Source organism: Triticum urartu, chromosome 5, assembly GCF_003073215.2.
Source record: "Triticum urartu cultivar G1812 chromosome 5, Tu2.1, whole genome shotgun sequence".
Lineage (NCBI taxonomy): Eukaryota > Viridiplantae > Streptophyta > Magnoliopsida > Poales > Poaceae > Triticum > Triticum urartu.
In genome coordinates this window covers 446,360,888-446,432,976 of record NC_053026.1, presented here as the reverse complement: position 1 = coordinate 446,432,976, position 72,089 = coordinate 446,360,888, and the positions used below count along the sequence as shown (strand labels likewise).

Genomic DNA, 72,089 nt, shown 5'->3' with positions numbered 1-72,089 from the left:
GGACCTCATGGGCCAAGTGGTGGAAGAGAGGAGGCAGGGCGCGCGGCCCCCCTAGCCCAAACCGAATTGGACTAGGGGGCCGGCCCCCCTTTCCTCCTTTTCCTCCTTCTCCTTCCTTCTCCTTCTCCTCCTTCCTTTCCTCCTCCTAGTAGGAGTAGGAAAGGGGAGTCCTACTCCTACTAGGAGGAGGACTCCTCCTCCTGGCGCGCCCATAGAGGGCCGGCCGGCCTCCCCCTTGCTCCTTTATATACAGGGACAGGGGGCACCTCTAGACACAAGTTGATCAGTTGATCTCTCCCAACCGTGTGCGGTGCCCCCCTCCACCATATTCCACCTCGGTCATATCGTAGCTCTTGGGCAACGTAGTAATTTCAAAAAAATTCCTACGCACACACAAGATCATGGTGATGCATAGCAACGAGAGGGGAGAGTGTGATCTACGTACCCTTGTAGATCGACAACGGAAGCGTTAGCACAACGTGGTTGATGTAGTCGTACGTCTTCACGGCCCGACCGATCAAGCACCGAAACTACGGCACCTCCGAGTTCTAGCACACATTCAGCTCGATGATGATCCCCGGACTCCGATCCAGCAAAGTTTCGGGGAAGAGTTCCGTCAGCACGACGGCGTGGTGACGATCTTGATGTACTACCGTCGCAGGGCTTCGCCTAAGCACCGCTACAATATTATCGAGGACTATGGTGGAAGGGGGCACCACACACAGCTAAGAATATGATCACGTGGATCAACTTGTGTATCTAGGGGTGCTCCCTGCCTCCGTATATAAAGGATCAAAGGGGGGGTGCGGCCGGCCAGGAGAGGGCGCACCAGGAGGAGTCCTACTCCCTCCGGGAGTAGGATTCCTCCCCTTTCCTAGTTGGAATAGGATTCGGGAGGGGGGAAAGAGGAGAAAGAGAAGGAAGGGGGCGCCGCCCCCCTCTCCTTGACCTATTCGGACTAGGGGGGAGGGGCGCGCAGCCCAGCCCTGGCCACCTCTCCTCTCTTCCACTAAGGCCCACTAAGGCCCATATACCTCCCGGGGGGTTCTGGTAACCTCCCGGTACTCCGGTAAAATCCCGATTTCACCCGGAACACTTCCGATATCCAAATATAGGCTTCCAATATATCAATCTTTATGTCTCGACCATTTCGAGACTCCTCGTCATGTCCATGATCACATCCGGGACTCCGAACAAACTTCGGTACATCAAAATGCATAAACTCATAATATAACTGTCATCAAAACCTTAAGCGTGCGGACCCTACGGGTTCGAGAACAATGTAGACATGACCGAGACATGTCTCCGGTCAATAACCAATAGCGGAACCTGGATGCTCATATTGGCTCCTACATATTCTACGAAGATCTTTTATCGGTCAGACCGCATAACAACATACGTTGTTCCCTTTGTCATCGGTATGTTACTTGCCCGAGATTCGATCGTCGGTATCTCAATACCTAGTTCAATCTCGTTACCGGCAAGTCTCTTTACTCGTTCCGTAATACATCATCTCAAACTAACTCATTAGTTGCAATGCTTGCAAGGCTTATGTGATGTGCATTACCGAGAGGGCCCAGAGATACCTCTCCGACAATCGGAGTGACAAATCCTAATCTCGAAATACGCCAACCCAACATGTACCTTTGGAGACACCTGTAGAGCACCTTTATAATCACCCAGTTACGTTGTGATGTTTGGTAGCACACAAAGTGTTCCTCCGGTAAATGGGAGTTGCATAATCTCATAGTCATAGGAACATGTATAAGTCATGAAGAAAGCAATAGCAACATACTAAACGATCGGGTGCTAAGCTAGTGGAATGGGTCATGTCAATCAGATCATTCACCTAATGATGTGATCCCGTTAATCAAATAACAACTCTTTGTCTATGGTTAGGAAACATAACCATCTTTGATTAACGAGCTAGTCTAGTAGAGGCATACTAGTGACACTCTGTTTGTCTATGTATTCACACATGTATTATGTTTCCGGTTAATACAATTGTAGCATGAATAATAAACATTTATCATGATATAAGGAAATAAATAATAACTTTATTATTGCCTCTAGGGCATATTTCCTTCAGTCTCCCACTTGCACTAGAGTCAATAATCTAGATTATACAGTAATGATTCTAACACCCATGGAGCCTTGGTGCTGATCATGTTTTGCTCGTGGAAGAGGCTTAGTCAACGGGTCTGCTACATTCAGATCTGTATGTATCTTGCAAATCTCTATGTCTCCCATCTGGACTTGATCCCGGATGGAATTGAAGTATCTCTTGATGTGCTTGGTTCTCTTATGAAATCTGGATTCCTTTGCCAAGGCAATTGCACCAGTATTGTCACAAAAGATTTTCATTGGACCCGATGCACTAGGTATGACACCTAGATCGGATATGAACTCCTTCATCCAGACTCCTTCATTTGCTGCTTCCAAAGCAGCTATGTATTCCGCTTCACATGTAGATCCCGCCACACGCTTTGTTTAGAACATCACCAACTGACAGCTCCCTTTATTTTCTTGTTACGATGATTTTCAACTTCACTCTGAAATTCTTTGAACTTTTCAAATGTTTCAGACTTATGTTTCATTAAGTAGATATATCCATATCTGCTTAAATCATCTGTGAAGGTGAGAAAATAACGATATCCGCCATGAGCCTCGATATTCATCGGACCACATACATCGGTATGTATGATTTCCAACAAATCTGTTGCTCTCTCCATAGTACCGGAGAACGGTGTTTTAGTCATCTTGCCCATGAGGCACAGTTTGCAAGTACCAAGTGATTCATAATCAAGTGGTTCCAAAAGTCCATCAGTATGGAGTTTCTTCATGCGCTTTACACCGATATGACCTAAACTACAGTGCCACAAATAGGTTGCACTTTCATTATCAACTCTGCATCTTTTGGCTTCAACATTATTAATATGTGTATTACTACTATCGAGATTCAATAAAAATAGACCACTCTTCAAGGGTGCATGACCATAAAAGATATTACTCATATAAATAGAACAACCATTATTCTCTGATTTAAATGAATAACCGTCTCGCATTAAACAAGATCCAGATATAATGTTCATGCTCAACGCTGGCACCAAATAACAATTATTTAGGTCTAATATTAATCCCGAAGGTAGATGTAGAGGTAGCGTGCCGACCGCGATCACATCGACTTTGGAACCGTTTCCCACGCGCATCGTCACCTCGTCCTTTGCCAGTGCCCGCTTATTCCGTAGTCCCTGTTTCGAGTTGCAAATATTAGCAACAGAACCAGTATCAAATACCCAGGTGCTACTGCGAGCTCTAGTAAGGTACACATCAATAACATGTATATCACATATACCTTTGTTCACCTTGCCATCCTTCTTATCCGCCAAATACTTGGGGCAGTTCCGCTTCCAGTGACCAGTATGCTTGCAGTAGAAGCACTCAGTTTCAGGCTTAGGTCCAGACTTGGGTTTCTTCTCCTGAGCAGCAACTTGCTTGCCGTTCTTCTTGAAGTTCCCCTTCTTCTTCCCTTTGCCCTTTTTCTTGAAACTAGTGGTTTTGTTAACCATCAACACTTGATGCTCCTTCTTGATTTCTACCTCCGCGGCTTTCAGCATTGCGAAGAGCTCGGGAATAGTCTTGTTCATCCCTTGCATATTATAGTTCATCACGAAGCTCTTGTAGCTTGGTGGCAGTGATTGGAGAATTTTGTCAATGACGCAATCATCTGGAAGATTAACTCCCAATTGAATCAAGTGATTATTATACCCAGACATTTTGAGTATATGCTCACTGACAGAACTGTTCTCTTCCATCTTGCAGCTATAGAACTTATTGGAGACTTCATATCTCTCAATCCGGGCATTTGCTTGAAATATTAACTTCAACTCCTGGAACATCTCATATGCTCCATGACGTTCAAAATGTCGTTGAAGTCCCGATTCTAAGCCGTAAAGCATGGCACACTGAACTATCGAGTAGTCATCAGCTTTGCTCTGCCAGACGTTCATAACATCTGGTGTTGCTCCAGCAGCAGGCCTGGCACCCAGCGGTGCTTCCAGGACGTAATTCTTTTGAGCAGCAATGAGGATAATCCTCAAGTTACGGACCCAGTCCGTGTAATTGCTACCATCATCTTTCAACTTTGCTTTCTCAAGGAACGCATTAAAATTCAACGGAACAACAGCACGAGCCATCTATCTACAATCAACATAAACAAGCAAGATACTATCAGGTGCTAAGTTCATGATAAATTTAAGTTCAATTAATCATATTACTTAAGAACTCTCACTTAGATAGACATCCCTCTAATCTTCTAAGTGATTACGTGATCCAAATCAACTAAACCATAACCGATCATCACGTGAGATGGAGTAGTTTTCAATGGTGAACATCGTTTATGTTGATCATATCTACTATATGATTCACGCTCGACCTTTCGGTCTCCGTGTTCCGAGGCCATATCTGCATATGCTAGGCTCGTCAAGTTTAACCTGAGTATTCTGCGTGTGCAAAAACTGGCTTGCACCCGTTGTAGATGGACGTAGAGCTTATCACACCCGATCATCACGTGGTGTCTGGGCACGACGAACTTTGGCAACGGTGCATACTCAGGGAGAACACTTCTTGATAATTTAGTGAGAGATCATCTTATAATGCTACCGTCAATCAAAGCAAGATAAGATGCATAAAAGGATAAACATCACATGCAATCAATTTAAGTGATATGATATGGCCATCATCATCTTGTGCTTGTGATCTCCATCTCCGAAGCACCGTCATGATCACCATCATCACCGGCGCGACACCTTGATCTCCATCGTAGCATCGTTGTCATCTCGCCAATCTTATGCTTCCACGACTATCACTACCGTTTAGTAATAAAGTAAAGCATTACATCGCGATTGCATTGCATACAATAAAGCGACAACCATATGGCTCCTGCCAGTTGCCGATAACTCGGTTACAAAACATGATCATCTCATACAATAAAATTCAGCATCATGCCTTGACCATATCACATCACAACATGCCCTGCAAAAACAAGTTAGACGTCCTCTACTTTGTTGTTGCAAGTTTTACGTGGCTGCTACGGGCTTAAGCAAGAACCAATCTCACCTACGCATCAAAACCACAACGATAGTTTGTCAAATAGACTCCGTTTTAACCTTCTCAAGGACCGGGTGTAGCCATACTTGGTTCAACTAAAGTTGGAGAGACAGTCGCCCGCAAGCCATCTATGTGCAAAGCACGTCGAGGGAACCGGTCTCGCGTAAGCGTACGCGTAAGGTTGGTGCGGGTCGTCTCGTCCAACAATACCGCCGAACCAAAGTATGGCATGCTGGTAGGCAGTATGACTTGTATCGTCCACAACTCACTTGTGTTCTACTCGTGCATATAACATCAACATAAATAACCTAGGCTCGGTGCCACTGTTGGGTTTCGTAGTAATTTCAAAAAAATTCCTACGCACACGCAAGATCATGTGATGCATAGCAACGAGAGGGGAGAGTGTTGTCTACGTACCCACGCAGACCGACTGCGGAAGATGACACAACGTAGAGGAAGTAGTCGTACGTCTTCACGATCCAACCGATCAAGCACCGAAACTACGGCACCTCCGAGTTCGAGCACACGTTCAGCTCGATGACGATCCCCGGACTCCGATCCAGCAAAGTGTCGGGGAAGAGTTCCGTCAGCACGACGGCGTGGTGACGATCTTGATGAACTACAGCAGCAGGGCTTTCGCCTAAACTCCGCTACAGTATTATCGAGGAATATGGTGGCAGGGGGCACCGCACACGGCTAAGGAATAGATCACGTGGATCAACTTGTGTGTTTCTGGGGTGCCTCTACCTCAGTATATAAAGGAGCCAAGGGGGAGGGGGCGCCGGCCAAGGAGGAGGGCGCAGGAGGAGTCCTACTCCTTCCGGGAGTAGGACTCCCCCCAATCCTATTCCAACTAGGATTCCCAAGGGGGGGGGAAAGAGAGAGAGGGGGGCCGGCCACCTTCTCCTAGTCCTAATAGGACTAGGGGAGGGGGAAGGTGCGCAGCCACCTTGGGCTGCCCCTTTCTCCTTTCCACTAAGGCCCATGAAGGCCCATATGGCTCCCGGGGGGTTCCGGTAACCTCCCGGTAACCCGGTAAAATCCCGATTTCACCCGGAACACTTCCGATATCCAAATATAGGCTTCCAATATATCAATCTTTACGTCTCGACCATTTCGAGACTCCTCGTCATGTCCGTGATCACATCCGGGACTCTGAACAACCTTCGGTACATCAAAATGCATAAACTCATAATATAACTGTCATCGTAACCTTAAGCGTGCGGACCCTACGGGTTCAAGAACAATGTATACATGACGAGACACGTCTCCGGTCAATAACCAACAGCGGGACCTGGATGCCCATATTGGCTCCTACATATTCTATGAAGATCTTTATCGGTCAGAACGCATAACAACATACGTTGTTCCCTTTGTCATCGGTATGTTACTTGCCCGAGATTCGATCGTCGGTATCCAATACCTAGTTCAATTCTCGTTACCGGCAAGTCTCTTTACTCGTTCCGTAATACATCATCTCACAACTAACGTATTAGTTGTAATGCTTGCAAGGCTTATGTGATGTGTATTACCAAGAGGGCCCAGAGATACCTCTCCGACAATCGGAGTGACAAATCCTAATCTCGAAATACGCCAACCCAACATCTACCTTTGGAGACACCTGTAATGCTCCTTTATAATCACCCAGTTACGTTGTGACGTTTGGTAGCACCCAAAGTGTTCCTCCGGCAAACGGGAGTTGCATAATCTCATAGTCATAGGAACATGTATAAGTCATGAAGAAAGCAATAGCAACATACTAAATGATCGGGTGCTAAGCTAATGGAATGGGTCATGTCAATCAGATCATTCAACTAATGATGTGACCTCGTTAATCAAATAACAACTCATTGTTCATGGTCAGGAAACATAACCATCTTTGATTAACGAGCTAGTCAAGTAGAGGCATACTAGTGACACTTTGTTTGTCTATGTATTCACACATGTATTATGTTTCCGGTTAATACAATTCTAGCATGAATAATAAACATTTATCATGATTATAAGGAAATAAATAATAACTTTATTATTGCCTCTAGGGCATATTTCCTTCATATAGTTCATCACGAAGCTCTTGTAGCTTGGTGGCAGTGATTGGAGAATTCTGTCAATGACGCAATCATTTGGAAGATTAACTCCCAATTGAATCAAGTGATTATTATACCCAGACATTTTCAGTATATGCTCACTGACAGAACTGTTCTCCTCCATATTGCAGCTATAGAACTTATTGGAGACTTCATATCTCTCAATCCAGGCATTTGCTTGAAATATTAACTTCAACTCCTGGAACATCTCATATGTTCCATGACGTTCAAAACGTCATTGAAGTCCCGATTCTAAGCCGTAAAGCATGGCACACTGAACTATCGAGTAGTCATCAGCTTTGCTCTGCCAGATGTTCATAACATCTGGGGTTGCTCCAGCAGCAGGCCTGGCACCCAGCGATGCTTCCAGGACGTAATTCTTCTGTGCAGCAATGAGGATAATCCTCAAGTTACGCACCCAGTCCATGTAATTGCTACCATCATCTTTCAACTTTGCTTTCTCAAGGAACGCATTAGAATTCAACGGAACAACAGCACGGGCCATCTATCTACAATCAAACATGAATAAGCAAGATACTATCAGGTACTAAGTTCATGATAAATTTAGGTTCAATTAATCATATTACTTAAAGAACTCCCACTTAGATAGACATCCCTCTAATCCTCTAAGTGATTACGTGATCCAAATCAACTAAACCATGTCCGATCATCACATGAGATGGAGTAGCTTCATTGGTGAACATCACTATGTTGATCATATCTACTATATGATTCACGCTCGACCTTTCGGTCTCCGTGTTCCGAGGCCATATCTGTATATGCTTGGCTCGTCAAGTATAACCTGAGTATTCCGCATGTGCAACTGTTTTGCACCCGTTGTATTTGAACGTAGAGCCTATCACACCCGATCATCACGTGGTGTCTCAGCACGAAGAACTTTCGCAATGGTGCATACTCAGGGAGAACACTTCTTGATAATTAGTGAGAGATCATCTTATAATGCTACCGTCAATCAAAGCAAGATAAGATGCATAAAAGATAAACATCACATGCAATCAATATAAGTGATATGATATGGCCATCATCATCTTGTGCTTGTGATCTCCATCTTCGAAGCACCGTCATGATCACCATCGTCACCGACGCGACACCTTGATCTCCATCGTAGCATCGTTGTCGTCTCGCCAATCTTATGCTTCCACGACTATCGCTACCGCTTAGTGATAAAGTAAAGCATTACAGCGCGATTGCATTGCATACAATAAAGCGACAACCATATGGCTCCTGCCAGTTGCCGATAACTCGGTTACAAAACATGATCATTTCATACAATAAAATTTAGCATCATGTCTTGACCATATCACATCACAACATGCCCTGCAAAAACAAGTTAGACGTCCTCTACTTTGTTGTTGCAAGTTTTACGTGGCTGCTACGGGCTTAAGCAAGAACCAATCTTACCTACGCATCAAAATCACAACGATAGTTTGTCAAGTTGGTGCTGTTTTAACCTTCGCAAGGACCGGGCGTAGCCACACTCGGTTCAACTAAAGTTGGAGAAACTGTCACCCGCTAGCCACCTTTGTGCAAAGCACGTCGGGAGAACCGGTCTCGCGTAAGCGTACGCGTAATGTCGGTCCAGGCCGCTTCATCCAACAATACCGCCGAACCAAAGTATGACATGCCGGTAAGCAGTATGACTTATATCGCCCACAACTCACTTGTGTTCTACTCGTGCAAATAACATCAACACATAAAACCTGGCTCTGATACCACTGTTGGGCAACGTAGTAATTTCAAAAAAATTCCTACGCACACGCAAGATCATGGTGATGCATAGCAACGAGAGGGGAGAGTGTGATCTACGTACCCTTGTAGATCGACAACGGAAGCGTTAGCACAACGTGGTTGATGTAGTCGTATGTCTTCACGGCCCGACCGATCAAGCACGGAAACTACGGCACCTCCGAGTTCTAGCACACGTTCAGCTCGATGACAATCCCCGGACTCCAATCCAGCAAAGTTTCGGGGAAGAGTTCCGTCAGCACGACGGCGTGGTGACGATCTTGATGTACTACCGTCACAGGGCTTCGCCTAAGCACCGCTACAATATTATCGAGGACTATGGTGGAAGGGGGCACCGCACACGGCTAAGAATATGATCACGTTGATCAACTTGTGTCTCTAGGGGTGCTCCCTGCCTCCGTATATAAAGGATCAAAGGGGGGGTGCGGCTGGCCAGGAGAGGGCGCGCCAGGAGGAGTCCTACTCCCTCCGGGAGTAGGATTCCTCCCCTTTCCTAGTTGGAATAGGATTCGGGAGGGGGGAAAGAGAAGAGAGAGAAGGAAGGGGGGCGCCGGCCCCCTCTCCTTGTCCTATTCGGACTAGGGGGGGAGGGGCGCGCGGCCCAGCCCTGGCCACCTCTCCTCTCTTCCACTAAGGCCCACTAAGGCCCATATACCTCCCGGGGGGTTCCGGTAACCTCCCGGTACTTCGGTAAAATCCCGATTTCACCCGGAACACTTCTGATATCCAAATATAGGCTTCCAATATATCAATCTTTATGTCTCGACCATTTCGAGACTCCTCGTCATGTCCGTGATCACATCCGGGACTCCGAACAAACTTCGGTACATCAAAATGCATAAACTCATAATATAACTATCATCAAAACCTTAAGCGTGCGGACCCTACGGGTTCGAGAACAATGTAGACATGATCGAGACATGTCTCCGGTCAATAACCAATAGCAGAACCTGGATGCTCATATTGGCTCCTACATATTCTACGAAGATCTTTTATCGGTCAGATCGCATAACAACATACGTTGTTTCCTTTGTCATCGGTATGTTACTTGCCCGAGATTCGATCGTCGGTATCTCAATACCTAGTTCAATCTCGTTACCGGCAAGTCTCTTTACTCGTTCCGTAATACATCATCTCACAACTAACTCATTAGTTGCAATGCTTGCAAGGCTTATGTGATGTGCATTACCGAGAGGGCCCAGAGATACCTCTCCTACAATCGGAGTGACAAATCCTAATCTCAAAATACGCCAACCCAACATGTACCTTTGGAGACACCTGTAAAGCACCTTTATAATCACCCAGTTACATTGTGATGTTTGATAGCACACAAAGTGTTCCTCCGGTAAACGGGAGTTGCATAATCTCATAGTCATAGGAACATGTATAAGTCATGAAGAAAGCAATAGCAACATACTAAACGATCGGGTGCTAAGCTAATGGAATGGGTAATGTCAATCAGATCATTCACCTAATGATGTGATCCCGTTAATCAAATAACAACTCTTTGTCTATGGTTAGGAAACATAACCATCTTTGATTAACGAGCTAGTCTAGTAGAGGCATACTAGTGACACTATGTTTGTCTATGTATTCACACATGTATTATGTTTCCGGTTAATACAATTCTAGCATGAATAATAAACATTTATCATGATATAAGGAAATAAATAATAACTTTATTATTGCCTCTAGGGCATATTTCCTTCAGTAGAGGTGCTTAGGCGAAGCCCTGCGTCGATAGCAACATCATCACCGTCACCACGCCGTCATGCTGACGGAACTCTCCCGTGAAGCTCTGCTGGATCGGAGTTCGCGGGACGTCATCGAGCTGAACGTGTGCTGAACTCGGAGGTGCCGTGCGTTCGGTACTTGGATCGGTCGGATCGTGAAGACGTACGACTACATCAACCGCGTTGTGCTAACGCTTCCGCTTTCGGTCTACGAGGGTACGTGGACAACACTCTCCCCTGTCGTTGCTATGCATCACCATGATCTTGCGTGTGCGTAGGAAAATTTTGAAATTACTACGTTCCCCAACAGGTGGCCTCCCGCACCCCCTCTTCGCCCTATAAATTCCCAAATATTCCAAAAGCCCTCGGGGCAACCCTAGATCAGAAGTTCCGCTGCCGCAAGGCTCTGTAGCCACCCAAAACCAATCTAGACCCCATTTCGGCACTCTGCCGGAGGGGGAAATCATCATCGGTGGCCATCTTCATCATCCCGGCGGCCACCACGATGAGGAGGGAGTAGTCCACCCTCAGGGCCGAGGGTTTGTACCAGTAGCTATGTGTTTAATCTCTCTCTCTCTCCCTCTCTCTCTCGTGTTCTTGAGATGTCACGATCTTGATGTATTGCGGCCTTTGTTAATATACTCGGATCATATGGTGTTTTCCCCTCTCTATCTTGTTGTGATTAATTGAGTTTTTCCCTTTGAGATTTCGTTTTATCGGATTGAATACCTTTATGGATTTGAGAGCACTTGATATATGTCTTGCAAATGAATACTCGTGGTGACAATGGGGTATCATATTGATCAACTTGATATATGTTTTGGCACTCAACTCGCTGATTCCCGAGGTGACATTGGGGTAATCTATGCATAGGGGTTGATGCACATTCTTGTCTTTGTTTCTGCGGTAGAAATCTTGGGGCACTCTTTGAAGTTCTTTGTGTTGGATTGAGTATTATGAATCTGAAATTATTTGGTGTTATTTTAGTACGAACTCTTGGGTAGATCGATCGGAAAGAATAACTTCGAGGTGGTTTCGTACCCTACAAATGATTTCTTCTTATGTTCTCCGCTAGATAGGAACTTTGGAGTGATTCTTCGGTGCACGTTGAGGGATGGTTATATGATCCAATTATATTAGCATTGTTGAGAGACTGCGCTAGCGAAAGTACGGACCCTAGGCCTCATTTTCAAGCATTGCAATACCGTTTTTGTGCCCGTTTACTGTTTGCTACTTTGCTATTTTTATTTATTCAGATTATAAAAATATATTTCTACCATCCATATTACACTTTTATCACCATCTCTTCGCCGAACTAGTGCACCTATACAAATTGCCATTGTATTGGGTGCGTTGGGGACACAAGAGATTTCTTTTATTTGATTGCAGGGTTGTTTGAGAGAGACCATCTTCATCCTATGCCTCCCACGGATTGATAAACCTTAGGTCATCCACTTGAGGGAAAATTGCTATTGTCCCACAAAATTCTGCGCTTGGAGGCCCAACACGTGTCTACAAGAATAAAGTTGCGTAGTAGACATCAAGCTCTTTTCTGGCGCCGTTGCCGGGGAGATGAGTGCTTGAAGGTATATCTTTACATCTTGCAATAATATCTTTTAGTTTATTGTTTTATCACTAGTTTGGTTTATAAAAATAAAACTAAAAAAATGAAATTAAGGTCGCATCATATTATTCGTCTTTATAATGTCTTTTGTGAAAATGATGGAAAGGAAAATTGTGGTCAATTGATAGAATAAGAATTCTATAAAATGTTTGAAAAAAATATTTGAATGATGAGCATGATTGCAATGTTGTTGGTATGAACTCTTTGAATATCCATGATGCTAATGATATGCAAAGCCATAAGTTTGGGGATGCTATGTTTGATGAAGTTGATATTTTTAGTCCCCCAAGATTTGATGTACAAATTTGTTATAATGATTGCATGCCTCCTATTTATGATGATTATATTGATGAAAGCGGATTCGAAGAGGTCATGACTTTATTTAGTGATGAATCCACTATTTTGGAAGAGGTTGCAATTGACTTTGACAACAAAGTTGCTATTTATGATAATTACGGTGATGACATGTATGCTATAAAAAATAATGATAATCATGAAACTTGTCATCATGATTTTAATTTTAAATCACATGATAGTTATTTTGTTAAGTTTGCTCCCACTACTATTCATGAGAATAAAATTGCTTATGTGGAGAGTAATAAAATTTCTATGCTTGTGGATCATGAAAAGAATGCTTTATGTGATAGTTGTATTGTTGAATTCATTCATGATGCTACTGAAAGTTATTATGAGAGAGCAACATATGCTTTTAGGTATTGCAATAATACCAAGTTTCCTCTCTATGTGTTGAAAGTTTTGAAGTTGCACTTGTTTTGCCTTCCTATGCTAGTTGATTCTTGCTCCCATAGGTTGTTTGCTCACAAAATCCCTATGCATAGGAAGTGGGTTAGAGTTAAATGTGCTAGTCATATGCTTCATGATGCTTTCTTTGTGTTTCAATCTTTATCTTTTTTGCGAGCATCATTGAAATCTTCATGCCAAGCTAAAAGGCATTAAATAAAAGCACTTCTGGGGAGACAACCCAACACTTTTACCTACTGTTTTTGTGTGTTCGCATGATTATGCTACTGTAGTAATCATGTTTTATTGCTTTCGTTTCAATAAAGTGTCAAGTAAGACCTTTGGGATGGTCCATGGTGATAGTTGATTTGATCCAGCTGAAAAACAGAAACTTTTGCGCTCAGGAAAATAATTCTCATTTTTAACAGAAGCGTGATAAAATAAATATTCTTTTTGCAAAAGATTGATATAAAAATTTCCTAGGTTTTCCTATTTTTAGAATTTTTGGAGTAGCAGAAGTATGGTTGTCATCCAGATCATTACAGACTGTTCTGTTTTTGACAGATTCTGTTTTCAATGCATAGTTTGCTTGTTTTCTAGTTTCTATGGCTTATATTTCTCAATATAAATTTTGGAAATAATATTCTACAGTAGGCATTGTGAGGAAACAATTATGAATCTTTCCTTTGACAGTACCAAAGTGAAATGGTTTACTCTTTATCATACTAACCTATCTCAAGAAGTTCTGTTGAGTTCTGTGTGATTGAAGTTTTTCAAGTTTTGGGTGAGATATCGATATGAGGAGAATAGGGAGTGACAAGACCCTAAGCTTGGGGATGTCCAAGGCACCCCAAGGTAATATTCAAGGAAGATCAAAGCAACTAAACTTGGGGATGCCCTAGAAGGCATCCCCTCTTTCGTCTTCAACATTATCGATAACCTCACTTGGAGCTATGTTTTCATTCATCACATGATATGTGTTTTACTTGGAGCGTCAATTTATTTTGTTTTGATTTGCTTTTCTATTTAGAATAATGTTTTGCATCTTTAATTTCAATAAAAATGTCAAGTATAGCCTTTACCATGCTTATTTTGCAAGTCTATGTGTTGTTGTTCCAAAACAGAAAGTTTATCGATGTAGCAAAAATTCCTGAGAAAAGCCAGAATGTGATAAAATGTTGGAACATTTTGCACAATAAACTATGATAAATTTTCTACAGTGTGGTAAATTTTCATAATTTTTGGAGTTAAAGAAGTATTGATACTCTTGCATTCTTTACAGACTGTACTGTTTTGGCAGATTGTTGTTATGTTTGCATTGTTTGCATATGTTTGCTTGTTTAATGATTCTATTTGAGGATAGGAGTATTAAATGTGCAAATGCATTTAGTATGAATGTTGAATAATAATTTTAGTGATTTGTTACAGTAGATAATTATAAGGTTTTTGCATTGGTTTATACTAATTTATCTCACGAGTTCTTGTTGAGTTTTGCGTGGATGAAGTTTTTAAGATTTAGGGAAACCGTGATATAAAAGGAATTAAGGAGACACAAAATCTCAAGCTTGGGGATGCCCAAGGCATCCCAAGATAATATTCCAAGAAGTCTCAAGCATCTAAGCTTGGGGATGCCCCGGTAGGCATCCCACCTTTCTTCATCAATAATTATCGGTTAGTATTGGTTGATCCTAAGTTTTTCCTTCTTCACATGATGTGTAACATTCTTAGAATTTCATTTTATTTTGTTTTTCTTGCTGTTTTAATAAAACACTTAGATCTGAAACTTTTAAATAAGAGAGAGTCCTCAATTAGCTACCCATTTACTTAACTGCTCGCATGATCTTCACTTATATATATTTTTGGAGTAGTTTGTCATTTACTCTCGTGCTTCACTTTTATCCTATGAGTAAATTGTTGAATAAATTGAATGTAATGAAGTTTAAATTATATGTTCATATCATGCCTAGTGGTAGCTTCAGATTGGGTTTAGAAAGTGAAATCTTTTGAAGTCTGACAATCACAATATTGGTCATATAAGCAATTCATGAATAATTAGTATAAGGAAGAGAACTTTCACATGCAAATACACTATCTTGGAAATCTTTTGTGATTGTGAGCCCCCATCAAAATATTATATGCCAAAATTGTTGACGTTGGACAAGGAAGACAACGTAATGGTTTATGTTTGTTCATATTCACATAGAAGTTATATTGTCATAGATCCTTCAACATGTGGTGCTTGCCCCCCATCCTTGCTAGCCAAAAATTCCGCACCAAGTAGAGATACTACTTGTGCATCCAAAAACCCTTAAACCCAAATCTTATTTTCAAGAGTCCACCATACCTACCTAAGGATTGAGCAAGATCCTTCAAGTAAGTTGTCATCGGTGCAATAACGCAATAAAAAATGCTTCTAAAAGTGTTAGGTCATTTAGTGTAAGAGAAAATTGAGCGTTGTATGAACTTGTGATGGCAAAGAATAAAAGTGACAGACTGCATAATAAAGGTTGCTATCATAAGGGGCAATATAACATGACGTTCTTTTGCACTAAGGGGTTGAGCATACAAACAAAAAGCGCATGGCAACCTTTGCTTCCCTCTGCGAAGGGCCTACCTTTTACTTTTATGTATTTACTTTCATGCAAGAGTCAAAGTTTTTCTCTCTATTCCTTTTTATTTTTCTCTTTTGGCAAGCGTCATGTGGTGAGGAAAGATCTAGGCACATATACCCAGTTGGATATGGGTAGCATGAGTTATTATTGTTGACACCACCCTTGAGGTGAATACGTTGGGAGGCGAAATTTTAAGCCCCTATCTTTCTATGTGTCCGGTTGAAACGTTTTGCTCATGTGTATGCGGTGAGTGTTAGCAATCATAGAAGACTATATGATGGTTGAGTATGTGGAGCTCTTACTTAAACTCTGTTGAATAAGTTGAATTACAATTGCTTGGTGACTGAGAACATAGGTTGTTGAGTTTCAAGAGAATTCGTTGTTTGAATCTTAACATGTGAACTGGTTGCTACTTTAACATGAGAAGTTTTATAGGAAAGAATTGTTGTTATGATGCTAGGAAAAGTGATTGAAATTGTCATTGATCAAACTTGTGCACTTTGCTAGCATTCACACTTCATAAATTATTTCTTTTATCATTTACCTACTCGAGGACGAGTAGGAATTAAGCTTGGGGACGCTGATACGTCTCCAACGTATCTATAATTTATGAAGTATTCATGTTGTTTTATTATCATTCTTGGATGTTTTACAATCATTTTATAGCAACTTTATATCATTTTTTGGGACTATCCTATTGACCAAGTGCCCAGTGCCCAGTGCCAGTTGCTGTTTTCTGCTTGTTTTTTACATCGCAGGAAATCAATATCAAACGGAGTCCAAACACCGTGAAACCTTTTGTGGATTTTTTATGGACCAGAAGACATCCAGTGGGCCAGAGCAGCACCTGGGGGTGCCCCGAGGGGGATGCAACCCACTAGGGCGCACCTGGGGGCCCAAGCGTGCCCAGGTGGGTTGTGCCCACCTCGGTGGCCTCCCGCACCCCCTCTTCGCCCTATAAATTCCCAAATATTCCAAAAACCCTCAGGGTAACCCTAGATCAGAAGTTCCGCCACCGCAAGGCTCTATAGCCACCGAAAACCAATCTAGACCCCGTTCTGGCACTTTGCCGGAGGGGGAAATCATCACCGATGGCCATCTTCATCATCCGGGCAGCCACCACAATGAGGAGGGAGTAGTCCACCCTCGGGGTTGAGGGTTTGTACTAGTAGCTGTGTGTTTAATCTCTCTCTCTCACTCTCTCTCTCGTGTTCTTGAGATGTCATGATCTTGGTGTATCGCGAGCTTTGTTGATATAGTCGGATCATATGGTGTTTTCCCCTCTCTGTCTGGTTGTGATGAATTGAGTTTTTCCCTTTGAGATTTCGTTTTATCGGACTGAATACTTTTATGGATTTGAGAGCACTTGATATATGTCTTGCAAATGAATACTCATGGTGACAACGGGGTATCATATTGATCAACTTGATATATGTTTTGGCACTCAACTCGCAGATTCCAGAGGTGACGTTGGGGTAATCTATGCATAGGGGTTGATGCATGTTCTTGTCTTTGTTTCTCTGGTAGAATTCTTGGGGCACTCTTCGAAGTTCTTTGTGTTGGATTGAGTATTATGAATCTGAAATTATTTGGTGTTATTTTAGTATGAACTCTTGGATAGATCAATCGGAAAGAATAACTTCGAGGTGGTTTCGTACCCTACAGATGATTTCTTCTTATGTTCTCCGCTAGGTAGGAACTTTGGAGTGATTCTTCATTGCACGCTGAGGGATGGTTATATGATCCAATTATATTAGCATTGTTGAGAGACTGCGCTAGCGAAAGTACGGACCTAGGCCTCATTTTCAAGCATTGCAATACCATTTTTGTGCCCGTTTACTATTCTCTACCTTGCTATTTTTATTTATTCAGATTATAAAAATATATTTCTACCATCCATATCACACTTTTCTCACCATCTCTTCGCCAAACTAGTGCACCTATACAAATTTCCATTGTATTGGGTGCATTGGGGACACAAGAGATTTCTTGTATTTGACTGTAGGGTTGTTTGATAGAGACCATCTTCATCCTACGCCTCCACGGATTGATAAACCTTTAGGTCATCCACTTGAGGCCCAACATGTGTCTACAAGAATGAAGTTGCGTAGTAGACATCAGCTAGAAGAAGTTCGACTACTGCAACCGCGTTGTCAAACGCTTCCGCCTTCGGTCTACGAGGGTACGTGGACACACTCTCCCCCTCTCGTTGCTATGCATCTCCTAGATAGATCTTGCGTGAGCGTAGGATTTTTTTTGAAATTGCATGCTACGTTTCCCAACAACATGACTTTTAACCGATCCATACCTTCATGCCACACGCCCGTATCATCTGACAACTTCTTAATCTGATTTCTTCTCGTCCCGGTTGTTGCAGCATTATGAAAATAGGAAGTATTTTGGTCCCCATGCAAAAGCCAATTGACTCTACCCCTTTGCAACCAATAGATCTCCTCTTGATCCACTAGGTTATTCAAAATTAGTTGGATCTCTCTAAGCCTTGCCCAAGAATCCACTGAGTTCGCCCATGAACGAAGTTATTCAAGTTATTTTTTCAGTTTATTAATACGCCTCTCGGGGCTCTTTAAAACTTCACGTTCCCATTCATGAAGATCAACGTCGATGGTTTTAGCCGGGTCGCCGGGGGAAGGGCCTACCCCTACCAATTTGGCCCGGTCTGTGGCCAACCTTACCACCTCATTCACCGTTTCCTCCTGTAGTCATCGGGCTTCAAAGTGGCGAACACCTGCCTCTGTGACAAACTTGCTCTCATCACACTCAATATCTAGTATTAATGGCCGATGATCCGAGTGTATATGATTTGCGTTGGTGGCTCTCGCCAATGGCAATTTTTCCATCCATGTTGGGTTTACAACAACCTATCCAATCTTTCCATGTTTTCTCCTCTTTGCAAAGTATATCAATCTCCGTTATAACCAAGGTATTCCAACCCACAGTCAACTAGACATTCACGGAAAGCTTGCATCATGGAGTTAGGACGAGGTTACCACCCTCTTTTTTTATGCACACATTATCTCATTAAAACCACCATATATCAGCCAAGGGGGTGATCCTTTGCCATGAAGATCACACAAGAAATTCACCATATACCAGCCAATGGTACGATCCTTTGCCGTGAAGATCACACAAGAAATTCACCATATACCAGCCAAGGGTGTGATTCTTTGCCGGGAAGATCACACAAGAAATTCCATGAGAGGTGCCATTGGTCCCAGGTTGGGACCCCATAGAAACTTGTCAAACCACCAGTCAACCTCCTCGCCGGCTATGAATAAAACATCAATAAAGTTGGTCGATGACTAATTCAACACCACATCAAATTCTTGCATATAAAAAAGAACTAGGCTCCTGGGCCGACCATCACTTTCAGATAGGTGCATGAGATCAAACCCTAGCTTAATACAAAGATCATCTGCCTTAATTTCATCCAAGTGTAGACAGAAAAATCACTCTTGCTCTCACCCACTCTTGCATATCCAGAAGCTCTCGAATTGCGTGGATGAGAGAACATACCACAACAATTCCATGCTAAGGGCCTGTTCTATAGCTCGCCAGCTCCCAGCTTCCGCAAGTCTACGAGGGAAGCTGGCCCGAAAGGCCCGGCTCCAAGAAGCCAGCTTCCCGGATCAAAGCGGGGATCATGTACAAAAATGCGAAGAGGGTGTTTGGGCGATCCAGGAATCGGGGAAAACTGGAGTTGACATTATTTACAAGGAGATGCCACAGCTAAGTGACTCGAGGGGTTCACGTACTGGTTCGCTACTTCTATCTCGCCTCTGCTAATGTGTTCAACTGGGCCTAAGCCATGTTACCTGTTGAGCCGGTTGGGCTTCAGCCCATCAAGGCAGATTGGCCTGCTGGAGCGTATGAGAAGCTGGAGCGATGAGCCGAACGTATTTTTGACCGCTAGGGCTCCCATCGGAAGCTGGCGGTGGAAACGAGAAGTGGGATTCGAGGATTTGCAGGAGTTGAGGAGCTACTGAATAGACCCTAAGTGTTACATTGATCCGCGAACAGTTCACCCAAGAAGAAAAAGCTCCAACCAAAAAGAATAAGAGCAACACAACACCTTACTACCTCACTAGATCCAACGCACACCCATCTAGGCTAAATCACAATCCTCCACACGCAACATCAAACCTCACAAAGACATGCTCAACTGGTTAAACACAAGGAAGCGGGAAAAAACAAATCTACTCCCGGCGCCTTGGTGCATAGGCGACAAGTAATCCGTAGTAGAGAGGTAGAAATGAAACACGACAATGAAGGGCATCGTCCTTGGAAATCAACACCGACAACCGTGCAGCCGCCTCCGAGACGGGCGACGGTGAACCGGCAAACCCTAGCCGCCTTAGGCCTTGTACAATGCAAGATGCTTAGAGGAGGTGCTTGGCAAAATAAACCGAGTTTTTCTCGAGCACCAATGCTTATCTCTATAGGAGGGGTGCTTAATTAAACATCTATATAGTATACAAATAAGCACTAGTTCTTAAAAAACTGATTTATTTTACCAAGCATCGGCTAAGCATCTTGCATTGTACAAGGACTTGGAATCAGATTCGATAATAGTATTAGTATTTCCCTATAAAAAAACCTATCCTATTGTTGGAAATATGCCCTAGAGGCAATAATAAATTGGTTATTATTATATTTCCTTGTTCATGATAATCGTTTATTATCCATGCTATAATTGTATTGATAGGAAACTCAGATACATGTGTGGATACATAGACAACACCATGTCCCTAGTAAGCCTCTAGTTGACTAGCTCGTTGATCAATAGATGGTTACGGTTTCCTGACCATGGACATTGGATGTCATTGATAACGGGATCACATCATTAGGAGAATGATGTGATGGACAAGACCCAATCCTAAGCATAGCACTAGATCGTGTAGTTCGTATGCTAAAGCTTTTCTAATGTCAAGTATCATTTCCTTAGACCATGAGATTGTGCAACTCCCGGATACCGTAGGAATGCTTTGGGTGTACCAAACGTCACAACGTAACTGGGTGACTATAAAGGTGCACTACAGGTATCTCCGAAAGTGTCTGTTGGGTTGGCACGAATCAAGACTGGGATTTGTCACTCCGTGTAAGCGGAGAGGTATCTCTGGGCCCACTCGGTAGGACATCATCATATGCGCAATGTGACCAAGGAGTTGATCACGGGATGATGTGTTACGGAACGAGTAAAGAGACTTGCCGGTAACGAGATTGAACTAGGTATTGGACACCGACGATCGAATCTCGGGCAAGTAACATACCGATAGACAAAGGGAATTGTATACGGGATTGATTAAGTCCTTGACATCGTGGTTCATCCGATGAGATCATCGTGGAACATGTGGGAGCCATCATGGGTATCCAGATCCCGCTGTTGGTTATTGACCAAAGAACGTCTCGGTCATGTCTGCATGTCTCCCGAACCCGTAGGGTCTACACACTTAAGGTTCGATGACGCTAGGGTTATAAAGGAAGCTTGTATGTGGTTACCGAATGTTGTTCGGAGTCCCGGATGAGATCCCGGATGTCACGAGGAGTTCCGGAATGGTCCGAAGGTAAAGAATTATATATAGGAAGTCCTGTTTCGGCCATCGGGACAAGTTTCGGGGTTATCGGTATTGTACCGGGACCACCGGAAGGGTCCCGGGGGTCCACCGGGTGGGGCCACCTACCCCCGGGGGCCACATGGGCTGTAGGGGGTGCGCCTTGGCCTACATGGGCCAAGGGCACCAGCCCCAAGAGGCCCATGCGCCTGGGGAAACCCTAAAGGAAGAGTCCCAGCAGGGGAAGGCACCTCCTAGGTGCCTTGGGGGGGAGGACTCCTCCCCTGGCCGCCGCCCCCTTGGAGATTGGATCTCCTAGGGGCTGGCGCACCCCCCCTTGGGATCCCTATATATAGTGGGGTAGGAGGGCCTCTCAAACACACCTTTTTCCTTTGGTGCAGCCCCTCCCTCTCTCCCAAGTTCTTCTCCTCTTCTGCGGTGCTTGGCGAAGCCCTGCAGGATTGCCACGCTCCTCCATCACCACCACGCCGTTGTGCTGCTGTTGGATGGAGTCTTCCTCAACCTATCCCTCTCTCCTTGCTGGATCAAGGCGTGGGAGACGTCACCGGGCTGTACGTGTGTTGAACGCGGAGGTGCCGTCCGTTCGGCACTAGGATCATCGGTGATCTGAATCACGACGCGTTGATTTTGTTCAATATGCTTACCGTTACTAGTCCAATCTTGATTCGGCGGCATCGTGGGATGAAGCGGCCCGGACCAACCTTACACGTACTCTTACGTGAGACCGGTTCCACCGACAAACATGCACTAGTTGCATAAGGTGGCTGGCGGGTGTCTGTCTCTCCCACTTTAGTCGGATCGGATTCGATGAAAAGGGTCCTTATGAAGGGTAAATAGCAATTGGCATATCACGTTGTGGTCTTTGCGTAGGTAAGAAACGTTCTTGCTAGAAACCCATAGCAGCCACGTAAAACATGCAAATAACAATTAGAGGACGTCTAACTTGTTTTTGCAGGGTATGCTATGTGATGTGATATGGCCAAAGGATGTGATGAATGATATATGTGATGTATGAGATTGATCATGTTCTTGTAATAGGAATCACGACTTGCATGTCGATGAGTATGACAACCGGCAGGAGCCATAGGAGTTGTCTTAATTTATTTATGACCTCGTGTCAATTAAACGTCATGTAATTACTTTACTTTATTGCTAACCGTTAGCTGTAGTAGAGAAGTAATAGTGATCGAGACAACTTCAAGAAGACACGATGATGGAGATCTATGATGATGGAGATCATGGTGTCATGCCGGTGACAACGATGATGATCATGGAGCCCCGAAGATGGAGATCAAAAGGAGCAAATGATATTGGCCATATCATGTCACTATTTGATTGCATGTGATGTTTATCATGTTTTACATCTTATTTGCTTAGAACGACGGTAGTAAATAAAGATGATCCCTCATTAAAATTTCAAGAAGTGTTCTCCCCTAACTGTGCACCGTTGCTACAGTTCGTCGTTTCTAAGCACGCCGTGATGATCGGGTGTGATGGATCCTTACGTTCACATACAACGGGTGTTGACGAGCCTAGCATGTACAGACATGGCCTCGGAACACATGCAAAACACTTAGGGTTAACTTGACGAGCCTAGCATGTACAGACATGGCCTCGGAACACAGAAGACCGAAAGGTCGAGCATGAGTCGTATGGTAGATACGATCAACATGAAGATGTTCACCGACGTTGGCTAGTCCGTCTCACGTGATGATCGGACACGGCCTAGTTGACTCGGATCATGTAATCACTTAGATGACTAGAGGGATGTCTATCTAAGTGGGAGTTCATAAGATGAACTTAATTATCCTGAACATAGTCAAAAGGTCTTCGCAAATTATGTCGTAGCTCACGCTTTAGTTCTACTGTTTAGATATGTTCCTAGAGAAAAATTAGTTGAAAGTTGATAGTAGCAATTATGCGGACTAGGTCCGTAGACTGAGGATTGTCCTCATTGCTTCTTAGAAGGCTTATGTCCTTAATGCACCGCTCAGTGTGTTGAACCTCGAACGTTGTCTGTGGATGTTGCGAACATCTGACATACACGTTTTGATAACTACGTGATAGTTCAGTTAAACGGTTTAGAGTTGAGGCACCAAAGACGTTTTTTGAAACGTCACGAAACATATGAGATGTTTTGAGGGCTGAAATTGGGATTTCAGGCTCGTGCCCACGTCAAGAGGTATAAGACCTCCGACGATTTTCTTAGCCTGCAAACTAAGGAGAAAAGCTCAATTGTTGAGCTTGTGCTCAGATTGTCTGAGTACAACAATCATTTGAATCAAGTGGGAGTTGATCTTCCAAATGAAATAGTGATAGTTCTCCGAATTACCACCAAGCTGCTAGAGCTTCGTGATGAACTATAATATATCGAGGACATATATGATGATCCTTGAGATATTCGCGATGTTTGACACCGCAAAAGTAGAAATCAAGAAGGAGCATCAATTGTTGATGGTTGGTGAAACCACTAGTTTCAAGAAGGGCAAGGGCAAGAAGGGATACTTCATGACACGGCAATTCAGCTGCTGCTCTAGTGAAGAAACCCAAGGTTGAACCCAAACCCGAGACTAAGTGCTTCTGTAATAAGGGGAACAACCACTGGAGCAGAATTACCCTAGATACTTGGTAGATTAGAAGGCTGGCAAGGTCGATAGAAGTATATTGGATATACATTGTGTTGATGTGTACTTTACTAGTACTCCTAGTAGCACCAGGGTATTAGATACCGGTTCGGTTGCTAAGTGTTAGTAACTCGAAATAAAAGCTACGGAATAGACGGAGACTAGCTAAAGGTGAGCTGATGATATGTGTTAGAAGTGTTTCCAATGTTGATATGATCAAATATCGTACGCTCCCTCTACCATCGAGATTGGTGTTTGCGTTGAGCATAGACATGATTGGATTATGTCTATCGCAATACGGTTATTCATTTAAGGAGAATAATGGTTACTCTGTTTATTTGAATAATACCTTCAATGGTCTTACACCTAAAATGAATGGTTTATTGAATCTCGATCGTAGTGATACACATGTTCATGCCAAAAGATAGTAATGATAGTACCACCTACTTGTGGCACAGCCACGTAAGTCATATCGGTATAAAACGCATGAAGAAGCTCCATGTTGATGGATCTTTGGACTCACTCGTTTTTGAAAAGTTTGAGACATGCGAACCATGTCTATTGGTGTGTATGCATGAAGAAACTCCATGCAAATGGACCGTTTGGACTCACTTGATTTTGAATCACTTGAGACATGCAAATTATACCACATGGGCAAGATGACTGAAAGCCTCGTTTTTCAGTAAAATGGAACTAGAAAGCAACTTGTTGGAAGAAATACATTTTGATGTGTGCAGTCCATTGAGTGCTGAGGCATGTAGTGGATATCGTTATGTTCTTACTTCACAGATGATTTGAGTAGATGTTGAGTATATTTACTTGATGAATCACGAGTCTGAATTATTGAAAGGTTCAAGTAATTTCAGGGTGAAGTTGAAAGATCGTCGTGACAAGAGGATAAAATATCTGTGATATGATCATAGAGATGAATATCTGAATTACGAGTTTGGCACAAAATTAAGACATTGTGGAAATTGTTTCACAACTGATACAGCCTGGAACACCATAGTGTGATGGTGTGTCCGAACATCATAGCTGCACCCTATTGGATATGATGCATACCATGATGTCTCTTATCGAATTACCATGATAGTTTATGGGTTAGGCATTAGAGACAACCACATTCACTTTAAATAGGGCACCACGTAATTCCGATGAGGTGACACCGTATGAACTATGGTTTAGAGAAACCTAAGCTGTCATTTCTTAAAAGTTTGGGGCTGCAACGCTTATGTGAAAAAGTTTCAGGCCGATAAGCTCGAATCCAAAGCGGATAAATGCATCTTCATAGGACAACCCAAAAACAGTTGGGTATACCTCCTGTCTCAGATTCGAAAGCAATAAGGGATTGTTTCTAGAATCGGGTCCTTTCTCGAGGAAAAGTTTCTCTCGAAAGAATTGAGTGGGAGGATGGTGGAGACTTGATGAGGTCATTGAACCGTCTCTTCAACTAGTGTATGGCAAGGCACAGGAAGTTGTTCCTGTGGCACCTACACCAATTGAAGTGGAAGCTTATGATATTGATCATGAGATTTCGAATCAAGTCACTCCCAAACCTCGTGGGATGACAGGATGCGTACTACTTCAGAGTGGTACGTAACCCTGTCTTGGAAGTCATGTTGCTAGACAACAATGAACCTACGAGCTATGGAGAAGCGATGGTGGGCCCGGATTCCGATAAATGGCTCGAGGCCATATAATCCGAGAGAGGATCCATATATGAAAACAAAGTGTAGACTTTGGAAGAACTACTTGATGGTCGTAAGGCTGTTAGGTACATATGGATTTTAAAAGGAAGACGAACAATGATGATAAATGTCACCTTTAAGAAAGCTCGACTTGTCGTTAAGATGTTTTCCGACAAGTTCAAGGAGTTGACTATGGTGAGACTTTCTCACTCGTAGCGATGCTAAGAATCTGTTGGAATTATATTAGCGATTACTACATTATTTATGAAATCTTGCAGATAGGATGTCAAAACATTGTTTCCTCGACGATTTTCTTGAGGAAAGGTTGTATGTGATACAACCGGAAGGTTTTGTCAATCCTGAAAGATGCTAATAAGTATGCAAAGCTTCAGCAATCCTTCTGAGGACTGGAGTGAGCGTCTCGGAGTTGGAATGTATGTTTTGATGAGATGATCAAAGATTTTGGTATATACAAAGTTTATGAGAAACTTGTATTTCCAAAGAAGTGAGTGGGAGCACTATAGAATTTCTGATGAATATATGTTGTTGATCGGAAATGACGTAGAATTTCTGGAAAGCATGTAGGGTTATTTGGAAAGTGTTTTCAATGGAAAATCTGGATTAAGCTACTTGAGCATTGAGCATCAAGATCTATAAGGATAGATCAAAACGCTTAATGGTACTTTCAAATGAGCACATACCTTGACATGATCTTGAAGTTGTTCAAGATGGATCAGTCAAAGAAGGAGTTCTTGCCTGAGTTGTAAGGTATGAAGTTAAGACTTAAAGCTCGACCACGACAGAATAGAGAGAAAGGACGAAGGTCGTCCCCTATGCTCAAGACATAGGCTCTACAGTATGCTATGCTGTGTACCGCACCTGAAGTGTGCCTTGCCATGAGTCAGTCAAGGGGTACAAGAGTGATCCAAGAATGGATCACGGGACAGCGGTCAAAGTTATCCTTAGTAACTAGTGGACTAAGGAATTTTCTCGATTATGGAGGTGGTAAAAGAGTTTGTCGTAAAGAGTTACGTCGATGCAAGCTTAACACCTATCCGGATAGCTCTGAGTAGAGATACCGGATACATATAATGGAGCAACAATTTAGAATAGCTCCAAGTAGAATAGTTATTTGGATTAACTCCAAATAGAACATGGTAGCTTCATCTAGGAGATGACATAGAGATTTGTAAAGCACACACGGATCTGAAAGGTTCAGACCCGTTGACTAAAACCTCTCTCACAAGCAACATGATCAAACCCAGAACTCTTGGGGTGTCAGTCACATGGCGATGTGACCTGTAAGTGTTAATCACATGGCGATGTGAACTAGATTATTGACTCTAGTGCAAGTGGGAGACTGTTGGAAATATGCCCTAGAGGCAATAATAAATTGGTTATTATTATATTTCCTTGTTCATGATAATCGTTTATTATCCATGCTATAATTGTATTGATAGGAAACTCAGATACATGTGTGGATACATAGACAACACCATGTCCCTAGTAAGCCTCTAGTTGACTAGCTCGTTGATCAATAGATGGTTACGGTTTCCTGACCATGGACATTGGATGTCATTGATAACGGGATCACATCATTAGGAGAATGATGTGATGGACAAGACCCAATCCTAAGCATAGCACTAGATCGTGTAGTTCGTATGCTAAAGCTTTTCTATGTCAAGTATCATTTCCTTAGACCATGAGATTGTGCAACTCCCGGATACCGCAGGAATGCTTTGGGTGTACCAAACGTCACAACGTAACTGGGTGACTATAAAGGTGCACTACAGGTATCTCCGAAAGTGTCTGTTGGGTTGGCACGAATCAAGACTGGGATTTGTCACTCCGTGTAAGCGGAGAGGCATCTCTGGGCCCACTCGGTAGGACATCATCATATGCGCAATGTGACCAAGGAGTTGATCACGGGATGATGTTTTACGGAACGAGTAAAGAGACTTGCCGGTAACGATATTGAACTAGGTATTGGACACCGACGATCGAATCTCGGGCAAGTAACATACCGATAGACAAAGGGAATTGTATACAGGATTGATTAAGTCCTTGACATCGTGGTTCATCCGATGAGATCATCGTGGAACATGTGGGAGCCATCATGGGTATCCAGATCCCGCTGTTGGTTATTGACCGAAGAACGTCTCGGTCATGTCTGCATGTCTCCCGAACCCATAGGGTCTACACACTTAAGGTTCGATGACGCTAGGGTTATAAAGGAAGCTTGTATGTGGTTACCGAATGTTGTTCGGAGTCCCGGATGAGATCCCGGACGTCACGAGGAGTTCCGGAATGGTCCGAAGGTAAAGAATTATATATAGGAAGTCCTGTTTCGGCCATCGGGACAAGTTTCGGGGTTATCGGTATTGTACCGGCACCACCGAAAGGGTCCCGGGGGTCCACCGGGTGGGGCCACCTACCCCCGGGGGCCACATGGGCTGTAGAGGGTGCGCCTCGGCCTACATGGGCCAAGGGCACCAGCCCCAAGAGGCCCATGCGCCTGGGGAATCCCTAAAGGAAGAGTCCCAGCAGGGGAAGGCACCTCCTAGGTGCCTTGGGGGGGAGGACTCCTCCCCTGGCCGCCGCCCCCTTGGAGATTGGATCTCCTAGGGGCTGGCGCACCCCCCCTTGAGATCCCTATATATAGTGGGGTAGGAAGGCCTCTCAAACACACCTTTTTCCTTTGGTGCAGCCCCTCCCTCTCTCCCAAGTTCTTCTATATCTCTGTGAAAGTCGTATAGAAAATTCCATCCCTCGACTCCTCGAAGGCACCGGCCTTTCAGAGAGAGAGAGAGAGGGCCCAAAGATTTGTCAAGCCCACCCGTCCACTGCCAGCCCGCCACGTCCCACCGCCTGACCTCACCGGAACCATCCCGCGCTCACCGCGCGGGCCCCACCTGCCATCCTCTCCGGTCCTGACCCGGGACGAGGCGCACGCGCACACACCCTCCAAATCCAAATCCGAGCACCAGCCAGACCCAGTCTCCAGCTTATTTCGTTTCCCCCCTCCGCCTCGGCGCGCTCCCACCAGATCCAGCCCCTAGGGTTTGCTCCGCCTCCCCCGCCCCCGCCGCCGCCGCCATGGATCCCGACGGGGACGGCTCCTTCCACCGGAAGGAGGCCATCTCCGCCGTGCAGGACGTCGACCAGTACTACGGCGACGACGACGACTACGACGACCTCTACAACGACGTCAACGTCGGGGACGGCTTCCTCCACGCCTCCCAGCCCCCCGTCCAGCCCCCGCCGCCGGCGCTGCCCCCCAAGCAGCACCAGCTCCCCCCGCAGCAGGCGCCCCCGCCGCCGCCGCAACAGCAGCAGGTTCTGCCCACCCCTTCGCTCCCGCTGCCCCCGCCGCCGCCCCCGATGGGCCACCCGGAGAAGGTCCACATCCCGGGAGTCGCGTCCGGCCCTGCCCCCATCCAAGACCGCCCCAACCCGTCCCATCTCCCGCCGCCGCCTCAGCCTCCCGTCGCCGCGGCGCCGCCGCCGCCTCCCCACCACCAGATCCAGGCGGGAGGAGACGGGTTCCACCGGCAGGGAGGGGGCAACTTCGGGGGAGGACCGATAGTTGTTGGCAACGGCGGGGGTGGCGACGGCCCTGGCGCTACCACGCTCTTCGTTGGGGACCTCCACTGGTGGACGACGGACGCGGATCTGGAGGCGGAGCTCGTCAAGTACGGCCATGTCAAGGAAGTCAGGTTCTTTGATGAGAAGGCCAGCGGGAAATCCAAGGGATATTGCCAGGTCGATTTCTTTGACCCTGGCGCTGCTGCTGCCTGCAAGGAGGGCATGAACGGCCACCCGTTCAATGGCCGTCCCTGTGTCGTGGCCTTTGCTTCGCCTAACACTGTACGCCGCATGGGTGAAGCTCAGATGAAGAACAACCAACCGATGGGTCAGCAGAATTCAGGTATGCAGAAGAGTGGTGGCAGAGGTGGTGGTGGTCCACCTGGAGGCCCGCCTGGGCCTCAGGTTGGAGGAAACTATGGTGGCCGGGGAGGCGGAGGAGCTGGTGGTGGTGGCGGTGGTGGAGGAGGAGGCGGGGCAGGTGGTGGGAATTGGGGCAGAGGTCCAGGTGGTGGTGGGATGGGGGGTAGAGGTCCTGGTGGGAATATGAGGAATCGGATGGGTCCGGTGGGTGGCCGAGGGATCATGGGGAACGGAGGGATGGTGGCTCCACCGCCACCAATGATGCATCCCGGAGGGATGATGGGGCAGGGATTTGATCCCACTGGCTATGGTGCAGCCATGGGAAGGATGGGTGGAGGGTTTGGAGGGTTCCCTGGTGGACCTGGTGGTGCACCATTCCCAGGCTTGATGCAGCCATTCCCACCTGTGGTTGCTCCTCATGTGAACCCAGCGTTCTTTGGGAGAGGAGGTGGTATGGGTGCCGGGGGTGTTGGAATGTGGCCAGACCCAAGCATGGGTGGTGGTTGGGGAGGCGAGGAACAATCAAGCTATGGTGATGATGCAGCATCTGATCAGCACTATGGAGAAGGTGGAAGCCATGGTAAAGAGAGGCCACCAGAGCGGGAATGGTCAGGTGCACCAGAAAGGAGGCGGGAGAGGGAAAAAGATTTGCCCCCACCACCAGAATTGCCAGAGAGAAGGCACCGTGATGAACGGGATATGGGTCGTGAGAGGGAAAGAGAGAGGGACAGAGGAGGAGATAGGGAAAGGGAGAGGGACAGAGGAGATAGGGAAAGGGAGAGGGATAGAGGAGATAGGGACAGACACCGGGATGACAGAGATCGCCATGGTGATTATCACAGACACAGGGAGCGTGATTCTGATCGTACTGAAGACTGGGATAGAGGAAGATCATCTGGGAGACGAAGCAGGTCAAGGGAGGTTGATCACTCAAAGCGGCGACGAATGTCGCACGAGTGATGTACCTGGATGCCTAGCATAGGGGCAGCGGCAATCCGAGGTGGCATAATTTTTGCACATGCCAACTTTCAACCGTTCACTGCTTATAACTGCTTGTGTCTCCAGGGATCTGTTGTAGCATTAACTGAGATGTAAGTTCTGCTTTATCTGTTCTTGTTCTTTGTTTTCAATGTAATCATTCTTTCATTTGGTTGTATACCTGTACGTAGCTTCCTGTCGCCGGATATCACTGTATAGCTGCATACTTGTGTAACCCACTGGATACCGTCTGTATAGCGCTCTGGTTGCTGTTGTGTATAGATTTTTCATTAATTCTTTTGTAGCTTAAAGGCATTGCTCAAGCTGGGAATTCAAGAATGTAACTTAGATTTGTAACTTGTAAATAAGCTGTTGTAGAAAACCTCCTTGTAATCCAATTGTTATTTATATGATGTATCCTCAAAAAGGAAATGTAAAGGCTCCCACCCTGTATTCTTCAAATATGACCAGTGGTGTTTATGCTCCAGCATTTTGATAAGTACTGCAGAGTAGGTCTTGGAAGTTAAGATAAGTTGTAAAAAGACCTAACTGTACTGTTTTGGAGCTTGTAAATGCTTATGTCACTCCTTCTGTTCCGCACTGGAGGCTCTGACAATTAGTCGAAAGGTCCTGTGCTGGAAACAATGTTCCTGCATATTGAGATAATTGAACACATACTTGTCAAAATGCGTGACCTAGACCAAAATTTCACATATTACATTAATTCAGTGCAAAGACTGGAGGTGTCTTGGGTTAACAAGTTCCACTGCATCACATGTAATAACTTATTTCCAAAGCTTGAAGTCTAGTGCTCCAGTGATCTAAGGTGTAGAAACATAATAGCTAGCATAGGTCAGACAACAGAGTTAGTGAATATAGAGAATGCTTCACATTTATAAGGACTATTTCCCCGTGTTGAATATTCATGTAACATGTTATATTCTGGTAACTAGACTTCGCACTCACCAGTAACAACTTGGAGTTCACTAAAATGAGTACCATGCTATGAATGCGCTGAACCAAACTAAGCTTCTCAGTTGAATATAATTATCATTTGCAAATTCATTCGTGTATACTAGAAAACAACAAACTCATTACATTGCACTATCTGCAAGCTGCTTTGCATTCAAGTAGATTTTGTGGCAGGGAATAGTCGTTTCTTTGTGAAATTTGAAAAAAAAAATCTAGATGCGCTACTTGTAGACTCCTAAAGTACTATCACCAATAGGATGTTAAGTATCTAGTGAGAAACATGTATGCTTGTCTGAAAAATGTAAGCACTGCATCTTTTCTTTTCTGCATGCATCCTGTTATGTGTTCATTCATGGAGAATGTCAAGTCAAACATGATTTTATTTTGATGACATTGGTGGCTGCTAGTCCCTTTTATAACGTGATCTATACATATATTGATCTCCTTATTCGGGAATTGTTTTAGGCTGTATGAACTGTTATGCATTCTTTCTCTACTTAAATAATTGTCAGAGTTATTTGATGCCAATATCTTTCCTTTTGGCTGTAGTGAGCTTCTATATGGTTTCTAATCCATTTAGACCATTATATTGTGGTCCGATTGTTTGTAGTTTTGTGATTTTTGAACTGAGTCTGTAACTTTCACTGCATTATAATGCTACCGGTGGAGTTGCCCCTGCTACTTATTATTTGCCTGCTTGTTTCATTGCCTAGTTGTCCGTGAAGGAGAAACATTTTACAGCAAGTACTATTATCCTGTATTATGGCTGGCTGTATTTGTTTAATCATTTCATGTTTAGGTACTTAAGTGTTAAGATGAAATGTTTCTAGATATAATTTTACATTCTTTGTTTTGAAATATGTCCTTAGTTTCTTTACAACAAATCCATAGATAGTCTGTTCAATTTTTGTTGGCTGCCAACTTTTTGTCGGCATCTAGCACCTGCTGCAAGTCTGTAGCTTATTTCTACTTTGCTCTATTTGCCACTAATAACTTAGTTTAGCAAATTTATTACTTGTAACACCATTAAGTTCACAGCCTTACTGTATTTCATATTGAAATGCTGGTAATTGTGATATAAAAGATAGTACTACCTCTGTTCTTTAAATGTAAGACGTTTTGGCAGTTTATTAAACTGCCAAATGTCTTATATTAATGAACAGAGGGGGTAGTTTTTAGGATTGTGCTGTACTCTATGTTCTGGTGCTATTATTATATTTTACCTATTTGTATTCCTTTGCTGCTAGCCTGCTACCATGTACTGACTTATACTCTCTGTCTTGCAGCCATACAAGCAGTTCAAATAAGTGCGAAGTCATGATTCCAGCTTCCTCGGATACAAGATGTTGCTGCCGCCTGCCTGCCTACCCCTACCTGCCCCTACCTTAAATATAGTCGCCGAGTGGCATAATATTGCCGGAAAAACCTGTCAAACGTGTTGTGATTCCCCTAAATACTCTTTTGTTTACCTTATTATTATGCGAGGAAAGAGCACCGAGAGTGCGAGAATGTACTATTTACTATGTATTAGGATGATCATCTGGTCTGTAACCTTGTATTATGACTTTTGCCTTTCTTTTTTGAATTATCTCTGCTGCTGGTGGACAAGTGAACCAACATCCAACATTCATGTGGCTCGTACTTGCCTGGAGGTAGTTGCAGTGTTTTGTTTTTGTAGGTTTGTGGCTGTGTTCTACACCTGTATGCCATCTATGAATGCTTACCTGACCTAGATGTTGGTTGTTGTGCTTGTGGCTATAGATTTGCAGCAGGCTGTAACACTAGGAATGTACACATGCAGTTTTTAAATGTTGCTAGGTTTGTGTTCCTTTTGGTAGATGTTGTAAAATAAATTTTGTGAATACGCACAATTTTCTTACCTCTAGAATGAAGGTGTTGAACTACAACTGTGTATGATCTGTGTGACCTATGTGTGTTACTGTGTTGGTATGACCTCTACCAAAATAAGAGTGGAAATACATTTAGGCCTTGTAATGTTGTTTTTCCACCCCGAAGAGATTTGGGATCGTTGGACTCCTCCCAATCCCGTTCCCCAATACGCTAGGTCTAGGTTAGTGTCTAATAACTAGGATCTGAGGGTTTTGTGGGTATACCTGGGGACCTTGGGTTGGACCAGGAAAATACTCTCAAAATTCTTCAAAAACACTTCTGCCAGACTGCGCAACTATAGTTGATCTACGCCTACGCAGGGGTTGCCAGGATCTACTTATGCTCTGTGAGCTATTACCTTCATGTTTCTCTCTCACAAACTCAAATGTATCTGCTTCTGAAATCAAACTCCCTGCACATGCCAAACAATAGCCTAAAAGTTTGAGAACATACACGAAAACAACGAAACAACAACAACAATACAAAGCCTTCAATCCCAAACAAGTTGGGTTTGACTAGAGTTGAAACCCATAAGATATCGAAACCAAGTCATGGTTCTAGCACATCTAACTTCCATGCGGCCCTGTCCATGGCTAAATCTGTTGGTCGTTTAGACAGGTTGAACCATCGAATGTTCAATAAAATTCACAAACTCCCTGCATGTGCATGAAACCAAACAATAGCCTGAAAGTTTGAGAACATACTCCGGATTGCAAATGTTCAGACCACTTAGAACAATAATCTCTAGGTCGTCCAGACAGTTGAACCATCAGATGTTTACTAAAATTGTACAAGTTGACATCTCTACTAAGATGCCACCCAGTCACATACTACAAATAGTTGATAACATTACAACAACAAGATCAGAGGCATCATCGGCCCAGATCCAAGATGAGAGGATACAAACACGGATCCTCTGCGATATAAGACCCAGTGGCGACAACTGTCAACTCGCGTGCACATCATATCACCCAGTGGCGAAACTGTTTCTGCCGAGCATCACGAGAGCTGCTCTGGGCAGTGGGCACAGAGCATGGGTCAATGTTTTCCTGACAAGTTAGAGTACAAACGCTTGGAGTCTCAGCCTTGCCTCAGTTACTGCCTTCAGGAACTCCTCCGTAGGATTGTCTTTCGCGGCTGCTAGAGCCGTGACGTAGGCTGACATTTCCTGCTCCATCTTCTCCGTATCAATATCACCTACCGTATCCTGCGTTGTAGCAAATAGGAGAAACAACAAATTAAAAATCAGTTTTGGAGCAAAGCACATATAGATAGCTCATTCAGATAAAGACATAATTAATTCAATTTTTCATCAAGCAAGATATACAATAGCGTTGAAGAGTTTATAAGAATGTAACAGGGCATGAGCTTACATCAAGCTGAACTGGTTCACATTCCAACGATGAATCGTCAGATCTCTCCGTGGGATGAGAGGCTCGGTTGTTCTCTGTTATTTTCCTGAATACCTTCATCAGAGCAGAGATTTCAACATCCATAGAGGCTACATCCACTTCAAGTTCTTCAACTTTTGTACTTGACATCTTTGCCTCCCATTCTAGCTTCTCCAATGCTGCTTGCTTCTCTGCCAACATAATCTGCAACAATAACACCAAATCAGCAAGTATTTAGCAATTAGCAGTGCTATTACTAACAAACTGATTAAATTGAGCCTATACTTTTATGACACAGATGAAAAACATAGAAGTCTCTTGTAACATAAACAAGCATGAATACAAATTAGAAAGTAGAAAATTTAAGATTCCCAAAGACAAAGAGCACTACAGCACATGTCAGTTGAAATATAAACTGTGTTGGCCTTTTACTCTTTTTCTTACTCTTCAGAATCTACTGTTCAACATTAAAAGAAAGGGACAAAAGACATAAGCATCTTTAACATGGCATTGAAACACATTGAGGAAAACATACATCACTAATCAAGTAAGGCATGAAAAATGCCAAATAAATTTTCTAAAAAAAGGTCAAATAATGTTTAATGCATAGTTATGTTTGTACTTGTCAGATCCATGAAAATCACTACTCAGCTTTGAATGCCGAGCAGCAGCGTAGTTAGAACCTCAAATCAGCATATCCATAGGTTTCTTTCTTCACATCAGTTCAATCAAATCAATAATAAGGGTACACGACAGGCCAACTAAAGTGGAATAAGTAGAGGCTCACAAAACATGGTGTGCACTTGTATATCTAACTGCGTCATTTTCTGATCGATTTTGAATAAGAACTTGGGGTACATTGCTTTGCATTATCAAAACCATATAGTGCAGAGAAGAAAACCAGGACAGTGACTTTGTTGTCTGAATGATAGTGTCCCATAGCATCATCTTCACTGGTGCAAAATTTGCAGAATAGCGTTTTCTTGAATGAAGGAGCTGGTTAAGCAGTAGTAATTGCTATGGGAATATAAACTCTAGCGATATGCCAAAAGTACCAAGCAAGTCCAGTATACCTTTGCACCATGCAACTCGGAGCCAGTAGACTCAACAAGCGATTCCTTATCATTAAGCTGGCTTCTCAATTCATCCACCTCTTCGTTCGCAACACTGATCCGGCCAATCAAGTTCTCTGCGGACCTCAGAGCTTCGTCTTTCTCAAGCAGTTTTCCCTGCAAGCCACCAAGCTGCTCCTGCAACGCAGCGAGCTCTTCCCTCTGCTTCTGCGCCTGATCCAGCTGCTGCCGCCTCTTGGCCGGCGTGGTTCTTGCTGGCTTCACAACCTTCGGCTCAGGAACCTGCACATGTAGTAGATGTTCGCATAGATCAAAACCACCAGTACAAACAGTAACAACCACTACCATTAACAAGCACGTATCCAGTTTTGGCAGGTGCAATGAGCACTGTTTCAGGACAGTTTCCTCTCGCCAAGACACTGCTGGTGCCCACTAGTCTACTCACACCGGGCCTTGCAGGAGCACAACGCCGACACTCCTCGCCACCAAAGACAGGCTCAAGCTTTGAGCACCCAAGAACCCAGCATTCGACGAGCAAGACAAAGAGGCGATTCGGAAAGGTAAAAGATGCTCGAAAAGGAGATTTGGAGCGGGGTCAGGGTCAAGGGGGCCTCTGGCTCACCTTCTTGGCCTGATGCGGAGCCGCCGTGTACGCCATCGAGACCACCCTCCTGCATATAGAGAGAGAGTCAAGAACGGCTCGAGCAAACCCCGGAAGAAAATTCAAACTGGACCCCGGGCGGAAATGCAGATCGAGGGCAATGGGACCTGTACCTGGAGGAGGGCGCGGAGGGGGCGAGCCCGCCCCGGATCCTGGACCTGGAGGCCGGGCCCGCCGGCTTCTCGGCCATCCTGGTCCTCCCCGGCGGCGGCGGCGGCGGGACGGGCGGCGCTGGGAGTGGACTGCGGGGGTGGCGGTGGTGGACCGGTTCTGCGACGGAGTGCGCTAGTGCGGTGCTACCACTCCTGCCTGCCTGGGTCGTGGACCCGCGGGGTGGGGTGGCTATACCCGATACCGGCCTACCTGGGGGATTTTGTTCCGAGATTTATTTGTTTTTAGAAACGTTTTCGTTGAGGGTGAATAAATGCTTCGCACTCGTGTCGCCGTCGAGCAACATTCCGCTTGGGCAAAACATAGTGAGGGAACCTACGGCGTGTCGCCCACCGCAGGAATTGTTTTCTGTGCCGTAAAAAAGTTGTTTTAGATGCATCTATGGGTCGCTTTCGCTGTGACACACCGTCCCTTTGCCTCTCCCTCTTCTTCATCCTTTTTGGTAACCGATCTCCTTAGTCGAGTAACGCCCATTCTTCTCCCCTTCCTCACCTCTCCACGACCGTAATCCTACCAATTCTCAGCGGCTTCACCGTCTCCCCTCCGTCAAGTCAGCCTCGTGTTCAACACCCCGTGCGCATATTGTGTCCAGAAAGTTTTTGTTGAAACTCTAAGGACACCTCGGCAAAGCACGCTACAGGAAAATATGGTGATAGGTGCAGGAGGGTTGGTGTATATGTCTCATGTATTCTCACACAACATTCATTCACGATGGCCCTTCCCGATAGTGCGCCTTTGATCCCTTTTGAAGGGAGGGGGGGGGGGGTCACACAACTCCAACATGATCTTCATGAAACCAATATTCTGAGATAAACTTTAGCAACCAATATTAGTTCTTGTTACAGCCCAACCTACTACCCTCAATACCAGGCCACCAAGGGGACCAAGCCCAAGAGAAGACAGGGCGAGCCCACAAGCCCAACTAGCGCTATGCGGGCTACGACTGGGCAACCTAACTACTTAAGCAAGCGACGCACTGTGAGGAAGGCAGGCAGAGACATGACATAGGCGACGGCTCTCATCTCCTGATCCCCATTTCTTTGTATCTCTAGAGCCCTAGCTCGACTTTTTCAATTCCTCTGTAATCTGTCCACTCTTGTATCGAATCCTCAAGCGGGAGCGTAACGTTTGGTATCAGCAGCCTTTCCCCACGTATGAAGCCCGAGGACAAACACAAGACGACCTTCAAGACTCACCACGGCCACTTCGAGTTTGAGGTGTTGGTGTATGGTCTTACCAGCGGGCCTGCTACCTTCTAGGGGGGCATGAACACAATTCTGGCACCACTCAATCGCCATGGGGTGTTGGTCTTTATCGACGACATCCTTGTCTACAATGCCACCAAGCAACAACACCTCCGCCCGCTGTGCCAAGTTTTCCAGTAGCTTCATGACAACCAGCTCAAGATCAAAAGGAGCAAGTGCACCTTCGCCGGGCCTACTCTGACGTACTTGGGGCATGAGATCAGCAGAGATGACGTGCGCACTGACAACAAGAACACCGACAATGTCGCAAAGTAGCCTACTCCGTCCACGGTCAAGGAAGTGGGCGGATTCCTTGGTCTGGCGGGGTATTGCTGCAAGTTTGTGAGGAACTTTGGCATCACGAGTCGCCCCTTGATGAATCTGCTCAAAAAGGATATAGTGTTTCATTGGACATCATTAGAGGAGGCGGCCTTCCAAGGGAGCATTGATCACACCACCGGTCTTGGCGTTGGCGGATTTCAAGATTCAATTCGAGCTGGAAACTGACGCTTTCGACAAAGGAATCGGAGCAGTTCCCTAATAGGGCAAACACCCGGTGGCGTTCCTAGCAAGGCATTGGGTCCTCGCAATAGAGCCTTGTCCACATATGAGAAGGAAGGGCCAGCGATCATATTGGCGGTCGAACAATGGCGGCAATATTTACAGAATGACGAGTTCCTCATTCACACTGACCAGCGTAGCTTGGTCCACCTCGAGGATCAAAGATTAGCAACTCCGTGGCAACAAAATATCATGTCCAAGATGGTCGGCCTGTGCTATCGGATAGTCTACAAGCGCGGCGTTGAAAACTGCGTGGCAGATGCGCTGTCCAGACGCCCAGGACCTCGACAAGGGGACCTCGCCACCGTCACAGTGCCAGTTCCAACATGGTTAGACTTCGTTCAGCAGTGATACATCGATGATCCCATGGTGCAAAGGCTGCTGGCGCAGCTAGCCACTGGGATAACAAACACAGACGTCTTCACTCTGGACTTAGGCATCATCAAGCAACATGAGCGAGTTTGGCTTGGCAACAACGTGCCTCTCCAGAAGCAGGTTCTGTTAGCACTGCATGCGAGTGCCATTGGAGGGCATTTAGGATTCAACATCACCTACCAGCGTGTGCGACGACTTTTCATTTGGCCTGGTGTGAAGCATCATGTCCGACTATTCGTTGAGGAGTGCCAGTCCTGCAAGCAAGCCATGTCGGAGTGGGTTCGCTACCCGGGGCTCCTGGAGCCACTGCCTGTACCTAAACAAGCCCGGGAGGTCATCACCATGGATTTTGTCGAAGGACTCCCGCAATCGGCCAGATACAACAACATATTGGTGGCGATCGACAAATTTTCTTGGCATGCCCACTTCATTGTTGCCACATCCTTTCACAACATTCCAGGTGGCTCAAGCCTTCGTCAACAATATCTATAACTCCATGAATTGCGAGAAGCAATCGTCTTCGACCGAGATCCCATATTCACCAGTGTCATCACTACAAAAAAATACACTTCCGTGATGATACATGTTTGCCACAACAGGTCACGTTTTATGTCATGCATGCACATCCACGACGATTTTATGACAGAATCAAGATAGTCATACCTGTGCTGTCGTAGAAGTGTTCCATGACATTACCAAAATTATCATCACGGAAGTGTCCACTTCCATGATGATAAATCGCGCGTCATAGAATTGCTTTTGTCAAGGGTAACCAACACGTGGCATCCACCGTAACGGGTCGCCGTTAAGCTATCGGGTTCCGGTTTGGATCCGATAACCCGTTAGTAGCCCGAACCAATGGGGATTTTCCACGTGTAAAATTCTCAATGGCCAGAGGAACCACATGTCGGCTCACCATTGGGACAGATTGTTGGAAATATGCCCTATAGGCAATAATAAAATGGTTATTATTATATTTCCTTGTTCATGATAATTGTCTATTGTTCATGCTATAATTGTGTTATCCGGAAATCGTAATACATGTGTGAATACATAGACCACAACATGTCCCTAGCGAGCCTCTAGTTGACTAGCTCGTTGATCAATAGATGGTTACGGTTTCCTGACCATGGACATTGGATGTCATTGATAACGGAATCACATCATTAGGAGAATGATGTGATGGAGAAGACCCAATCCTAAGCATAGCGCAAAATCGTGTAGTTCGTCTGCTAAAGCTTTTCTAATGTCAAGTGTCTTTTCCTTAGACCATGAGATTGTGCAACTCCCGGATACTATAGGAATACTTTGGGTGTGCCAAACGTCACAACATAACTGGGTGACTATAAAGGTGCACTACGGGTATCTCCAAAAGTGTCTGTTGGGTTGGCACGAATCGAGACTGGGATTTGTCACTCCGTATGACGAAGAGGTATCTCTGGGCCCACTCGGTAAGACATCATCGTAATGAGCTCAATGTGACTAAGGGTTGGTCATGGGATGATGTGTTACGGAATGAGTAAAGTGACTTGCCGGTAACGAGATTGAACGAGGTATTGGGATACCGACGATCGAATCTCGGGCAAGTAACGTACCGATTGACAAAGGGAATTGTATACGGGATTGCTTGAATCCTCGACATCGTGGTTCATCCGATGAGATCATCGTGGAACATGTGGGAGCCAACATGGGTATCCAGATCCCGCTATTGGTTATTGGCCGGAGAGTTTTCTCGGTCATGTCTGCATGGTTCCCAAACCCGTAGGGTCTACACACTTAAGGTTCGATGACGCTAGGGTTATTAGGAAGACTTGTATGTGATTACCGAATGTTGTTCGGAGTCCTGGATGAGATCCCGGACGTCACGAGGAGTTCCGTAATGGTCCGGAGGTGAAGATTTATATATAGGAAGTTGTCATACGGTCACCGGAAAGGTTCGGGGGCATATCGGTATTGTACCGGGGCCACTGGAGGGGTTCCGGGGGTCCACCGGGAGGGGCCACCTCTCTCGGAGGGCCTCATGGGCCGTAGAGGAAAGGGAACCAGCCCCAAGTGGGCTGGGCGCATCCCCCCTTGGGCCCATGCGCCTAGGGTTGGGGGGGGGAACCTTAGAGGGGGCGCCCCCTTGCTTGGGGGGCAAGCCACCCCCTTGGCCGCCGCCCCCCTCTAGATCTCATCTAGAGGGGGCCGCCCCCCTTCCTCCTTCCCCTATAAATAGAGGGGCAAGGGGAGGGCTGACCACCACATCAAAGGCGAAGCCCCTCCCCTCCCCAACACCTCTCCTCCTCCGTTAAGAGGTTGGCGAAGCCCTGCCGGAGTACTGCCGCTCCACCACCACCACGCCGTCGTGCTGCTGTTGGAGCTCTCTTCCTCAACCTCTCCCTCCTCCTTGCTGGATAAAGGCACGGGAGACGTCTCCGCTCCGTACGTGTGTTGAACGCGGAGGTGCCGTCCGTTCGGCACTAGGATCATCGGTGATTTGAATCACGTCGAGTACGACTCCATCAACCCCGTTCTCTTGAACGCTTCCGCTTGAGATCTACAAGGGTATGTAGATGCACTCCTCTCCCTCTCGTTGCTAGATGACTCCATAAATTGATCTTGGTGATGCGTAGAAAATTTTAAATTTCTGCTACGTTCCCCAACAGTGGCATCATGAGCTAGGTCTATGCGTAGTTTCTATGCACGAGTAGAACACAAGTTGTTGTGGGCGTCGATTTTGTCAGTTTACTTGCCGTTACTAGTCTTATCTTGATTCGGTGGCATCGTGGGATGAAGCGGCCCGGACCGACCTTACACGTACGCTTACGTGAGACTGGTTCCACCGACTGACATGCACTAGTTGCATAGGGTGGCTAGCGGGTGTCTATCTCTCCCACTTTAGTCAGATCGGATTCGATGAAAAGGGTCCTGATGAAGGGTAAATAGAAATTGGCACATCACGTTGTGGTTTTGGCGTAGGTAAGAAACGTTCTTGCTAGAAACCTATAGCAGCCACGTAAAACTTGCAACAACAATTAGAGGACGTCTAACTTGTTTTTGCAGCATATGCCGTGTGATGTGATATGGCCAAAAGGATGTGATGAATGATATAAGTGATGTATGAGATTGATCATGTTCTTGTAATAGGAATCACGACTTGCATGTCGATGAGTATGACAACCGGCAGGAGCCATAGGAGTTGTCTTAATTTATTTATGACCTGCGTGTCAACATAAACGTCATGTAATTACTTTCCTTTATTGCTAACCGTTAGCCATAGTAGTAGAAGTATTAGTTGGCGAGACAACTTCATGAAGACACGATGATGGAGGTCATGGTGTCATGCCGGTGACGATGATGATCATGGCACCCCGAAGATGGAGATCAAAAGGAGCAAAATGATATTGGCCATATCATGTCACTATTTGATTGCATGTGATGTTTATCATGTTTTACATCTTATTTGCTTAGAACAACGGTAGCATAAATAAGATGATCCCTCGCAATAATTTCAAGAAAGTGTTCCCCCTAACTGTGCACCGTTGCTAAGGTCCGTTGTTCCGAAGCACCACGTGACGATCGGGTGTGATAGGTTCTAACGTTCGCATACAACGGGTGTAAGCCAGATTTACACACGCAATACACTTAGGTTGACTTGACGAGCCTAGCATGTACAAACATGGCCTCGGAACACGGAAGACCGAAAGGTCGAACATGAGTCGTATAGAAGATATGATCAACATGAAAATGTTCACCGATGATGACTAGTCCGTCTCACGTGATGATCGGACACGGCCTAGTTGACTCGGATCATGTATCATTTAGATGACTAGAGGGATGTCTATCTGAGTGGGAGTTCATTAAATAATTTGATTAGATGAACTTAATTATCATGAACATAGTCTAAAAATCTTTGCAATATGTCTTGTAGATCAAATGGCCCACGCTAATGTTGCCCTCAACTTCAACGCACTCCTAGAGAAAACCAAGTTGAAAGACGATGGCAGCAACTACACAGACTAGGTCCGTAACCTGAGGATTATCCTCATAGTTGCCAGGAAAGCATACGTCCTTGATGCACCGCTAGGTGAAGCACCTGTTTTCCCAGCAGAGCAAGATGTTATGAACGCTTGGCAGACTCGTAGTGATGATTACTCCCTGGTTCAGTGCGGCATGCTTTACAGCTTAGAACCGGGGCTCCAAAAGCGTTTTGAGCAACACGGAGCATATGAGATGTTCCAAGAGCTGAAAATGGTTTTCCAATCTCATGCCCGGGTCGAGAGATATGAAGTCTCCGACAAGTTCTATAGTTGTAAGATGGAGGAGAATAGTTTCGTCAGCGAGCACATACTCAAAATGTCTGGGTTGCACAACCCCTTGTCTCAGCTGGGAGTTAATCTCCCGGATGATGCGGTCATTGACAGAATCCTTCAGTCGCTCCCACCTAGCTACAAGAGCTTTGTGATGAACTTCAATATCCAGGGGATGGAAAAGACCATTCCCGAGGTATATTCAATGCTGAAATTAGCGGAGGTGGAAATCAAAAAGGAACATCAAGTGTTGATGGTGAATAAAACCACTAAGTTCAAGAAAGGCAAGGGTAAAAGGAACTTCAAGAAGGACGGCAAGGGAGTTGCCGCGCCCGGTAAGCAAGCTGCCGGGAAGAAGCCAAAGAATGGACCCAAGCCTGAGACTGAGTGCTTTTATTGCAAGGGAAACGGTCACTGGAAGCGGAACTGCCCCAAGTACTTAGCGGATAAGAAGGCCGGCAATACCAAAGGTATATGTGATATACATGTTATTGATGTGTACCTAACCAGTGCTCGTAGTAGCTCCTGGGTATTTGATACCGGTGCAGTTGCTCATATCTGTAACTCAAAATAAGAACTGCGGAATAAATAGAGACTGGCGAAGGACGAGGTGACGATGCGCGTCGGGAATGGTTCCAAGGTCGATGTGATCGCCGTCGGCACGCTACCTCTACATTTACCTACGGGATTAGTTTTAAACCTCAATAATTGTTATTTAGTACCAGCTTTGAGCATGAACATTGTATCTGGATCTCGTTTAATGCTAGATGGCTACTCATTTAAATCTGAGAATAATGGTTGTTCTATTTATATGAGAGACATGTTTTATGGTCATGCCCCGCTGGTCAATGGTTTATTCTTATTTAATCTCGAACGTGATGTTACACATATTCATAGTGTGAATGCCAAAAGATGTAAGGTTGATAATGATAGTCCCACATACTTGTGGCACTGCCGCCTTGGTCACATTGGTGTCAAACACATGAAGAAACTCCATGTAGATGGACTTTTGGAGTCTCTTGATTATGAATCATTTGACACGTGCGAACCATGCCTCATGGGCAAAATGACCAAGACTCTGTTCTCCGAAACAATGGAGCGAGCAACCAACTTATTGGAAATCATACATACTGATGTGTGCGGTCCAATGAGTGTAGAGGCTCGCGGTGGCTATCGTTATGTTCTCACCCTCACTGATGACTTGAGTAGATATGGGTATGTCTACTTAATGAAACACAAGTCTGATACCTTTTAAAAGTTCAAGGAATTTCAGAGTGAGGTTGAGAATCAACGTGACAGGAAAATCAAGTTCTTACGATCAGATCATGGGGGAGAATATTTGAGTCATGAATTTGGCACGCACTTAAGGAAATGTGGAATAGTTTCACAACTCACGCCGCCTGGAACACCTCAACGTAATGGTGTGTCCGAACGTCGTAATCGCACCCTATTGGATATGGTGCGATCTATGATGTCTCTTACCGATCTACCGCTATCATTTTGGGGTTATGCTATAGAGACTGCCGCATTCACTTTAAATAGGGCTCCGTTGAAATCCATTGAGACGACACCGTATGAATTGTGGTTTGGTAAGAAACCTAAGCTGTCGTTTCTGAAAGTTTGGGGATGCGATGCTTATGTCAAGAAACTTCAACCTGAAAAGCTCGAACCCAAATCAGAAAAATTGAAGGAAATATGCCCTAGAGGCAATAATAAAGTTATTATTTATTTCCTTATAATCATGATAAATGTTTATTATTCATGCTAGAATTGTATTAACCGGAAACATAATACATGTGTGAATACATAGACAAACAAAGTGTCACTAGTATGCCTCTACTTGACTAGCTCGTTAATCAAAGATGGTTATGTTTCCTAACCATGAACAATGAGTTGTTATTTGATTAACAAGGTCACATCATTAGTTGAATGATCTGATTGACATGACCCATTCCATTAGCTTAGCACCCGATCGTTTAGTATGTTGCTATTGCTTTCTTCATGACTTATACATGTTCCTATGACTATGAGATTATGCAACTCCCGTTTGCCGGAGGAACACTTTGGGTGCTACCAAACGTCACAACGTAACTGGGTGATTATAAAGGAGCATTACAGGTGTCTCCAAAGGTAGATGTTGGGTTGGCGTATTTCGAGATTAGGATTTGTCACTCCGATTGTCGGAGAGGTATCTCTGGGCCCTCTCGGTAATACACATCACATAAGCCTTGCAAGCATTACAACTAATATGTTAGTTGTGAGATGATGTATTACGGAACGAGTAAAGAGACTTTCCGGTAACGAGATTGAACTAGGTATTGGATACCGACGATCGAATCTCAGGCAAGTAACATACCGATGACAAAGGGAACAACGTATGTTGTTATGCGGTCTGACCGATAAAGATCTTCGTAGAATATGTAGGAGCCAATATGGGCATCCAGGTCCCGCTATTGGTTATTGACCGGAGACGTGTCTCGGTCATGTCTACATTGTTCTCGAACCGTAGGGTCCGCACGCTTAACGTTACGATGACAGTTATTATGAGTTTATGCATTTTGATGTACCGAAGGTTGTTCGGAGTCCCGGATGTGATCAACGGACATGACGAGGAGTCTCGAAATGGTCGAGACATAAGATTGATATATTGGAAGCCTATGTTTGGACATCGGAAGTGTTCCGGGTGAAATCGGGATTTTACCGGAGTACGGGAGGTTACCGGGAACCCCCCAGGGAATCATATGGGCTTAGTGGGCCTTAGTGGAAAGTGAAAGGGCTGCCCATAAGGGCTGCGCGCCTCCCCCCCCCCTAGTCCTATTAGACTAGGAGAGGTGGCGGCCACCTCTCCCTCTTTCCCCCTTGGGAGTCCTATTTGGAATAGGATTGGGGGGGGAGTCCAACTCCCGGTAGGAGTAGGACTCCTCCTGCGCCTCCATAGGGCTGGCCGCACCCCTCCCTTGGCTCCTTTATATACGGAGGTAGGGGGCACCTCTAGACACACAAGTTGATCATTGAGATCGTTCCTTAGCCGTGTGCGGTGCCCCCTACCACCATATTCCACCTCGATCATATCGTTGTAGTGCTTAGGCGAAGCCCTGCGTCGGTAGAACATCAAGATCGTCACCACGTCGTCGTGCTGACGGAACTCCTCCCCGAAGCTTTGCTGGATCGGAGCCCGGGGATCGTCATCGAGCTGTACGTGTGCTAAGAACTCGGAGGTGCCGGAGTAACGGTGCTTAGATCGGTCGGATCGGGAAGAAGACGTACGACTACTTCCTCTACGTTGTGTCAACGCTTCCGTTGCGATCTACAAGGGTATGTAGATCAGACTCTCCCCCTCGTTGCTATGCATCACCATGATCTTGCGTGCGCGTAGGAAATTTTTTGAAATTACTACGTTCCCCAACAAAAATGCGTCTTCATAGGATACCCTAAAGAAACTATTGGGTATACCTTCTACCTCAGATCCGAAGGCAAGATCTTTGTTGCCAAGAATGGATCCTTTCTAGAGAAAGAGTTTCTCTCGAAAGAAGTAAGTGGGAGGAAAGTAGAACTTGATGAAGTATTGCCTCTTGAACCGGAGAGTGGCGCAGCTCAAGAAAATGTTTCTGAGGTGCCTGCACCAACTAGGGAGGAAGTTGATGATGATGATCATGAAACTTCAGATCAAGTTGCTACTGAATTTCGTAGGTCCACAAGGACACGTTCCGCACCAGAGTGGTACGGCAACCCTGTCCTGGAAATCATGTTGTTAGACAATGGTGAACCTTCAAACTATGAAGAAGCAATGGCGGGCCCAGATTCCGGCAAATGGCTGGAAGCCATGAAATCCGAGATAGGATCTATGTATGAAAACAAAGTATGGACTTTGACTGACTTGCCCGATGATCGGCGAGCCATAGAAAATAAATGGATCTTTAAGAAGAAGACAGGTGCGGATGATAATGTGACCATCTATAAGGCTCGGCTTGTCACTAAGGGTTATCGACAAGTTCAAGGGGTTGACTACGATGAGACTTTCTCACCCGTAGCGAAGCTGAAGTCCGTCCGAAGCAATTGCCACATTCTATGATTATGAGATATGGCAAATGGACGTCAAAACACCATTCCTTAATGGTTTCCTTAAGGAAGAATTGTATATGATGCAGCCGGAAGGTTTTGTCGATCCTAAGAATGCTGACAAGGTGTGCAAGCTCCAACGCTCAATCTATGGGCTGATGCATGCATCTCGGAGTTGGAACATTTGATTTGATGAGATGATCAAAGCGTTTGGGTTTATGCAGACTTATGGAGAAGCCTGTGTTTACAAGAAAGTGAGTGGGAGCTCTGTAGCATTTCTCATATTGTATGTGGATGACATACTATTGATGGGAAATGATATAGAATTCTTGGAAAGCATAAAGGCCTACTTGAACAAGTTTTTTTCAATGAAGGACCTTGGAGAAGCTGCTTATATATTAGGCATCAAGATCTATAGAGATAGATCGAGACGCCACATTGGTCTATCACAAAGTACGTACCTTGACAAGATATTGAAGAAGTTCAATATGGATCAGTCCAAGAAGGGGTTCTTGCCTGTATTGCAAGGTATGAGATTGAGCACGGCTCAATGCCCGACCACGGCAGAAGATAGAGAAAAGATGAGTATCGTCCCCTATGCCTCGGCCATAGGGTCTATCATGTATGCTATGCTGTGTACCAGACCTGATGTAAACCTTGCCGTAAGTTTGGTAGGAAGGTACCAAAGTAATCCCGACATGGAACACTGGACAGCGGTCAAGAATATCCTGAAGTACCTGAAGAGGACTAAGGATATGTTTCTCGTTTATGGAGGTGACGAAGAGCTCGTCGTAAAGGGTTACGTCGATGCTAGCTTCGACACAGATCTGGATGACTCTAAGTCACAAACCGGATACGTGTATATTTTGAATGGTGGGGTAGTCAGCTGGTGCAGTTGCAAGCAAAGCGTCGTGGTGGGATCTACATGTGAAGTGGAGTACATGGCAGCCTTGGAGGCAGCACAAGAAGCAATCTGGATAAAGGAGTTCATTACCGACCTAGGAGTTATTCCCAATGCGTCGGGCCTGATGACTCTCTTCTGTGACAACACTGGAGCTATTGCCCTTGCCAAGGAGCCCAGGTTTCACAGGAAGACCAGGCATATCAAGTGTCGCTTCAACTCCATTCATGAAAATGTTCAAAATGGAGACATAGATATTTGTAAAGTGCACACGGACCTGAATGTCGCATATTCGTTGACTAAACCTCTTCCTCGAGCAAAACATGATCAACACCAAAACTCTATGGGTGTTCGATTCATCACAATGTAACTAGATTATTGACTCTAGTGCAAGTGGGAGACTGTTGGAAATATGCCCTAGAGGCAATAATAAAATGGTTATTATTATATTTCCTTGTTCATGATAATTGTCTATTGTTCATGCTATAATTGTGTTATCCGGAAATCGTAATACATGTGTGAATACATAGACCACAACATGTCCCTAGTGAGCCTCTAGTTGACTAGCTCGTTGATCAATAGATGGTTACGATTTCCTGACCATGGACATTGGATGTCATTGATAATGGGATCACATCATTAGGAGAATGATGTGATGGACAAGACCCAATCCTAAGCATAGCGCAAGATCGTGTAGTTCGTCTGCTAAAGCTTTTCTAATGTCAAGTGTCTTTTCCTTAGACCATGAGATTGTGCAACTCACGGATACTGTATGAATACTTTGGGTGTGCCAAATGTCACAACGTAACTAGGTGACTATAAAGGTGCACTACGGGTATCTCTGAAAGTGTCTGTTGGGTTGGCACGAATCGAGACTGGGATTTGTCACTCCGTATGACGGAGAGGTATCTCTGGGCCCACTCGGTAAGACATCATCGCAATGAGCTCAATGTAACTAAGGGTTGGTCACAGGATGATGTGTTATAGAATGAGTAAAGTGACTTGCCGGTAACGAGATTGAACGAGGTATTGGGATACCGACGATCGAATCTCGGGCAAGTAACATACCGATTGACAAAGGGATTTGTATACGGGATTGCTTGAATCCTCGACGTTGTGGTTCATCCGATGAGATCATCGTGGAACATGTGGGAGCCAACATGGGTATCCTGATCCCACTGTTGGTTATTGGCCGGAGAGTTGTCTCGGTCATGTCTGCATGGTTCCCGAACCCGTAGGGTCTACACACTTAAGGTTCGATGACGCTAGGGTTATTAGGAAGACTTGTATGTGATTACCGAATGTTGTTCGGAGTCCCGGATGAGATCCCAGACGTCACGAGGAGTTCCGGAATGGTCCGGAGGTGAAGATTTATATATAGGAAGTTGTCATACGGTCACTAGAAAGGTTCGGGGGCATATCGGTATTGTACCGGGGCCACCGGAGGGGTTCCGGGGGTCCACCGGGAGGGGCCACCTCTCTCGGAGGGCCTCATGGGCCGTAGAGGAAAGGGAAAGAACCCCAAGTGGGCTGGGCGCATCCCCCCTTGGGCCCATGCGCCTAGGGTTGGGGGGGAAACCCTAGAGGGGGCGCCCCCCCTTGCTTGGGGGGCAAGCCACCCCCTTGGCCGCCGCCCCCCTCTAGATCTCATCTAGAGGGGGCCGGCTCCCTTCCTCCTTCCCCTATAAATAGAGGGGCAAGAGGAGGGCTGACCACCACATCAAAGGTGCAGCCCCTCCCCCCCCAACACCTCTCCTCCTCCGTTAAGAGCTTGGCGAAGCCCTGCCGGAGTACTGCCGCTCCACCACCACCACGCGCGTCGTGCTGCTGTTGGAGCTCTCTTCCCGACGTCTCCGCTCCGTACGTGTGTTGAACACGGAGGTGCCGTCCGTTCGGCGCTAGGATCATCGGTGATTTGGATCACGTCGAGTACGACTCCATCAACCCCGTTCTCTTGAACACTTCCGCTCGCGATCTACAAGGGTATGTAGATGCACTCCTCTCCCTCTCGTTGCTAGATGAATCCATAGATTGATCTTGGTGATGCGTAGAAAATTTTAAATTTCTGCTACGATCCGCAACACAGATGTCATCCACTCATTGGACATAAGGCGCCTATGATACATCGACATGTGGCACGGCCCAACAGAGGCCCATTCCTGTGAAAAGGTCGGCCCGTTTGACTTGGTTAAAAGGTAGCGGGCCAGCCCACGAAAAGCTTGTTAACGGCCTGTTCGCATATAGCCCATTTACAGCCCGCTAACTCACGACCCGTTACGGCCTATCCGAATTAGGCCCAGTATCATCATTTGGGCCGTCCAATATGATTCCAGCCCGTTGTAACTGCCGGCCCATGTATGGTCCATGACGTCTTTCAGCCCATATGAGGCCCTTTGTAACTCTTGGCCCATTAACGACCCATGGTGAAACTGGCCCGTAATGAACAATGTATTGCTTTATACCCATTAACGGCCCATTATTCCATTGGGCCGTTTCCAGCCCGTGTTATCTTTCGGCCTTCTCAGGGCCCATTTATTCTTGGGATCATTTCCAGCATTCTGTTACTTATGGCTCATTAGAGGCCTTTTCTGCTTGTGGGCCAAATTCAACATGTGGTTATAGTCGGCCCGTTTGTGGCCCGTTAATCCATTGGGCCGCTTTCATAGCATCATCAAATACGGCCGATTAGGGACGACTGTTATGGTCAGCCCATGAACAGACAATTCAAACTCTAGCCCATTTACGACCCATAATGCGGTTTGTTACTGGCCCATGTTTGGCCAATCGATCATACGGCCCGTAGAAGGCCCATTGATGCTACGCCACGTAGAAGGCCCATTGTTTCTATGACCCATAGAAGGCCCATTGTTTCTACGGCCATAGAAGGCCCATTGTTTCTACGGTCCATAGGAGGCCCAGGGTCACTACAGTAAATATGTAGCCCATGGTTATTGTGGCCTAGTTTTAAAAAATAGGTTATTACGGCCACTAGCAAACCGCGGAAAAAGAACTGCACTTGTCATGGAATTGTCACGGTAGATGTCCTAGTGTGAGGACTTAGTCGTGAGGCCAACGCATCTTTGTAGTAGCTTAAGAGGGGTTGAGCAAAATTGAGAGACGCAACACAAGACAAGGATTTAGACAGCTCCGGGCCCCGGGAAACATCGTCTGGTAATAGCCCTACATGCTGTTTGTGTCTAGATCTCATTATGCTCATGAGAGAGTCGCTGCATAAGCCGGCTCCCCCTTTGTGCCTAGCCCTAGAGATTATTGCTTGTTGCTTGTCCCCCTTTTGGGGAGCCCTGCCCCTCCTTATATAAGTTGAAGGGGCGGGTTAAATGACTAGTCCTAGTAGGATTAGGATTACTCTATTACAAGTGGAGTCCTAGTCTTATTTCCTTTGCAGGAGAATATTCCTTATGTCTTCCTATTAAGCCGGCCCACCATCACATGAACCGGCTTTCTGGGCCTTGGGCCTTGTCATCCATCTGACCCGCTGTTGGGGTCATCAGTAAGTCACCAAATACTCGCCGGGTCTTTGTGAGCCGCCAAGTCCGGCCGGGTCATACCGCGGGGTATATCCCCGACATTAGCCCCCAGTTTAATTTGGATTTATCCATGTTAAACTGATCCTGCAAATCAAGACCAACTTTGGTAGATTACATTCCGGGTCTAAGGTTCTTCTGAGCCGGCATTTGATCATTGTTAAGTCCTTGTCATTTCCTTGTTAATATGTACATGTCCATGATCTCATAGCAAATCTTCTTTAGCAGATATGTTTCAACTTTTTCAATGAAAAAAATCCAGATACTTCTTTTGAAAAGTCCGGGTCAATAGGCCAGCTTCAGAGTCAATTTGCTGACATTGGTCTCTTGTAGAGAAATATTGTGAAGAATAATCCACTTGAGTCGGCTTCCAAAGCGACTGTCGTGGTTTTGTCATGGCAGATGTCCTCGTGAAAGGACTTAGTCATGGAGCCATCGCTACAGGTTAGCTTAAAGGGGTTAAACCGGACAAGGGACACGAGAGTTTTATACTAGTTTGGCCCCTTCAATGAAGGTAAAATCCTACGTCTAGTTGTGATGGAATTGCAGGGGTTTCGATGACCAGGGAGCGAATCCGCTTTACCTGGCTCTCGAGTTGTTGTGTGTTGTGTTGTCCCTAAATCGCCGCCGGGTCGTCCCTTTATATACACAGGTTGACGCCTGTCGGTTTACAGAGTCCCGAGGCTGGATCGTTAACGTGTCCAACTCGGTCTCTATCCTTCCTATCTTATAATGCAAGTTACATGAGAAAGTCGGTTTACATCTACATGCCTTAACCCGCCTTTGGGCCTTGGGCCTTCATAAAGCGCCACCATCCTCACGTCTTCATGGGCTTCTAATCTTCATAGAGTTAACCCGGCTACTCCTGGCCGGTTTACGTCTAGTAGTATCCCCAACATTAGGCGCCAGATTGATTTGAACTTGTTCATGTCAATCTTTCAACACTTCGAAAAATTCTTGCCCTCGCACTTTCACATGGATCTTGTAAACCGCCGTGACATCATTCTTCAGATCCACAGTAAACTGCCATGATATCACTTATTCGTTGAAGCCAAAGATGCCCTTTATTAATGAGCATCCAACCATCGAGGCGACAACTTTATTAAAGATCCATTTTTGAGCTCCTCGATTCTTGCGCCCGTCGCTTATCTCTTTGCCTTATGAGACCCCTTTTTCTGTTTCCTCTGCTACCTCTTCATCTCTTCTTCCTCCTCACGACGTCCCTGCGCCCGAACGCTGCCGTCGTCGTCGAACTTTGCCCCTGCATCACCGTCGGCCGCTGCATCGACCTGGTCGCATCAGAAAGACGCGGCGCACCTCCGCTACCTCAACAGCTGCTGTAAGCCTTTCCTTCTTTATTCTATAGATCCATTAGGGTTTATACGGGTTCATGCCTCTCTTCTCGTGTTCTTCGTCAGCCCGTAGATAGCAGAGCTCGATCTTGACGTGTTCCGCACAATAGCTATGGTACTCCTTACCTCGGCCATTTAAACCAAACCTTAAATACCTAACAACTTGATCTGGACCTTTTGTGAACTGCTTCAGGACCAAACCTTTTTAAGTCTCAATATTTTTCCTTTTCCTGACTTACAGTAGATCCAAAATTTCAATGCAATCTTGTGAAACCTGTTTCCCTCACTTAGGTATTTTTAGATCTATACCCCTCACACCAATATAGGCGGTTTAACTTTTGAAGCATGATAATCTGGCAGGTACCATTAGTCCCCTTTTTAAATCACTGATTTATTTATACTCCGGCTTAACAGTATGCATATATCTCTGCTTCTGTTCATTGCCTTATCATTCACAAATACTCTGTCGTTGGTTTACCAATTTCACATACTTGGATTCCTTTTCCCTGTTGTACCTTATACATCACCATTAATGAATCATAAACCGGCATTATTTTCTTCCCAGCTTTTCACTTGCAATGGCCAAGCAGTTTTATTCCTGCAACTGGGTCCCCTCCCGGGTTACAGAGGAGCAACTGAACGGAATGGTCAAGATTGGTACCTTACCGAAGAAGAATGAAATCCGGTGGTGAGTTCCAGGGCCGGAAAATCCCCCTACCCCAAGCAGGGTGAAGTAGTGGTGTTTGTTGATCACATAGGTCGTGGCTTTACACCGCCCGGATCGAAGTTTTTTCAAGATGTACTTGCCATCTTTCAGCTCCACCCTCAAGATATTGGACCCAACTTGGTATCCAATATATGCAACTTTCAAGTTTTTTGTGAAGTGTACCTACAAGAAGAACCAACTGTCGAGCTGTTCCGGGATCTCTTCCATTTAAACCAGCGCACTGAATTCGTAGACGGACCCAATACTGAAGTTGGCGGCGTCTCTATTCAGAAAAGGAAAGAGGTTGAGTTTCCTCATTCCAAACTTCACAGTCACCCCAAAGAGTGGAATCAAACTTGGTTCTATTGCAGAGACACCTCTCCTGAAGATGAAAACCCTCTGCCGGGTTATCGTGCTCACCGGCTTGCTAATACTCATCCTCTTCCGCAACGACTAAGTGCCCAGGAACGGGCCTCGTATGCACCCCAACTCGCCAAACTGAGAGCCTTCCTGGCCAACGGTTTAACAGGCGTGGACTTCGTCCGTTGCTGGATATCCTGGAGCATTTTGCCGTTAAGTCGCCCCTCCGGCTTAATGTGTGAGTATATCATGACGTACAAGACTGTCAACGTCATATCAATATTCAGCTAACAGATGAAGAAGTCACTGAGTCTGTGAAGAAAATGTTGAACGAACCGGAAGCTGTCTGCAGCAAGACCGGGTTAAGTCCCTTTTATACGCAAAACAAACCGCCCACTGTAAGTATTGTCTGTGCTTCCGCTTTACACTTGATATTTTTAGACTGTGCAATCTTTGAATTCCCTCTGCCCATTCTTAAACAGAGTGATGATCCGTTCTGGAAAAATAAACCTCAAGAGAAAGCGGTGAAGCCTTCCCGTCCTAAAACAAAAGCCGTCAAGAAAACCACAAAGAGGAAGGCACCTGAACCCATCAGTTTTGAGCTTGATGACGACCCGGATGAACCAGAAGCAGAGGTAGAACTTGATTCACTTGGTTCACTTTTCATGCATCTCATTGACAATGATATTTATCAGGAGGACATTGAGGGCAGCCAAGCTGACGATGCAGAGGTAATTATCCTTTCCTCCGGTTCAGACTCTCTGCCAACACAAAAAATCCGTCAAGCAGTCCAAAAAGTAAGATTTTCTCATCCTCTTGCTCACTTGGATCCAACATTTATTTTGAAGAAGCAGCAGCACGAGGCTCGCCGCACAACCCGGCACAGCGGCCAAAAGGTCACTTCGACCGGTTTACCGGACACCCCGGTTCGAAAACGCCGATCTGAGGTCTCACCCACTTCTGACACTTCTTATCCCAAGGCAGGCTATTTCCGACAACCTCTTAATCCGTCTGATTTGAATTATCAGGTGACACCTCCTTCATCCTCTGGCGAGTCAACATCGACACAACTCCCCCCTCTCAAAACCGTGGCTGGGTAAGTATTTCAACCCAATCTTTTGATGTTTCACACTTTATATGCTAAGCTAACCTTTGCATCTTGTTCTGTTTAGAGCCAAAGCCAGACCCAGTAAGAAGGCTCGGGTGAATAACCCGCCCGAAGACCATGTGGTTATTGAACCGGAGCAAACTATAGAACCGGTGGGTCCAAATACTGAGGCCACATTTGATGAACTGTCCCCTCAAGATCATAATGTTGATGATCAAGCAGAAGTTGATACTGCCGTGCCAGATGATGAACCGACAAGTCCAATCCGGGCTGATGACAGACCTTCAAGTCAAGTGAGGACTACTGACATTCCATCAACTCCAGAAAAGGTTGCTGGAGACAAAGAAGGCGAGGTTATCATTACTGGTATTAGCCACACCTCTCCTAGCCATCCTGTTATATTGGAGAAACATAGTGCCAAGGAAGAGCGTGCTGCCATGGAGAAAGGCAAATGGAGCACCGATTTATCCAGCTATGCACATCTTAGTGCTCAAGAACTCCACTCTGGTTTTCTAAACCGACTGCACTCAAACCGTGACTATGAAGCCGGTTTGGTGAATCTGATGAAGGAGCGCTATGAGGTATTTTCATCACTTTTTCCTTTCTTAAATCCATTTTGTAAGTACCAACTCAAGTAGCCCTCAAGGGCCGGTTTATGATGGTAATCATAAATCGGGATTTTGTAATATCTCAAACCTTGCATACTTATCCTCCATATGTCAGGTGATCCTTTGAAATAAACCGGTACTTTATCGTTGTATTCCTGTAGTTTTCCTCTGTGTAGTCCCCAAGGGCCGGTTTATCTTTCCAAGGTGAACCGAGATTTTAACCAATGCTCCGATTTGAACAAATGTACATTAGCCCCCAAGTGTCAAGGATAATGCTTGCATTGTACTTGAGACTTGCAAATTTTTTTGATGATAGAGCACATATGCATTAGTCCCCAAGTACAAAGTGCATAACTTGTTATATGCTTGGTACTTCAAATATACATAGCCCATTGATAATATATCTTTCCTTTGTAGGCCGAGCTAAGTAAGAAGGATGCTCAAACCGCTGACCTTCAGGAGAACATTAAATCTCAGCAAGCGGAGGCTTCCAAGGCCAAGGAAGAACTGACTAATGCCTTAGCAGCCATGGAGAAGCTGAAAGAAACCTTTAACAAAGAGCGTGCAGACTGGGAGACAGAGAAGGCCAGTTTAACAAAGAAAGCCGAAGACGCAGAAGCAGCCCTGAAGCCGGTGGTTGAAGAACTGACCGGCTTAAAATGGCAGATTAATGCCATGACCTCTGCTGTATTTGGTGAGTATCTGCATATGAAGTTTTTCCATTCCATAATATCTTATCAAAGACCGGTTTACTGATGCCTTACTGTGACAGGGACCCGCATTACTCATCTGGGCTCCGACATGCGGATGAAGCTTAAAGCGGCCTATACTTTGATAGAACAACTGTATTCTGGATCCCAATGAGCCATTTGCACTGCAGATTATAACAAGCCTCCTCCAACGCTGATAAAAGAAACCATCGAAAAGCTGGCCATGCTGCCTGCCCGGTTGGATGAACTGAAGAGATCAGCCGCAAGGTCAGGTGCGCTGACCGCACTAATCCGGGCTAAGGCGTGGATTCCAGATCTTGAACCGACAGATATCGGCCAAGGCTACCCCAGCGTGAAGGAAGATGGCACAAATTTCAACAATGATGATCTCCGAAGGCTGACATAGGAAATGCAACCTATAGCGAGTAAATTGGCGGATGACACAGATCTATCTCATTATCAACCGGTTTATGATGTTGAGGGGAAAAGACAGCCCGCGCCGATTCATGATGTAGAAGATCTTGTTCCGCCGATTCGTAAGCATACTTATGCCCCTGGCATTGACCCTTCCAACCTTATTCATGAATAAGCCGTTTTTCAAGCCTTAACTGGAATTGATTGGTCAACGATTGATTTCCAGTGACTGGGTAGGGATGAGGAGAATGCGACCACTCAATATGACCCTCAATCTTCAAGCCGTCCGGATGAAGAATCTTAATCCGGAAGCCAGTTTAATCATTTGCCAAACTTGTTGAAACAATTATCCTGTGTGGGCACTAAAGTGCCTTGTAATAGGCTAGTTCAAATACTTATCTGCTTATGCCATCGAGCATACTTGTTCTGCTTGACATTGATAACTCGCCATACCTTTGGGATCTATTATATGCATAATCCACAGTGGCTTTGTTTTGCTTATTCCTGCAAAAAATTTGAAAGTGTACTAACGGTTTACCGCTGGACGGGTCATGGTGCCCAAACACACACACACACACACATATATATATAACTTGGATGCCGAACCAAGGCTGTAATATATAGATATAAAATAGATGATACATGTGGTATATCTCGTTTGGCTTACCAACTATTGTTATAACAAAAAGGTGATAACACCAATCTGGAGTGTTGATGACTCCTTGCATCCTTGCCGGTTCATACCAAAATCTTTCCGGGTGATGGTAAACACCAGTTTATGCATATAATTGTGGTGACCTGTAGTCAAACCAGACCGGAGCAATATTATTGCCGGATTAAAACTGACCATGTACTGACAACTTAGCGTTGAAAGCCATGCCGGGTTGTAATAAACACCGGTTTATCAGAAAATATTCATAAATCCCTTATCAAAAGATGTTTAAAACAGCAAATACAAAAGAAATGTGCAAGGCATTTCATGGGCTTCTAGGCCCTAAATCGAGGCTTTTCATGGGCTGCCAGGCCGCTGAGTTAAACCATTTGTCAAAGCCTTTTAAGATGGACCTAAATCTTTAACCAATCATCGTTTTAACGTTGACAAGTTCAGGGTCTATGAGATTGACTTGTCAAACGTTCGATGGGTCATACCAGGTTTACCTGGATGGAGTGGCTTACTTAAAAAGGTAGGATAACCAGGGGTTTTAGGTGAATACACCTGGCTTCCAAGCCTGGCTTGATAGCCTATTACAAGGGTGCAAGCTCGTTGTTCTTTGAGAAGCAAGGAGCCCCCAAGTAATATTTGAGCTATGCTCAGTGGTTACCTATTTTTGAGTTGTGCTTTATGCAACAAACTCTCTTTGGTTCCACATAATTTCCTTTTGGCTTTAAACCTATCAAGAGGTGTAGCTATGGTGTAAATACAACCAAGCCCCCTAGTGATTTCCCTTTTTGGTCTTAAGCCGATCAAGAGGTGTAGCTATGGTTCGAATATGACCAAGCCCCCTAGTGATTTCCTTTATATCTGTGTGGCCTTATAGGCCGGGTTAATAGAACTCCGCTTTGTAAGCAGAAGCCCCCATGGAACCACACATGATGTAAAAAAGAACAGAGACCCCGCTTTAGCTGAGGCTCTGGTTTATTATATAATATATACATTGTCATAAGTATGTACATAAGAAGAGCCTGTGGCTCAAGTATAGTAAGGCCGAAGAAGGGCTATATTCCATGGCCGCTGGGTCTTCTCCTCCGATTTGCGTGAATCTTTATGCTCTCGAACATCGATAAGGTAGTGTGACCCGTTATGCAAGTTTTTGCTGACCACAAAAGGTCCTTCCCAAGGTGGGGATAACTTGTACATATCAGTCTGATCCTGGATGAGCCGGAGCACCAGATCGCCCTCTTGAAAAGTTTTGGTCTTAACCTGGCGGCTGTGATAACGTCAGAGATCTTGTTGATAAATCGCTGAACACGCGTTGCTAGATCACGCTCCTCATCTAATAGGTCCAGTGAGTCCTGTCGTGCCTTCTCATTCTCAGCTTCAACGTAAGCCGTCACTCGGGGTGAGTCATGGCGGATGTCACTAGGGAGAACCGCCTCTACTCCGTGAACCATGAAGAAAGGCGTGTAACCCATCGATCTGTTTGGTGTGGTGTTGATACTCCATAACACAAAAGGTAACTCCTCCACCCAACAACCCGACGTCCGCTTTAAAGGAACCATAAGCCGGGGTTTGATTCCTCTCAAGATCTCTTGATTTTCCCTTTCTGCTTGACCATTAGATTGAGGGTGAGCCACTTATGACACATCAAGCCGAATGTGCTCTCGTTGACAAAATTCCTCCATAGCGCCCTTGGATAGATTAGTACCATTATCAGTTATAATGCTGTGTGGAAAGCCAAACCGGAATATCACCTTTTTGATGAATTGGACCGCCGTGGCTGCATCACACTTACTGACTGGCTCTGCCTCTACCCAGTTGGTAAACTTATCAACCTCCACCAATAGGTGGGTATTTTTGTCCTTGGACCTCTTAAAGGGTCCAACCATATCTAGCCCCCAAGTTGTAAACGGCCAAGTGATTGGAATCTTCTCAACTCTTGAGCCGGAACATGAGTGCGGCGTGCAAATTTCTGACAACCGTCACACCTTTTTACTAAATTCTTAGCATCAACATGAGCCGTCAACCAATAGAAGCCATGACGAAAAGCCTTAGCCACCAAGGATTTTGAACCGGCGTGGTGACCACAATCTCCTTCGTGGATTTCCCGCAAAAATCTCACAACCCTCTTGAGGAGACACACAATGCTGAATTGCTCCTGTGACGCTGTAATGATGTAGCTCCCCGTTGATAATGGTCATTGACTTGGATAGCCGGATTATCTGTCGGGCCAAGGTTTCATCATCTGGTAACTCTACCTGGTTCATGTAAGCCAGGTACGAGACTGTACAATCTGGTATAACATGCAAAGCCACCACCAACTGGGCCTCCGGGTCAGGAATAGCCAACTCCTCCTCTGTGGGTATCTTGACCGACGGATTATGAAGTACGTCGAGGAAGACATTAGGTGGCACCGGTTTATGTTGAGAGCCTAGATGACTTAAAGAGTCCACCGCTTCATTCTTTCGCCGGTCTATATGGTCAACTTGATAGCCCTTGAAATAACCAGCCACTATGTCCACCTCTCGTTGATATGCAGCCATGAGTGGATCCTTAGAACCCCAAGTGCCAGATACCTGCTGAGCCATCAGGTCCGAGTCACCGAAGCACTTAACCCGGCTTAAGTTCATCTCCTTAGCCATCCACAGACCGTGGAGTAAGGCCTCATACTCAGCTGCATTGTTAGTGCAAGGGAACATTAAGCGGAGAACATAACAAAACTTGTCACCTCGTGGAGAAGTTAATATGACTCCAGCCCCGAGCCCTCCAACTGTCTAGACCCATCAAAGTGAACGGTCCAATATGTGTTATCTGGCTTTTCCTTCGGTGCCTACAACTCTGTCCAATCATTGATGAAGTCCACCAGTGCTTGGGATTTGATTGCTGTGCGAGGCGTATATTTTATCCCATGAGGTCCAAGCTCAATAGCCCACTTGGCAATCCGGCCAGTTGCTTCTCTGTTTTGAATGATATCTCCCAGAGGGGCTAAACTAACCACTGTGATGGGATGACCCTGAAAATAATGCTTGAGCTTCTGGCTTGCCATAAAAACCCCATACACCAGCTTCTGCCAATGCGGATACCTCTGCTTTGATTCGATAAGTACCTCACTGATATAATAAACCGGCCGTTGAACCGGATACTCCTTTCCAGCCTCCTTGCGCTCCACAACAATAGCCACACTAACAGCCCGGGCATTAGCAGCCACATATAGCAATAAAGGCTCTTTATCGACCGGAGCTGCAAGGACAGGCGGCTCAGCTAACTGTCTCTTCAACTCCTCAAACGCTTTATCAGCCGCGTCGCTCCAGACAAAGTCATCCGTTTTCTTTAGCATCTGGTACAAAGGGATAACCTTCTCCCCAAGACAACTGATAAACCGGCTCAAAGCCGCAATCCGGCCCGCCAGACGCTGAACATCATTGACACATGCCGGTTTAGCCAGAGAGGTGATAGCTGTGATCTTCTCCGGATTAGCCTCAATGCCCCTGTTAGACACCAGAAAACCCAAGAGCTTGCCTGCCAGAACACCAAAGACACATTTGTCCGGATTAAGCATCATCTTATAAACCCGGAGATTATTAAAGGTTTCCTTCAGGTCCTCTATCAATGTTTCCTCCTTCCTAGATTTCACCACAATATCATCCACATAAGCATGAACATTGCGCCCAATCTGTTTATGAAGACAATTCTGAACACAGCGCTGATAAGTCGCCTGGGCACTCTTGAGCCCGAAAGGCATAGACACATAGCAGAAGGCTCCAAAGGGAGTTATGAAGGCTGTCTTCTCCTGTTCCTTAACTGCCATTTTAATCTGATGATAACCAGAATAAGCATCCAGAAAACACAAACGGTCACAACCCGTCGTAGCATCAATAATCTGATCAATACGCGGGAGAGCAAAGGGATCAGCTGGATAGACTTTGTTCAAATCTGTGTAATCCACACACATATGCCAAGTGCCATTTTTCTTAAGCACCAGCAACGGATTATCTAACCACTCAGGGTGAAAGACCTCCACAATAATGTTGGGGAACATAGTAATTTCAAAAAAATTCCTACGCACACGCAAGATCATGGTGATGCATAGCAACGAGAGGGGAGAGTGTTGTCCACGTACCCTCGTAGACCGAAAGCGGAAGCGTTAGCACAATGCGGTTGATGTAGTTGAATGTCTTCACGATCCGACCGATCCAAGTACCGAACGTACGGCACTCCGAGTTCAGCACACGTTCAGCTCGATGACGTCCCGCGAACTCCGATCCAGCAGAGCTTCATGGGAGAGTTCCGTCAGCACGACGACGTGGTGACGGTGATGATGTTGCTACCGACGCAGGGCTTCACCTAAGCACCGCTACGATATGACCGAGGTGGAATATGGTGGAGGGGGCACCGCACACGACTGGGAGAGATCAACTGATCAACTTGTGTGTCTAGAGGTGCCCCCCTGCCCCTGTATATAAAGGAGCAAGGGGGGAGGCCGGCTGGCCCTCTATGGGCGCGCCAGGAGGAGGAGTCCTCCTCCTAGTAGGAGTAGGACTCCCCTTTCCTACTCCTACTAGGAGGAGGAAAGGAAGGAGGAGAAGGAGAAGGAAGGAGAAGGAGGAAAAGGAGGAAAGGGGGGCCGGCCCCCTAGTCCAATTCGGTTTGGGCTAGGGGGGACGCGTGCCCTGCCTCCTCTCTTCCACCACTTGGCCCATGAGGCCCATTACTTCTTCCTCGTATTCCCGTAACTCCCCGGTACCCTCAAAAATACCCGAATCACTCGGAACCTTTCCGATGTCCGAATATAGTCGTCCAATATATTGATCTTTACGTCTCGACCATTTCGAGACTCCTCGTCATGTCCCTGATCTCATCCGGGACTCCGAACTACCTTCAGTACATCAAATCACATAAACTCATAATACAATCGTCACCAAAACTTTAAGCGTGCGGACCCTACGGGTTCGAGAACTATGTAGACATGACCGAGACATGTCTCTAGTCAATAACCAATAGCGGAACCTGGATGCTCATATTGGCTCCTACATATTCTACGAAGATCTTTATTGGTCAAACCGCATAACAACATACGTTTTTCCCTTTGTCATCGGTATGTTACTTGCCCGAGATTCGATCGTCGGTATCTCAATACCTAGTTCAATCTCGTTACCGGCAAGTCTCTTTACTCGTTCCGTAATACATCATCCCGCAACTAACTCATTAGTTGCAATGCTTGCAAGGCTTATAGTGATGTGCATTACCGAGTGGGACCAGAGATACCTCTCCGACAATCGAAGTGACAAATCCTAATCTCGAAATACGCCAACCCAACAAGTACCTTCGGAGACACCTGTAGAGCACCTTTATAATCACCCAGTTACGTTGTGACGTTTGGTAGCACACAAAGTGTTCCTCCGGTAAACGGGAGTTGCATAATCTCATAGTCATAGGAACATGTATAAGTCATGAAGAAAGCAATAGCAATAAACTAAACGATCAAGTGCTATGCTAACAGAATGGGTCAAGTCAATCACATCATTCTCCTAATGATGTGATCCCGTTAATCAAATGACAACTCATGTCTATGGTTAGGAACATAACCATCTTTGATCAATGAGCTAGTCAAGTAGAGGCATACTAGTGACACTCTGTTTGTCTATGTATTCACACATGTATTATGTTTTCGGTTAATACAATTCTAGCATGAATAATAAACATTTATCATGATATAAGGAAATAAATAATAACTTTATTATTGCCTCTAGGGCATATTTCCTTCAAATAAACCCCGCTGCCAAGAGCCGGGCTACCTCCTCACCAATAGCCTTACGCCTCTCTTCATTGAAGCGGCGAAGAAACTGCCTGACCGGTTTAAAATTGGGATCTATATTAAGGGTGTGCTCAGCGAGTTCCCTTGGTACACCTGGCATGTCAGAAGGCTTCCTTGCAAAGATGTCCCGGTTCTCATGGATGAACTCGATGAGCACGCCTTCCTATTTCGAATCTAGGTTAGCACTGATGCCGAACTGCTTGGATGAATCACCAGGAACAAAAACAAACCAATTTAGTCTCCTCTACCAATTTAAACTTCAGTGCCGGATCATGCTCCGTAGTTGGTTTTTTCAAAGAAGTCATGTCTGCCAGATCAACATTGTCCTTATAAAACTTCAGCTCCTCTGTGGCACAAACCGACTCAGCATAAGCGGCATCACCCTCTTCACATTCCAAAGCAATCTTCCTGCTCCCATGTACTGTGATGGTCCCCTTATGACCCGGCATCTTAAGCTGTAGATAAACATAAGACGACCTCACCATGAACTTGGCATAAGTCGGTCGTCCAAACAGGGCATGATACAGACTCTTGATTTTCACCACCTCAAAAGTCAACGTTTCTGACCTTGAATCATGATCATCTCCAAAAGCCACCTCTAGGGCTATCTTGCCCACTGGATACGCCGATTTACCAGGCACCACACCATGAAAGACGGTGTTCGACGGTTTAAGATTCTTATCTGTCAATCCCATACGGCGGAAGGTATCATAGTAAAGGATATTGATACTGCTTCCCCCATCCATAAGCACCTTGGTGAACTTATACCCCCAACTTGAGGTGCCACCACTAAGGCCAGATGACCCGGATTATCAACCCGGGGTGGGTGATCCTCTCGGCTCCATAAAATTGATTGTTCAGACCAGTGCAAATACTGAGGCACTGCCGGTTCAACAGAGTTCATGGCCCTTTTGTGAAGCTTCTGATCCAGCTTACACAAGCTAGTAGTGAAGACATGATACTGCCCACTATTCAACTACTTCGGATTGCTCTGATAACCCGACTGCTGCTGCTGATTCCCCTGATGGTTATAACCTCCCTGATTTCCCTGATTACCTTGATTGCCATGTCCGGGCTGATGGCCTTGGAATCCTGAACTGGAGCTGCCGCCTCCATAACCCGGCCCATGAAAACCGCCTCCTGAACCGCCGGGCGGGCCATTGTCGTATTGGAACATATTGGAATTTTTGAACTCCCGCATGATGAAGCAATCCTTCCAAAGATGCAAAGCTGGCTTCTCCTTTGATCCATGCTTTGGGCAAGGTTGATTTAACAGGCGCTCCAGATTGGGGCCTGACCCTCTGCCCCTCTGGGGCGGTTTGCCCTTACGACGCTGGCCGTTATCCTGAGCATTGGTGTTAGCCACAAAGTCCAAACTATTGTCTGCCTTGCGCTTACCATTGTTCCCATGACCTGCAGGTCTGCAGCTGCTCTCGCTAGCCACAACGCCACAGCCAGATTGTGCTGCTGCCCCTTGGCATTGTCGTTCTTTTTCCCCTTCCCCGTTTTGTCATCCTCAGACTCAGGGTCTTTGGTACTATCTGAATCGGCATATTTCACCAAAGCAGCCATAAGGGTTGACATGTCATTGCAGTGACGTTTGAGCCTTCCCAACTTTAGTTTTAATGGCATAAACCGGCAATTGCCTTCCAACGTCAAAACTGTTGTATCCGCATTGATGCGGTCTGACGAATGCAGAATAGCTGAGACTCGTTTCACCCAATGGGTTGTAGACTCCCCATCCTCTTGAACACAAGTGGCCAGGTCCACAATCGACATAGGCTGCTTACAAGTATCCTTAAAATTCTAGATAAACCGGTTTTTTAACTCGGCCCATGACCCGATGGAGTTAGCCGGTAAGCTCTTTAACCAAGTACGAGCTGTCCCCTCCAACATCATGGTGAAATACTTAGCACACACTGCTTCATCCACATCCAGCATCTCCATCGCCATCTCATAACTCTCAACCCATGACTCAGGGGGTAAATCGGCAGTGTAATTGGGCACCTTACGAGGGCCTTTAAAATCCTTGGGCAGTCATACGTTACGCAAAGCGAGGGTGAGACACGGCACCCCTAAAGAACTGAAGACCACACCTGGCTCCACTGAAGCGGTAGGACGAACCGGAGTAAGCTGATGAGCCGCATGCTGTGCTGCTAACTCAGCTTCTCAACATGCACGACCATGATCCACCACATCCTGCGCATTAGCACCACCACCTGCCGGGTTATGCCCTCGCGGCGAGTTACGGTGACGTGCACTGCTTGACACGACCGGTTCATCCTCAATGTGCCTGCTATAGCTCCGACTCGGATGGGGGGTGGAATGAATCCTCTCGCGACTATGCGAATAAGCCTGCTGCTGGGTTAAAGCTATTTGAAGGAGCTCTCTGGCCCGTCGTGTCTCAATCGCCACTGGTGACTCGTCGTCAATCGGGAGGGCTGCCAATCGTGAAGCCACGGCCACAATGTTATCCAACGGGTTGGAGTAATGCCCCGGGGGCGTCGGAACATACTGTGGCACAGTGTTGTTCTGACGAGGCGGGTCCATCATGCGCGGCTGAACCGGCGCTCCTGTTACTGGTGCCTCCGTCCGGTTTATCACTGGCTGGTTACTGGTCCCCGCTCCTGGCGTGTTCAAGAGGTTTCTTGGCTCATAACCCGGCGGGAGGTGCGACCGGTATCTCCTCCTCATGACATCATCTGAGGCGCTCTGATCCAGCCTAAGCCGGTAGGCCTGAGCTTCTAACTCGGCCCGTTCTATAGCCATCCTGGCGTTCTCTGCTGCCAGGTCCGCTTTAGCCTGAGTTATCTGATCTTTCACCTTTGCAATCTCCGTGTTGTGCTGATCTCGGTTTGCCGCATCCACCTCTGCTGCCAGCAACGTTGCTAAAGCATCGAACAAATCAGACAAAACCTGAGCCGGAGGCGACGCAGAGCCCCCTGCCCCTACTGGCGTTGCTGTTGCTGAACCGGAGATCATTGCCGCAACGGTAGAAGAGAGCTGTGCCGGCTGTGTACCGGCCATGAAGACCGCGACCCGGTTTGGCAGATCAAGGGGGTCCAGAATACTGTTGCCATCGGAACCTCCACTAATCCTGCCATCCTGTAACTGGTATAGTGACTCGGTCTCTTCGGTTGAATACTCGTCATCGGAGCAGACAACGGTTTCGCCACCAGATGCCGATCCATCCTCATATTCCGCTCCGTGGATGACACCTATGAAGACATGCTTTACGGTAGGCTGAACCGGGGCAGAGCTTGCATGCTGAGCCGTCTCGATGGTGTTGGTGCAGATGTCCGGCTCAGGGCCCGGTTCGACGATCTTGCCGATGAAGACGTGAATTCCACCAAAGGGGACCCGGTACCCGTATTCAATTGAACCGGCCTTGGGACCCCATCCTGCGTCGTCGATGTAAAGCTTGCCGCGACGACTCTTAGTCATCCGGCCCACAGCGTATCCCTTGAGCCCTTCGAAGCTGCTCTTCAAGAACTCGAAACCATCGTGCGATGGCCCCACGGTGGGCGCCAACTGTCGTGGTTTTGTCATGGCAGATGTCCTCATGAAAGGACTTAGTCGTGGAGCCATCGCTAAGGGTTAGCTTAAAGGGGTTAAACTGGACAAGGGACATGAGAGTTTCATACTAGTTCAACCCCTTCGATGAAGGTAAAAGCCCACGTCTAGTTGTGATGGAATTGCAGGGGTTTCAATGACCAAGGAGCGAATCCGCTCTACTTGGCTCTCGAGTTGTTGTGTGTTGTGTTGTCCCTAAACTGTCGCTGGGTCGTCCCTTTATATACACAGGTTGACGCCCATCGGTTTACAGAGTCCCGAGGCCGGATCGTTAACGTGTCCAACTCGGTCTCTATCCTTCCTATCTTACAATGCAAGTCACATGAGAAAGTCGGTTTACATCTACAAGCCTTAACCCGCCTTTGGGCCTTGGGCCTTCGTAAAGCGCCACCATCCTCACGTCTTCATGGGCTTCTAATCTTCATAGAGTTAACCCGGCTACTCCTGGCCGATTTATGTCCAGTAGTAATATCCCCAACAGCGCCGACTTAAGAAATATTGGTCTTGAAATACTCATTTGATATTCAGCCGGTTTGAGGATGTAGAACTTGCCGGTTTGTAAATATTGATGGCACCGAGTCATAATTGTTGTCGACGTTGGGCTATGATTGTTGCCTACACCGGGTCATCATGATTGGTGATGCCAGGTCAATCTGATTTTCTCAAAACTGAGAATTCGAAAGTATTTCTCCTTATATCCGTGTTACTTGTATCCCCGAAGTGCCGAGTTGTCATGCTTGCATCAACCTGGGACTTGTAATTGTCTTATGCTCACAAAAACTTCAATTGGTGTAGCCCCCAAGGGCCGGGTCATTATGCAATAATGAGCAGGGACTTTGTAGATGTAGACTTGAGCAGCAACATGTAGCCCCCAAGGGCTGGCTCAGCAAGATAATATTGAACTGGGACTTTATATATATTTCCTTGAAAAGAATATCATATGCTGTAATCCTCTCCATGGGGCTCGAACCCACGTCCATAAGGTTAAGAGCTTTGTATTCTTCCAACCGAGTAGTGGACCTTTAAATATAATGGATTTAAGACTTGTGTACCTTGAATTGTTGACAAGAGCAATTGGTAGCCTCCAAGGGCCGGCTCATTACAATGTGATGAGTCGGATCTTCAATAAGGCCAGTAAAAATGACTTTGCATTAGCCCCCAAGTGCCATGGTGCATGCTGGCAGTGACAGGGGACTTGCATATTTGATGTAATCTCAACTTGAATAATGTAGCCCCCAAGTGCCGGGTCGTAAGCCTGCAGCGACTCGGGACTATTCCTTCCATTGTAGAATAAATCATATCCATTGATAAGATAATAGCCATTGCACGAAAGCGACTTTGAAAACCTCAATCATAATACTGATCATTGATAACCATAATAAAAATCCAGCCATGTTGGCTATTAAAAATTTGAATAATATAATCCGGTTTGGAAAACCGGTTCCTGTGATATTGAATCGTACTGCCGGTTTAGGATACCTGTGCAGTAAGGGTGATAACCCAATCTTTAGAAGCCAAAACTTCCAAATGTTTATGATTATCCTATAACGGCGACTTATCATCCAAAGTCAACCCGGGTTATTCGAAACCACATATATATGCTTCAGATATGAGCAAAAAAGTCTCAAGACAAACCCAAAAGACTATTTAAAAAAACTTAAGTCAAACAGAGAGAAAAAATTGAGGCTTCTGATTCGAATACGATCAGTAAACCGGACCAAAGGGGTTAAGCTAGGATTCGAATACGATCATGTAGCCCCCAGTGGCTTTGGCGTTGCGCCGATCAAGAGGGTACCGACAACTATGTTCTCTTTGGTTCGAATACGACCTATGTTTGAACAGGAAGCCCCCAAATGACCTTGAGAGTTTTTTAAAGACTCTTATTCGAATACGATCAAAGTCGGACCCAAAAGGGGTTAAGCTATGATTCGAATACGATCAAGAAGCCCCCTAATGTGTTTGGCATTGCGCCGATCAAGAGGGTACCGACAACTATGTTCTCTTTGGTTCGAATACGACCTATGTTTGAACAGGAAGCCCCCAAATGACCTTGAGAGTTTTTAACGACTCTGATTCGAATACGATCAAAGTCGGACCCAAAAGGGGTTAAGCTAGATTCAAATACAATCAGCCCCCGATGGTCTTTTGAAGCAGGGTACCTATGTTTGAGTTGTGCCTTGCAACAAACTCTCTTTGGTCCCTTTAATTTTTCCTGAGAACTCGAGCTTTGCGAGAGATAAATTCTTCTTGAACCAGGATTTTGAACCAGATATTGAGAGTTTCAAAGCTTTGTGGGAGACAGGTTTACCTTGAGCCGGATTTTAAACCGGATATTGAGAGCTTCAGCGCTTTGTGGGAGACAGATTTCCCTTGAACCGGATTTTGAACCGGAATCCTTCTATTTAAGCCGGAAATTTTCTAACGGCCTTTAAATATTCGCCAATAAGGCAATAGCCTTCGGGGCCGGGTTATTTTTCCCTCCAATGATCCGGAGTTCTTGAATATGCTTTAAATTGGCAATCATTTACTGAGTCATGTCATCGTTGCCCCCGAGTCTCAAGGCGACTCGAGGAGTTGTCTTGAGATTCTCCATATTTGACCATGATATAAATCGGTATGAGTCAGTCAATAGTTCAGTGATATAACTTTCCCTGCATTGGAGAACTTGCAAGCTAGAGTAATTGCTCTTTTAAAGAAAAGCAATATATAATATAAAAATATACTGGATGGATTTCACCTGATATGTTAGGCCGGAAATTATCCATCGCAGAGTTGATGATCACTGCGGTGAAGCTGAAATCAATGATGGGTGAGCCAGAGTAATTGCTCTTTTAAAGAAAAGCCATCTTCTCTTGGTCCTTCACTGCCATCTTGATCTGATGATAGCCAGAATAAGCATCCAGAAAACTCAAACGCTCACAACCCGCCGTAGCATCAATGATTTGATCAATACAAGGGGGAGCTGGCCATGGGAGCAGACAGATGAGTCGGCCGCGGTGTTGTAAGCCGGTGTGGACGAGAGAGTCGGCTGCGACGCTGGAAATGACACGGACGCGGGTGAGTCGGCCATGGGCATGGACCATAAGTCAATCACGTGTGTTGATGTAGCGGGGGCGGCAACTTTGCGCAGAACGAGCGCTAGTGCAAAAATAATATTTGCTCACGCCCCTTTTGCAACACCTTTTTGTAAGGAATAATGGTCCTGCGGAAAAATATCATAGACCAAGGATATACCCCACGGTATGACCTGCTGGATGTATGACCCGGCCGGACTTGGTGACTCACTGGTGACCTGCGCTGACTTGGCGACTCACTAAGTGACCTGCCCGGATCTCTCCACTCACTGATGACCCGGCCGAGCCAGGTGACTCATTGATGACCCGGCCAGCGGGTTAGAGGAGCGACAAGACCCGGAGGCCCAGTAGGCAGTTCAAGGAAGGCCGGCTTACGTTATGGTAGGCCGGCTTAAGAGGAAAGCATAAGGAATATTCCCTTACAAAGGAAGTAAGACTAGGACTCCACTTGTAATAGAGTAATCCTAATCCTAATAGGACTAGTCAGGTAAGCCGCCCCTTCAACATATATAAGGAGGGGCAGGGCACCCCAAGAGGGACAGGTTCCACAGGTGAGACAAGTTAGGTTTAGACAGAAAACTTAAGAGCTCTCGAGATAGAGCTCCTTTGTAATCGTGATCATCATCATCAATATCAATGAAGCAAGATGTAGGCTTTTACCTCCACTGTGAGGGGCCAAACCTGGGTAAAACCTTGCGTCTCTCGATTCCGACCAACCCCTTCAAGCTACTACATAGATGCGTTGGCCTCATGACTAAGTCCTCACACTAGGACATCTGCCGTGACAATTCCATGACACTTTGCATAAAAGTAAATACATAATAGTAAAAGATAGGCCCTTCGCAGAGGGAAGCAGAGGTTGCCATGCGCTTATTTGTTTGTATGCTCAATCTCTTAGTGCAAAAGAACGTAACGTTACATTGCCCCTTAAGATGACAACCTTTATTATGTAGTCTGTCGCTTTTATTCTTTGTCATCCAAGTTCATGCAACGCTCAATTTTCTCTTACACTAAACAATCTCACACATTTAGTAACAATTTTTATTGCCTTTTTGCACCGATGACAACTTACTTGAGGGATCTTGCTCAACCCCTAGGTAGGTATGGTGGACACTTTAAAAATATTTGGGTTTAAGGGTTTTTGGATGCACAAGTAGTATCTCTACTTAGTGCAGAATTTTTGCTAGCAAAGATAGGGGGTAAGCACCACATGTTAAAGGATCTATGACAATATGACTTCTACGTGAATATAAACAATCATAAACCATTATGTTGTCTTCCTTGTCCAACGTCAACAATTTTGGCATATAATATTTTGATGAGGGCTCACAGTCACAAAAGATTTCTAGGATAGTATATTTATATGTGAATCTTCCCTTCCCTTATTAATTCTTGCATGAGTTGCATCATTGACTAATACTATGTTTGTCAATCTTTAATAAAATTTTCTACTTATACTTTTCCTTATGTGGTGTTATCACCTACCATAGGATTAGTATATGATCTTATTGATTTATTTCCTTTCTTTTATTTCCTTTCTTTCTCTTTTACCTTCTTCTATATTTATTTTCTTTATTTGCAACATGAAAGTAAAGAAAGTAAAAAACTCAAACTAACTTTATTATATAACTTGCACACGATTACAATGATAGATCACTAAGAAAACTGTCAAAGAAGAAAGGATCGAACTAAATTTTATTTTATCTAAAGCAAAAGGATCGAACTAAGATAAGTAAAAGTAAAAAGATAGTGGGATGATATGATACCGGGGCACCTCCCCCAAGCTTGGCGGAAGCCAAGGGGAGTGCCCATACCCGATACTCAGTTCTCCTTTGGTGGTGAAGAAGAAGATGGTGGTGATGAAGCGATCTTGTCCTTAAGGATCAAGAGATTCTCCAACCGACGGATGACGCCTCGAAGATGAGCGATGTGCTCTTGATGCAGAATATTTTCGCGAGTGAGATACTTATTTTGTATGCGAACTATTTCAATGACGCGAAACGCTTCAATCTCAGCAGGAGTAAGACAAGTAAGGTAGGGCTTAAGGATATCTTCCTCCTCCTCTTCGGCTAGC

The 72,089-nt window shown here is 45.5% G+C and overlaps 2 protein-coding genes across 2 annotated transcripts; one reads left to right on the top strand and one right to left on the bottom strand.

The window, feature by feature from the left end:
• The first annotated feature begins 28,560 nt into the window (after nt 1-28,560).
• Nucleotides 28,561-33,104, top strand: LOC125509653 (translation initiation factor IF-2-like). Its single transcript, XM_048674669.1, has 2 exons — nt 28,561-30,615; nt 32,761-33,104. The coding sequence occupies exon 1, from the start codon at nt 28,673-28,675 to the stop codon at nt 30,482-30,484; it is 1,812 nt and encodes a 603-aa protein (XP_048530626.1). The 5' UTR covers nt 28,561-28,672; the 3' UTR covers nt 30,485-30,615; nt 32,761-33,104.
• A 923-nt stretch (nt 33,105-34,027) lies between these two features.
• LOC125509652 (protein MICROTUBULE BINDING PROTEIN 2C-like) lies at nt 34,028-36,825 on the bottom strand. Its single transcript, XM_048674668.1, has 5 exons — nt 36,603-36,825; nt 36,451-36,499; nt 35,829-36,110; nt 34,738-34,959; nt 34,028-34,571 (listed from the first exon to the last, which is right to left on the bottom strand). The coding sequence occupies exons 1-5, from the start codon at nt 36,677-36,679 to the stop codon at nt 34,422-34,424; spliced, it is 780 nt and encodes a 259-aa protein (XP_048530625.1). The 5' UTR covers nt 36,680-36,825; the 3' UTR covers nt 34,028-34,421.
• Nucleotides 36,826-72,089: the final 35,264 nt, after the last annotated feature.

What these genes read in the sequence shown, in the direction of transcription:
- LOC125509653 (XM_048674669.1), top strand. Translation starts at nt 28,673, where the DNA reads ATGGATCCCGACGGGGACGGCTCCTTCCACCGGAAGGAGGCCATCTCC.
- LOC125509652 (XM_048674668.1), bottom strand. Translation starts at nt 36,679, where the DNA reads ATGGCCGAGAAGCCGGCGGGCCCGGCCTCCAGGTCCAGGATCCGGGGC. An exon ending in CTCCGCATCAGGCCAAGAAG is followed by an intron (nt 36,111 to 36,450) that starts GTGAGCCAGAGG and finishes CTACATGTGCAG; the next exon opens with GTTCCTGAGCCGAAGGTTGT. An exon ending in CCGAGTTGCATGGTGCAAAG is followed by an intron (nt 34,960 to 35,828) that starts GTATACTGGACT and finishes TTATTGTTGCAG; the next exon opens with ATTATGTTGGCAGAGAAGCA.